General features: G+C 41.2%; 1 protein-coding gene across 15 annotated transcripts; it reads right to left on the bottom strand.

The window, feature by feature from the left end:
- Positions 1–20,366: 20,366 nt before the first annotated feature.
- eya1 (EYA transcriptional coactivator and phosphatase 1) lies at positions 20,367–60,520 on the bottom strand. Of its 15 annotated transcripts, none has more exons than XM_051940554.1 (18): positions 60,209–60,520; positions 52,593–52,720; positions 51,846–51,911; positions 50,316–50,393; positions 48,266–48,332; positions 47,747–47,892; positions 46,746–46,883; positions 42,199–42,281; positions 41,438–41,624; positions 40,592–40,731; positions 39,792–39,875; positions 36,250–36,339; positions 26,966–27,024; positions 26,688–26,848; positions 26,348–26,462; positions 25,877–25,998; positions 24,959–25,059; positions 20,367–22,605 (listed from the first exon to the last, which is right to left on the bottom strand). In XM_051940554.1, exons 2-18 carry the CDS (start codon positions 52,714–52,716, stop codon positions 22,525–22,527), a joined length of 1,842 nt encoding a protein of 613 aa, XP_051796514.1. In that variant the 5' UTR covers positions 52,717–52,720; positions 60,209–60,520; the 3' UTR covers positions 20,367–22,524. The 15 variants fall into 15 exon arrangements, with proteins under 15 accessions (XP_051796514.1, XP_051796515.1, XP_051796511.1 ...); XM_051940555.1 differs by having other exon boundaries at positions 40,592–40,734; positions 47,747–47,889; XM_051940551.1 differs by having other exon boundaries at positions 40,592–40,734; positions 60,209–60,519.
- Between the last annotated feature and the right edge of the window lie 11,569 nt (positions 60,521–72,089).

Here is a 72,089-nt window from a genome sequence, read left to right as displayed (position 1 = left end):
ACAGAGCCTTGTCACTCTGCCTATTCCTGGCTATTGTTTTAACAAAATGCTTTACCCATGTGCAATTTGTTCAATGCCGCATTTGTGACTGGAGATATATCTGACTACAGTTTTTCCTGCCATAAGACCGCGGCTTACTCGGGCACTTTTACTCTGTTGACAGGAGCGTTTTCCTTCGTATTTGCAGATTCTGCACTGACGGTGTTCCGTCGGCTCAAAATCGAGGCCAGAAAGCGAAATGCATCGCCGCCAGTCTCTCTCCCGTCTTGTGATGTAATGTGATGAGCCATCTTGGAATCTCCAGGCGAATTTAGGGAACGCTTTTGCAAAATCTAAATCTCCGTGCTGGTGCCATGACGCCCTGTGAGGCTGAGTGGATTTTCGTTTCTGTACGTGCATGTGTGAACATGGCTGTGATGCCAAATGCCAAAACACACAAGAGGCACTGGATGTGTGCTCAAAGAGGGCCTGTCTGCCTAATTTCAACAGTGCCGGTGTTTACCAAGACGTGGAAAAATAGATGTTGAAAATCATCATTATTACCGCCTGTTTTTATTTCATCTGCTGCAGTACAGTATCTGCCATTGATGTTGCCTACTTTAAACTCTCTTTATTGTTTACTTTTAGGATCTATATCTGTTTACCTTGGGTGTGGGTGATTCCTTTGGGTGCTTAAAATGATTTAGCCAATGACCTCATCCAGTATACACACTTGTCAACTGAAGTAAGCGTGGAATTGGTTCATGCAGCACATTTTGGTCGAGTCTACTTTTCTTTTTTTTTTTTTTTTAAGTGGATGTAAATGATATATTTTCTCACATAGTTGAATAGTCTGCTAGTCTGGAGGGTTGTCACAGAGGTAGCCAGTAAAGCTCAGCTGTCCCGGGCAGGAGACATGCACACTGGCAGCGTGCTCATCACAGAAGGTAATATTGTCAAGTGGAAGGGTGTCTGTGTGCCACATGAGCATACCGATGCCGTGATGTGAACTGCACCAATAATCTCCTCCAGTCCTGACAGCAGTCCAAGAATCAGGCAATCAGATTCATGATTTGTGTAATGCATGAAATAATTCTGCATGATTCCAACCCACGTGTTATTCACATACAAACACACACCGACTCACACACCGGCTGTGTCTGGGACTCGGTGAATCCCAACGGTGAAAGCCACATTAAAGGTGAGTGTTGTTATTCTGCCTTCAGTCCTGCTAGACTCATCAGTTATCCTCTATGGCCTCCAGGATGTCTGCCATCCCCTCCCCTCCCTCCTGTTTGTTTTAAGAAAAATCCCACTCTCAAAAGTGGGAGTATGGAGTGGGTGCGTCTGACACAAAAGTAAAAACACATCTTTCATGTCTAAATAAATCTGACAAAGAAATGCTTTATGAACTGCCACCTGAAGGTAGTCCTAAAAGCCGCGGTGAGCAAAGTGGCCATAACGTTTAATCCAATTGGCTTCCTAGCTCCAAAACCGTCTTAGCAGATGGTAGGCTGTAATATGAAAGTTATTCACCCACTCACTACGGCAGTGTGTCTGTTATATCACCATGTCCTGTTATTCTTTATGGGTTCCATAGGCACTAAAGAGGAGAGAAGTTATTTTCTTTTCATTACTTCTCTCTCTTGGGGACTGGGAGACTTGGTCCAGCTCTTCCCTTTCAGTCCAGAAATTCTTTTCAATTAAAGGCCTATCCTACCAGATGGTAGAGACATTAGGCCAGCGCTCTGTTGATGTGCCGCCCCTGCAAACCGATGGACAGCCATTTCATTTACCAGGCAGTAAATCTTAAGGCACCTAATGCCCCGCGGCACAGGCCCGCCAGCACCCGACAACACACACCAGCCCAGGCAAAGTGTTACGCTGAACTTTTGCCGTGCAATCGCCCGCTCCCTCTCAGTCACACATGTATTGTCTTTGCCACGGATCAATTAAAAGGATGGGGTCTAAAAAAAGGGCCATTTGTAAAATGGACGTCCTCTAAGAACTGAAACAGCAGCAGAGAGCATTGGAAGCGTGAATAATTTATCCCGAAACCCTATCACAGTGTTTGTATCAGTTTCCATCATAAAGCTTGGCGAGGGAGAGGGGGTGGAGGGGAATACATCAGCCTGTGTGACAGGCTCTGCAGGGAGGGTACAGTAGAGGGTCTTCTGGGCAACCACATACACATAAATCCACTTGCTGTCACCGGAGGAAGAGGATGAGAGGAAATGGCACGGTGAGAACGTGGCATAAGGACTTAGCCAAACCAAGCACATTCAAAATACCACATTTTTTTAAACGAGAATCATGCAGATCAGAACAAAAGTTGCACATGCAGAGGCTTTTGGTGAAGGTTTAAAGTGTTGTATCGATTTTTACAGGCTGTTTCTCACAAGATGCCTTCACTTTGCAGTGTAGTTTCTCCTGCAGCCAGTGCAGAAAATATGAGAAATGAGAAGCCGCTGGAATTAATTTCTTCCATTCTTAATCTAGACTTTGTTTAACATTTAAATGGTATGCATCTGTCTTGAAGCAGTTCATAGATTCCACATACTTTCTTCAATTTGGGGAGCTGGGATGAAGTTCAGCATTGTAATATACATGTAAGGGCATCTCTTATTGCCCTCTGTTTTCCTTTATGTTTTCACTGACATGATGAAATGATCACTTTGCATTTGGGAGCGAATCTGCTCTGAAGCTACGTTTGATTCCATAATACAAATACCAGACACTGATTGCTTATCAAAGGGAAATTGCCCAGAATGTGAAATTTCCACATATGTTTTTGTGCATTGTTTTAGCTGGCTCGAAAATAACGAGTCTGCCATGAGAAGCAGAGATGCTTCGTGAGCAGAGAGACAGAGATGCAGACATATATTTGGTTTGATAACACACACTCAAGACAAAGACAGACTGGAAAGGGGAGGTGAATGACTTGCTGTCTATTAAGGAAAGAAGAGATCTGAAGATTTAGATGTTTCCTTCAGGCTGTACACCTGATTTTATGGAAATTTGTGTGAAGGCCAGCTATTGTGTAAACACTGTCTCCACTCTTTCCAGAATATAAATGCTGATTTGACACTTGATACGCACAGAAAGTTCCTCTTTCTCTGCTGATTTATACAACTTTATTACCCGTCTGCTTTATACTCCTTGGATTTTCAGGATGCATAATTGTATGATTTATTCACCCCGAGAAAAGCGGCTTCTAATGTAGTGTGTTTTGATGGAGGACATCATATCTCATTTGCTACCCATTTCCTGTCACATTTGGAGGCTTGTTAAAACAGAGCTCCTGGTGAGTGAGTGAAAAGCAGCGAGTGTGAGCTCACCTCAGCTCCGTCTCGGCCAGTAATCACAGCCTGTAACTCCCACTGTTCCCAGCTGCTGGAGCTGGGGATTGACTGGCTGCTACTGCCAGCAGGCTCACCGCGATCTGCGTCTGAAGCGTGGGCCAAACCTCGTCCGTCCCAGCGGAAAGTGCCATTTTCTGCAAGAGTGAGTGAAAGTCTGGTTTCAGACGCAGAAGGCAGCTTGTTAGGCAGCTCGCTCGTTACCCTTGTTCAACAAGGAGCGCTGGGATGCTGGAGGAAATCCCACAGAGTTAAAAAGAGACTCCGGTCCATAGAATAGAGAGCCCACAACCATTTTCGCACATTGTTCAACCTGCTGAAGGTGTTTGCAATCACTTTACTTATTACATGGATGGGTGGAGACAGGCCTATGTTAGCCTCCTGTATTTTACATTAACCCTCGTGTTGTCCTGCAGGTCAAAACTGACCTGTTTTAAAGTTTGAAAATGTAGAAAAAATATCTGTTTTTACAGTGAAACTTCTGATGTCCACATTTTCAACATTTTTGGGAAAACTTTGAACATTTTTGGGGGGAAAAAAGAAATGTTAAGTGTTTCTTTAAGAACAGTCACATAAAAATCAACCAAAATCCAGCGAAATTCGCTGGATTTTGGTTGAGTTTATGTGACTGTTCTTAAAGAAATTTTAGAAGTTGAACTGATATATATGTAATCACTTTAGATATTTTTAGGATTTTTTTGGAACATTTTTTACTAATTTTCTGAAAATATTTACTAGAATTTTTTTTGCCAAATTTGGGGTGTTTTTTTTTAAATAAAACTTTTCAGGGAAATTTTTAAGGAATTATTGGAACTTTCTTCCTGAAGGTTTTGCAAATTTTCAGAAATTTTGGGGATTTGTTTTGCTGAATTTTTGGATTTTTTTTCAGGCAAGGTAACAATATTTTTGGTGCCCGCAAATGAGGACAACAGGAGGGTTAAAGGGAAATTTATTCTTTTTTTTTAGGTCAATCGTCTCGCTAAATACAAAACCAGGAGACAATCAACTAAGTTTGGACATGTCATTTATACAAAAGCAACAATCATAAAAAACATGGTTTCAATGGTGTCGATGCAAGCAGCAGTGTTGTCACCTCCACCATGCCTTCTGTATGTCTGATTCCTGTTAGTCCATCTCTTGTCCCAATCTGTCCTGCATGCACATATGACTCTGGTCTCTCTCTTTTTTCTCTTTCAAACAGAAGGTTTGAGGGTGAAGTGTCATTTTACTCAGCATCCATAAATAGAACGTGCAGAGCATATCCCAATGGAGGTGAATGCATATCATGTTAGCAGGGCTGAGTAGGTGCTAACCTGCTGCTGGCAACCTCCACACTAAACAATACTTGTTACAGAGAAACACAGAAATTGGATCACTGTTGTGTGAAAAGTGAACGAATGTTATGTGGACTAAAACACAAGAAAGTGTAACGCAATCTAATGCTTATTGTTGTCAAGTGCTGGTTCCCTTGACAGAATTATATTACAAGTAATTGAATAACAACAGGGATGTCTTTAGGTTGCATAGTGTGATGTATCTGATTCAAAATTAAGGGAAATTCTCAATCCGAATACGAAAACAAAAAATCTAATTTAAAATGTTTTGTCTCTCTAAATTAAAAACAGTAACTGAGGTAATATTATTTAGACTGTAGTAGAGTTACCCAGACACAGAGTGAATTTGAGTTTCAGTTTAATGGGAAAACATGCAAATACAACACATTATTCAAATTATAAATGATTTGTTGGGTTGTCTTAGTTACAGTTGTACAGTTAAAATGTTATTGGGACAGACCTATTTTTTGTCAGTAAATGTTGCTCTGCCATTTGGCTATACAATTTTTGAGCATTTCGCTTAGCATTAAGCTAAAATGCGAAGCTAATAGTAGTGTAAGACTTCATAAGCTTGTGAGGATGACTTAGGATAATGAATGCTTGCAGTTCAAGTAGTAATATCAGCCATAAGTTGTAACAACAGCACAGCTTAGCAACATGGATGTCACTTTTGGTATTTCGAAGCTGCTGAGCTAACCATTTAGCAAGCTGGTCATGTCAGCAAAGGAAAAAATGGGAAACTAAATCTTTTTCTTAGATATTTTAGAGTTTAGAAGAAAAACTATACGACTAAACAAACAACTTGAAATATATTACTCACTATTCTCCAACTTTATTGACCTCCGCCATATCTGAAAATTCAGAATCAATAGTGGGCTTTCTACAGGAAAAAATGCTAACTTTAGCTAACAATAGCCATTAGCCACTGCTCCTACCAGGCCTTAAGGGTGTATTGCATTGCAAATTTGATGTAGCCAGGATTCCCTTGTGATTCTCTTATTTTCTTTTTTACACCAGGCTGCACACATGCTCCCACAACAGATTGAAGCTTCACTTTACGCTTTTCTGCACAAGGTGGACTGACCGTTTGTCACGGTAAAAAGTGTCGCCACTGCAAATGATGCAAGAGAGAAATGCTGGTAGAATATTGTTAATCATGTAAGTTAATATATTTATTTTACCGCTGTACATCATCGATTCAAAACCTTTAACTTAATATATTTAAATCTGATATGTGAGAAGTGCCTGTGGGTCTGACACTGTCCCATAATGAAGGATACATGGGAATCATGTGCCACTTAATGTGAAATAAATGTTATTGATTGAATATTCTCTGTGATAAACACCAATAGTACAATCAGTTTTGTATTCTGTGTTCAGTAAGTTGCAATAAAAGTGGCAGAAAATGGACATGGCAGCAATTGGGCACCAAGCTGAAAAACATATCCATTTATTTATACTTATTCGTGGATTTTCTGCATCACCAGATAAACACATGTAAATTCCCACTGCAATTCAACAGTTTTCCTAGCTTCGTTCGTTGGCATTTCTAACGTATAGCTCAACAGGTTTCCTGATGTAACATATTACATGTGCTATTCATAGAGAATATGATCAGGCAAAGAATTGGTGGCAGGATGTCACTTTAAATCCTGCTAATTTACATCCTAAACATTCAACAGAACCTCCTCATCAGCTCTGCAGCATATGTTACCATGGTGATCTAGCGAGTTAAAATCCATCATTGTGACGTACCTTGTTAACCCAATAATTTTGCTTGGTACAACAGCCCTCATGTAGCATCAAAGCCTGTCAGTGCATTGAATTTAGCTATACTGAAAGTAATTACCTAATTCAGCTTTTTATTTTTAAGAGGAAGGCTGTCATTTATTCTGTCAAGTCTCCCTTTCAAGATTAGGGTTTGACTTTAGCTCTGTCAAAAGAGATTGAAAGGTAAATGTCTCTCTCATGCTATCCCTACAGTTTTCTGAACTGTTGCCAAGGTTAAATCTGCAACAAATTATCCGATCTTGTCTATCCTTTACAGGCTTAATCATCCCAGACCCTTAAATACAGTCTTGGGCCTTGTGGTTAGGCGAGTAACAATGTGTAAAAACTTCACGCATTAAAACAGTGTCAATTACAGAAACCTCAACAACGCTATTACCATAGAACAGACACAGCACCATTTTCCTTTTTGACACCGTACACGCCCTGATATCTACCTGAGCTGGTGTTGGAAAGTCATTCGTAAACCAAAAAATATCCCGGGGCATCGAACAAGCCGCCTGAGAAACCACTAACAAGTCTGCTTCCTTCCGAAACACCCTCCTCCACCCAGTAAAAGTCTCCAAGCCATGCCAGCGACATAAAGACGTGATAACTAATATAGCCTTGGCTACCTCGGCGTGCCCTGCAGCCACAGGCCTATTGTTGTCATGCTCTTTTGAAGCCTGGGAAAAATATCAAAGTGTTGGAGGCTGACAGAGCTTTGAACAATTAGATTTTGGCTCGGTGACAGGAAAACCTTAGACAACGGGAGAGAGGGATGGAGCGACAAAGAAAGAGGCTGACAAATGGAGAGAGAAAGATGAGTGTGTATGTGCAGTGATTTTGGCTTTTTCAATTTCAAGGAGGGTGGATGGGGAACTTCAGATATTACTGTTCTCAAGCATGACAGCTTGACAAGGCAACCTTCATCTGAAGCTTAACAGGAAGGAGCAATGCGCTCACAAGCCCTGGCACATGAGCGAACTGCTACAGATAGACATAAAAACATGCAATATGGACGCACACTCATATAGACATGCTCAGGAATGTGCCTGAAACACAGTGTTACATGATGGACTCTGTGTTGAACAGCGGAGCAGACAGGCCACGGTGGATGCCAAAGACCTCCAATCATCCCATTTCCAATAGGAACAAGCCTGTCAAATCAGTATCCTCTATCTGACAGATATAGCAAGAGAGGAAGAGAAAGAGCGGCGGCGGAAGAACAAGAAGAGCGTCAGGTCTAGCTGAAGCCTGCGCCGCTCCCCTGTTCCCAGCCAATGCAGGAAATGAAGAAATAGGATCACATCAAAATATGCAAGGCCTATCATCCCGAGCACACCTTTCCAAAGGCCACAGACAAGCCAGCATAGGGATTTAGGAGATTAACCTTTAGCCAGACGAAACAATTTTATGGACTTTATTAAGAGATGTGTTTTAACGACGAGTGAAAAAAATCAGTGGTACCGATGACGACAGTAAAATAAACCCAATGTCTCGCAGTCAGTCTGCGAGCGCTGCCAACTAATACAAAACTTCCCTAAAGAGGGATTATGAAGCGATAATCAAACCAAAGAAGAACAAACACTAATCATTGTTTTCGATGGTCTCGGCGATGTGCGTCACTGGCACTCAGGAGGTGAGGAGAACAATGCTTTTAAAGCCGTGTTTGGAGGTTCTTCTGAGGTAAAATTTGAAAACGTAGAATTATATCATCACCTTAAAGCACTGAAACTCAACTATTTAACTCATCTCACTGACCCACAAGGTTACAAGTGTGATCAACTTTACTCTGCACTCCCAACATGTACCAGTCAGCAGCTGAAAGTGGTCCCGAACAAATGCACATTTAAACCTGTTTTGCTAAAAACTAGTGCCTAGTTATGCTGCGATTCGCAAAACTATTCATCTGACTCGTTTTTATGGGTTCCGAACTTCAGTAGCAAGAAATGGGTCACAGTGCCACTGAAAAAAGCATCAAGATAAAGAGTGCGACAGATGTGTGGGAGCAGAGGGATGGTGGCATAAATGTATAACCCCAGTGAAAAACTGTGAGAAGCGTGCATGCGATGGTTTTGGAGCAGGTGGGGCTGTTTCCCTCTTAGTGTGCAGTGATTACTGTTGGCTGAGGTCCACTCAGCCTGCAGCTAGCAAAACATTATCTATGGCTCAGTGAATTCCCTTTTATTTGATTTGATCTTTCTTTTCTTTTTCTCCTCAGGTTGTGGTTCCGTGACAGAAACCCATAACGCACTTTGAAGCCTGAAAAGTTTGAAGCATAAATCCCGCTATAGTTTACAAGTTTGTGCGCATGGTATGATGTTATGGAGGGAGCAGTACGTTTGGGCAGTGTAAACACGTGCGTGATGCCGTTACTGCAGATCATCCGTGTTATAATCAAGGGAGCATAAACCCAGATCCCTGATTAACTTACTGCTCATTAAGAAACACACACACACACACACACACTGCTGATTGGCTGAATAATGTTAGTCAGTCTGTGACACACACACATTTATCACCGTATCATAACTGTGTTTTTTCCAAGCAGCCGTGTCCTAAATCTTTTTAAATTGTAATTGCAAAAAAAGATGAGCATTATTCTTTATTTTTATTGCAGGTCCTTAGAAATTGTAGATGTTTATGGGGTACATTTTTAAAAAGAAAAAAAAAAACCTCACACCACACATGGCTATCAGCTGGGTTTCATTCCTCTCTTTTTTTCCTCCTTTCAGTTGCTCTCTTCATTGAGACATGGGGAGCTCATAAAGAGGCAGAAGGAAAGAGAGAGAGAGAGAGGATCTGGGTGATGTAATTTGCTCTTAGCGTCAGTGAGGAGCAGCCCGGTGATTTAGCAGGAGTGTGCTGAAGACATGACAGAGACTAATTGCTTTCATTAATCACGTTTTGCCGGGCCCATTCTGAGGTAAACTAATTGAAATCCTCTTACCTGTCAGGGCGCCAACCATTGTGAGCCCGGCAGGAGTCGCTGAGGGAGGGAGAGGAGGGGAGGGAAGGAGGAGGGAGGCGAGGGGGAGGCGGGGTGGTGGCGGTGGGGGAGAGTAAAGGTGCAGGGAAAGAGTGCAGGAGAAGGAACAGGCAGGAAATGAAGCTTTAACTACAAATAAACCATGTCTTTGTCTAGACAAATCTCTTTTCAAGCCGTAATGCTCTCTGAAATGTGTTAATGTCATGTAAAGTCTTTCAGGGGGCTGTGGAGCTGAGGAGAAGCCAAGCGCAAATGTGGCTTGGGAAGAAAGGCTCTTTTCCAGCATAAAATACCAAATCAAATTATTCCCCTGGTCCAGCTGCCAGTGGCGTCGGAGAGAGAGAGGCTTTAGGCCTTAATACCTTTGTGTGTGACAGGGGCCATTACTGAGGCCCCTTTATGGTGGAGCACAACAGAGACATCAGAACGGCCCGACCTCTGCAGACAGACGGGGGGAAAGACAGACAGACTGACAGAGATAGAGGAGAGTGCATTCCCTGAAACGCTGGAAAAGTACAACGTGGGAATCGGTTACTTTCAGCGGTAGAAGAATTAGTCAGGTTCTTTAGTGAAAGTGCAATTTGAAAACGCTCCACTGCAAGTAAAAGTAAAAGTGCTCATGCTGTAGAAAAAAAACTTTCCCTCTGACATGAGATGTTTTAGGATCACCATTACTGCTGAATTAATGTTTATGTTGTATGTTACTGCTGTGGATGTTTAAGGTCGAGCTACTTTATGTACCGCTGGGTAGTTTAATTCACAAAAATGCAATATATTTTGTATACGAGTATCACATATGTGTAGTCCTGTTGTCCACCGAGAACCACATCTTTAAAAAACTCCCCTTTTCACGAGCTTGGAATAAACGTCTATGCATTTTCCAGCTAATCCAAGAGGGTTATTTAATAGTTAAAGCTTAAAGGAGGAGCCTTTTCTCAGCCCATAAAGGAACTAGCTGGTATCTACATCCAAATATGAGGAGAAAGAGGTATAAAGAAGGTATCTGGCAGACTTAGGAGTTCCAAAAGTAAAAGTAAGACCTTTATTAAGATTAAGTATTTAAGTATTTATTTAAGATTCAGTAGTGACTTTTAAGGCACTAAAGTGAATGTAGACCAGGGGTGTCCAACATGAGGCCTGCTTGCTAGAACCGGTCCACCAGAAGGTCCAATCTGGCCCACAGGACGACTTGTAAAGTCTAAAAGTTACAGAGAAGACATTAACTGCTAATTGTAAATTTGTAAAACTATAAATTTAAATAATTTCTAGACCTTGACAAGCTGTTCTGATCATAAAGTTAAACACTGTATTGCTCATTGTTCTTTTGTCATTTTGTGTCTCATTTTTAAAAAAATATTTTGTCTTGTTTTTGTCTGACTTTTGCCATTTGTCTTACGTTTCTGTCGTTTAGTGTTCCTTTTTGTCTAGCTTGTGTTGTCAAAATTTTGTCATTTTGTGTTTTGCTTTATTCGTTGTTTTGTGTACCGTTTGTGTCGTTTTGTGGTTTTTGTCTCGCTTGTGTTGTTAGCCTATTTTTTGTTGTTTTGCTTCTCGCTTTTGCCATTTTTGGTCTTGTTTGTGTCATTTCTGTAATTTTTTTGTCTAATGTTTTTCATTTTGTACCATTTTTGTCTAATTTTTGCCTCTTTTTTTGTTTCTTGTCATTTGTCTAATATTTTGTCATTTTGTGTCTCGTTTTTGCCATTTTTCACCTCATTTTTCTAATATTTTGTCTTGTCTTTGTTGTCTTTTATCTTTTTTTTTTTAAAGTAAAAATGTATATCATTCGGTTCCAGATATGACTAAATGTTTTATTCCTTTGTAGAAACGCTGTGATCTGGAAGTTGTAATGTGTAAATGATAAATGGAGGCATAATGTTGCTGAAATTGAACTTATTTTTCTTCAGAAATTTCAGGTTGTTCAAGATGTTTTGTACAAAGAGGATTCCTTAAAAGTGAACATTTTCAGAATGGACATTTTTTGCACTAAAATAAAGGGAAAAAAACTTCTAATACTATTAAAAAAATGTTAAATAGTTTCTTTTCTTTGATGTATTTTCTACTTTTTATACAGAAAACTTGGGTAGTTACATAGATTACATAGTTAGAAGCATTTGTTCAAGTGATGGTAGTAGAAGCACACATTTTGCAATGATCAAATTAGTATAGATTATATTGTTCCAGTGAGAAGTTTTATTTTTAGAAGATTAAAAGTGAGCTATTGACGTCTAATCCACACGTACCTGCTCACCTCATGCATTTAATGCTTCCCTGCCAATCAACCAAGCTCAGTGTGTGTGAGTTGGGATGTAAAGGAGAGGTCGCACCTGCATAGACCTACACTCACACGCACACACAAAGACACACACGCACACCTCTTTTTGGCAGCAGCATTCAGGAGTTGCATAGAGGACAAATCCAAAAGTGATTGCCGTGTGAAAGGCCCTCCTCCTGCCTTGAGAGTGCGTCTCCAGTTACGAGGTCACAGACAATTAGAGAGAGAGGATCAGACAGCTCCACTGTTGTCATGGTGCTGCGTAGTGACTCTCTGGCTCTGCACGCACACACACATGTGGGGCAATAAGTTCAGCGATAATGCGCATGAAACGCTCACAGTGACAGCTATTCGGCTATTTTCGGAGACTCGAACGCTCTGTAATCACGTATAAAACACAGACATGCATGCAATGTTGTAAACACTTGTGCAGATGCGCATACACGGATACATGACCTAACACACACTCACACACTGATACATCTCACTGCCTGCCGTCAGCTAACACCTTGCACTTCCTCTTTCTCCCCTCCCTCCGTCTCAGACAAACACTGCCTCAGGCTTCGAGAGCAGACATTTTTTCTAAAGGTGAATGTAATTCAAGGTCCAGGAATGAATTCATTCGCCAAAAAAAATTATTATCTGCTCATCTGTGGGGTGTTCACTGCTTCCTGAACACCTCTTGTCACTGTGCTTGCCTTCCCTTGTGGTGTAGCGAGGAGGAGGAGAAGGGCCTGCAGGGACACGGGCCGACTCCAGATCTTATCACCGCTACCATCCCATATTAGGTTACATCCATTTTTTAATTTAGCATACTGGGAGACAAGTCAGCATTCACAATGAAGCCTTTATGATCTGTGTCAACTCAGTGCCAGGGACGAGCATTTCTCCTCATCATGCGTATTAGCCGACAACAGCCGCCCCACTCAGTCAGCTTTGACGTTAGACAGTAAAAAATATACTGTACAAGTTATTTCTGGAGCTTGTAATTCTACATTTTTGATGAGAATGTGTCTGTGGATGGTGATTCAGCTCAATAGTAATGGATCAGGCTGGACAAAGTGACTATGGACATTTTACAGTTCAACTTATTTGGGTTTTAATATTTCAGGACAGCTGAGCCCTGCTGCCTTCACTTTCCATTCCCACTCTGTACACGTTTTCAGGGATAAGGGGACTTTACTGTATGTAATTTGCAGTGATTTTCAAGGGAAGACATCTTTGATTTTACATAAAAGTAGACAAAAGTAGGTTTCTCATTTTTAGCCAGGTGATTGCAGAACTTGGGAGCTTGTGATGGCTGCACTTGAAGCCATCCCAACTATGAAAGTCGGTAAGTTGAAACATTTCACATTCATGTTGCACAAACAAATACACAGAATTTATCACTTCAAACAACACAGCCTTTGCTGAAGTACTTACGTTCTGTTTGTAGCACCCACATTTACTTAACTTGTGTATATTCAGCATTGATTATTTTGTTTTAAAAACTTGCACTAATCTTTTCTTCGTCTTACCAGTCCTGGGGTATCCGGTCTTCTGCTGCTGTGGTCATGTGGCTGTCTTCAGGCAAAATATCGGCTCAGGGAGCTGCAGGCTTTTATACTAGAGCTGCCAATCAGACCGTACCAAGTGCTGCCAGTTTGAGGGGTGGACCAGGTTTATTTGATTCAAATATTACTTTATTTGATTTGTGTTGGGTAATTAGATATATTTTGGGTTTGTTAGTTATTATCCTTTTGATTATGTAGACCAGTTGTACTGCGCTGTGCTCTTTGTTGTTAGCTTAGCTGTAGGTGTTTTGTGTTCACCTATTGTGTGTATCTGGTCTGATCAGCCAGTATATGCATCCCATGCACAGACTGTATATATAGTGGACGTAGCATCTGGCTCCAGATTTGAAGCCAACCCGGAAGTGTCAAAAACTTGACTCCAAAAAGCTTTTTCTCCATAGACCCTAATTCATTTTTGGAAAAAATAAAATTTGATAGACTGATTTTCTACAGCTCAGGATTTTTTCCCCGTTAGTTTTCATGGTCAAAATGAGAGATCAGGTGGCCGATCTTAAAATAAATCAATACTGAATTTTAAATAAATCGTTAAAGTTGGCTGAGCCAGGGGGCGTGGCTATACTTGATAGACAGCAACAGAAGCCTCTGCGGTAAAACGTGGGCGGGATAAGAGAGTCCTCAGCCAATCCTGCCCCTAGTTGCTCTCCGGTCCAGTCTGTTTGATGACGCTTTTTACGTCACTGGCTCCAAAAAAAATCCAAAACGGCGACCAGGAAGTAGCAAAATCCGGGCTTCATTTTCTCGGCGTTGAAACCAACGCGTTAGTTCATGCCTGATCCCATGTTATTCAGTGGTTCTTCAGGTCTGTTAAGAGGTTTTTAAATGTATTTATTTTAATTTATTTTGAGCAGTTCCTTTTGTTAAGTTTTAGTTAACTTCTGTTCTTTTGATCTCTTTTATTATAGAGGATTTAGTATTGGTTTCTGTAACCTCCTTTGTCATTTTTGGGTAAAATTAAAACCTTGTTTTTGAATTCACTTGAATGCAGTTCTCAAGCCCTGAAAGAGCTGGAATGTGAACTGTAAAAAACAGATTCTTTCAATTTAACTCGAGCCAGTTCTTAAGCAAACAGTGGAGGAAGAAGTACTCAGATGCTTTACTTCAGTAAAAGTGACATTATGACACTGTAGAAAAATTCTATTACAAGCAAAGGTTGCATTCAATTTTCACTTAAGCTAAAGTACAAAAGTTAAGACATCAAAATAAGGGTACTGAAAATGATTATTGAATTAAACCTATTGATGCACTATTGTGTTCATCACTTAAAGAGTTATCAGGCATCACTGTGGGACTTTCCAGTAATAAAACATCATAATTTACTTATGCGTTGATTATATTTTGTACCATTAATCTTAATATATAAAGTAACCAGTAATTAAAGTATCAAATAAATAAAGTAAAATATTTGCCTCATACCTGTAGTGGAGTAGAAGAATGAAGTAGCAGAAAAAAAAAGAAATCTCCAAGTAAAGTGCAGCATAAATGTACTTAGTTACTGACTTCATGAGTTAGTTGAGAACTAGTTTCAAGGTGACTTAATTTTTCCACCTGGCTCATTTTAGATTTTAAAAAATGTTTACAATTTTTTAAATAAATATTAAATACTGAAAATAATATGTTAAATTTTACAAATGAATAGGGCCCAATATGAGAGCATCAAAGTGTTTCGAATAGATTACACTATCTAAAATAAGTGTGCAAGCTTCCCCAGATCATTTTCTGTAACGCCACAAAATTGCTGATGATCTGTTCCTTGGCTTACAAAAGCAACACACATTAGCCTCAGAGCTGTAGTTAGCTTGTTAGTTGTAACAGCATAGTGTAGGGTTATTGCACACAGATAGAAGAAATGGACATGATGGTAGGTTCCGTCTGTCCGCAGATAATTTAAGAGCGTCTAACACTTCATTTCGGGCATTCTGGTGAATTTGTCTGCACCAGTTTGCTCCCTCTCTGCATCAATTTATGCTGTAAATGTTTTCATTTACATGAAGGAAAACACAGAATTCAGGCTCCAGGTGACATTTGAACACAACCATTGGATCTCTTGTGATCCATGAGGGGGTCATATTCACATTTCAGAACTAAATAAAGACCTAATACTGAAGATTAAAGACCCTCCCCTGTCTGAGGCATTGTTACTTCTATTATAGCTGCATTTCAAAATAAAAGTTTTCTGCTTCTTTTGTGTTTTTATTAGAAGAGACAAATGCATATGTTCTAAATACTGAGGGATACATCAGTGCATATGCAGATGTCCACAGCTTGACAGACGTGCTGTGGCTTATGACGGTTGCTAAGCTATGATTTCAGTCACTGTACATCATCCATGCATGCAGAGCTCTTCTGAACTCCCTCTCCCATGCTAACCTTTACAGTGCAACAGTAATAGGCCTTGCAGCTTTTTGTCATCATTAATATCCTTCCAGTGCGCGACGTGTTGATGTGAGCTGGCGTAGGCTGTGTGGCCGAACAGTCCCGAGCAGCTCCTGCACTACCTGAAACAATTAACATAGTGAACTCTGTCAGTGCTCTAATTCTCTCAGCTGGTGGCTAAGAGGAGAGAATCATGAATTATGGATTGCGGTTTAAATGCCTCCACCTCTGTTCTGTTCAGGATGTCGGCCCTCAGATTATGCAGGCCAGGCTTTGTACATTCATGTCTGAGCCCACTGCTGCTGGCTGAAACGTCAAGTCAGCCGGTTGATTTGAAAGTGAGATCATGAAACAACATATTTCTCCTTTGATACAGGGAGGAGCAGCGGGACGAGCCGGTGTCCTCTCATCAACTCTACCTGGCTCTCTCTCTCTGTGTTTTCAGTGGCGTTCAGCACAACATGCTCTTTCAGGGTTCGAGGTAGAAACGATGAGGGAAGAGAGGGGCTGTCGAAGGAGAGAGGGCATCGCATGTGGTGAATGTGGGGTGTGTGTGTTGCTTGCAGGGCAGCTGGGGGCACAGGGGAAGGGGTGAGGCGTGAGGAAGGAGGGGGGGTGGCGTTGGTGGTGGTGGTGGTGGGTGGGGTGGGGGGGGGGAAGCCTCGGTTTCCTGTTCCCCAAATTCCCAGCTCCTGTCTGCAGAGCAGGTACACAAAGCCTCCCTTGAAGGTTTTTGGAGACGGGCGGCGGGATGAAACGCAGCCACTGATGGTTAACAGATCTGTCCCCCTGGACCCCCCCCCCCTCCACCCCACCCCACCCCACCCACCCACCCACCTCCTTCTCCTCCTCCTCCACCTCCCCTCCCTCCTTCCCCCTCCCGCACTGACTAAGCCAGCGCTTGCGTTTGTTTACACTCTCCCAAGCCTTTTTAGCATTTTCTGGCCGGGCCGGTAGACTTTGGCGGAACTCCACGCTGCTGATTGCTATATTCCCAGACCAGAAATGTCACTTACCACTTTACTCCCCTTCATCCGCCAGTTAAACCCTTTGTAATCCCCCAGAAGAGCGGAGTCACCCAGGATATAGAATATTTTCTCCTGTCCCCGTGGCTCCTCGCACTGCCGTCCCCGCCGTGCCCAGACGGAGGCCGAGCGAAGAAACCATTTCAGCCAGCTGGAACGGGACATTAACATTCCTACTGGGGCAGTATGGGCTCAGGAGAAAGAAGGCCAAACCAAGGAGAAGATAGCAAATGAGAGAAATGTGGTATAAAACAGCTATTGTGTGGCTCTTTTAAAGTGTCCCTCTTTATTCTTGTGTTGCCTGAAATGTAATAGAATGTAGCTTTGAAGGGTTTTCAGTCCTTATTTGAGGTTTCTGCTACAACCCAAATACAAAAGAGGTGAATGAGATTATATCCGTGTTGCACAAAGCTTTAAGGTTATAGCTAAATATTTCAACAACAGACCTTTGGACTGTTTCGCAAGCATAATGCTGCTATTCTGGCTGAAGATATCTCCACAAAGAGGTCTTGCACAAAGCATCTGGATCTGTCTATCCTCTGAATTACTGTAATTATATGAACTGACCCTTTAAATACATAAGAAAAATGTCACTTTGGGCAAACACACTCACACACACAGAATTTTTTTTTTTTTAAATCTTTGCTGTATTTCAGGACATAAAACAGCAGCAGGACAGTTTTAGGACTAGGAGAAAAAGTCTAATAAGCAAAAAATACAGCCCACCTAAGAAACAGGGTTCACCTATATTTCATTTCTACTTACAGAAAAAAATATGAGAGGAGAACGGAAACATCAGCCGTGACTTATCGAGCAAAAACAAGCCAAGGTGGGACACGAGGCTGTTTTATTAACGGATGACATCGACTTTATTAAAATGGCTCAGAGGCGCTTTCTCCTGCCAGACTAGGGGGAGCTTGGCCCGAGTCCGAGACCTAACTGGGGGAGAGCCGACCCAATTAACACCCAAGAAGGAGGTCCTTGCAAACGCACACACACACACACACACAACAACTCACACACATGCATGTAAACACACGGCACATGAACACACACATACAGGGCGCACAGGGAGGTCTGCAAAATAAAACCCCAGGGACTTGGTGGCTCACAGCTCATGAGTTTACCAAGAAGTCACGCACGTGCACACTTGCGCACGCACACTTGTAGGGTGGCCTGAGCTCGTCATATAAATCTCTGCCACTCACCTTCAAATGGAATAGTGTGGAGGGCCCAGTAAATATGAGGGAGTGTGTGTGTTTGACCACAGATGCAGGTGGAGCTGTGGTGTGGTCGGGCAGACATGGGAGCATCGTTCCAGCTCTGGTCCCTGGCAACGCTCTGACGGCGACTCAAACACTGCAACCTCGCCGTGGTTACGAGCTGTGGCGAGAGGTTGTGTGAAAGTGTGTCTTTGTTGGTGAATTTGCTCGGCGAATGAGTTTTTTGCTACCTGCTAAGCTGCAGCTGTTGTCGGTGTAATTACTTCTTGCAGGAGGTGCGGCTTCGAGGAACGCAACAAGTGTGCAATCAGAAGAGAGAAGAGTTGCATTTGAACATGTTACTGCTTTGTACTCTTAGGTAGGATACCCAAAAATCCATCGCTCATCTTGTGGATGCCTAAATACATATATGTAGCTCATCATCTCTGACTTCCACATGCCACAACCCCCTCAGTAAGTCCATAAACACCCATGGCCAACATTTTTTTTGGACCAATCAGACCCTCCAGTAACATACATTAATAGCGTGTCACAGGTTCATTTCGTCTGTACTGGACAGGCATAACTGTGGACACCAGGCCCCTTCGGAGCTGACACTCCTGGCTTAGATCCCTGGCATCCGCAGCTTCCTGATTACCAGCTGTCCCTGCCCTACTCTGTCTGTCAAATCCCAGTAACTGAGAAATAAACAAACAGTAAACAAAGGGCCTAGTTTAGCACCACCATCGGCCACAGCGTGACAACAGGTCTGCCACTCTCACTGCCTGCCGGGGATAACTGAGCCGACTCGGGACGGGGAGCAAGAAGCCTTTCTTCATCTTAAAACCACTTGAGGAGGAGCTGCAATCAGTGACAGCGGCTTCGTTTCTCCTGCCTCAAGACACAAACAGCATCAGCCAAAACTGAGAATATAGAAAACATACCAATAGCATGATAGTTCTTAGACTGAGCAGCTAAGGATGGAGGCTTTATGTCTCCACATATTCCCTCTCTTTCCTATTGTCTCAATCTGTGGACATCTGCTCGGTACGGAGACAAATTCCCCTAACTTGAGACACACTAGCCACCAAGAGAACACAGGCCTATTAATAGGCTTCCTGCTCGTAAAAGAGATGTGGCTCATGTGGATGTGGATCAGGTTTTTTGGGGGGAGTTTGATATGCATGTAATACAATATTAGTTCAATTGTGATGCACCGTCAGAGGCCCCCTCTATGGAAATCTGCATGAAATCACTGTCTGGGCAAGGTCGTAAATCACCGATGGCGTTGTTTATTATTGCAGTACAGTTTTATGGAGGGCGGGCACTTTGCTGGGACGTCCCGGAGAGGAATGCCCAGCACAGGACCTGCAAGGTAATGGCCCCCTTTATTTCCACAAGGAGGTTGGTGGGAGTTCAGTGAACATCAGGCCTCATGAGAATGATATGGTTGCTGTTAAGCCTGATTAAAGCACAGGAACACTTCTATCTAACAAAAGCAAGCATGCCACATATTCACCAACTCACACATATCAAATCTCAGCAGAAAGTTCTGATCTGGATCGTGAGTCGACTGTACAAGCAAAATGGACACAATCTGGCTCTTATGTTTATTGCCTTCTGTTTCGTACGAGCAGCCAGTGGCTGGCCGGCATGCATCAACACCCACTTTTTCTTTCACAAAATGTCTGGTCTGGTTGTGTCTGAATATTTCTACCAGATCCGCGAGCATCGGGAAAACTTATCAAAGAGAACAGACCTCTATTCTGTGAGAGCACTCCTAGAAAGACAGCCAGTCAGGACCTCAGACACTACTTAGTCTTTCAGCTGTTCAGAAGTGGGAAAAGCACATTAAGGGTCATTGTGCCGGTGCATTCCGGCGGTAGCACCCCGACTTGCTCTCGTCCAGCCTGGCAGACTACGCAGGCCTCACCCCTGGCCATCACTCTCCCACTCCATCTGAAAACATAATTGATCTGGATATTAAACGGGGCAGTGCGGCTCTAAATAAAATTCCATGCATGCTTAATTCTCCAACGTGGTTTTGGAGGCCGGACACTTTCTTCCCAGTGCAGGCTAGTGTTACACGCTGGACTGTCTTAGCTGTGACCACCTCATAAAATCTGCCTCATAAATATTTTTCATGTGTTATTTAAACTAATGCAGCTCTCTATGGATTGGAGTGGTTTGATATATGTAAATTATGCATGGAGGTTCCTATGGATGCTGTTCCTACAGAACTATTCCGAATTCTGGAGTAGCTTCGGCTTAGGTTCAGGAACCACAAGAATGTATGATAGATGTTGTACATTGAAGTGATTAATGAAATTTAGGATTGTCTTACAGGAATTCTGTAAAATATTCAATTAACAGAACTTTTACTTTAAGAAAGTCCGATTACGGATCTAGTTTCTGCCTGCTTCCTGGTAGGAGACGTGTAATTTTAGTGATATTCACACACAAAACAAAACAACTGAGCGACATGGAACAGTTCACAAATCAGTTTTATTAATTTAAACACAATCAAATAATAATGTCAAAAACATCTGTACACATATTTTGCAGACACAACAATCTTTTGCGTTTTCACAATGAGGCCCATGTAGTGTAAAGTATTTCCAGTTTGCATTTATGATTGCAACATAATAAAAAAAGCGTGCTGTATGAATCTATAAAACATTTCCTCTATTTACCTACCATTACCTTGATCTAGCAGCAATATGTAGATACCCCGGAGTGCGGGGGAGAAGTTGTTTTTTTGTTTGTTGAGAAGATTGGAGAAGAGGGGGAAGCGGGGTTGGGTATATCAGGGGAGAGAGGGACTTGAATTGAAATGTAAAGGCCAACAGTGATCATGTGCAAAGGAGGGAAAAATTAGAAACGCAACAAGTCGGTTTCCGTTTTAAGAAATTCACAGTCGATAGCACATGTCCTGTATGTTCACAAACCCCTCAAAGTTAGTGGCTTTTCTCTCAATGTTAATTATGGTTTCCCCATCCACAGATGGAGAAGCGCTATGAGCAGCGCTTCATGTGTTTCAGCTACTTCAAAGAGGGACACAGAATGTATTGTCAAAGATGAAATAAAAACACTACATCATACAAAATTACGCTTGCTGTACAAGAGTTGTTATAGTGCTTGTATAAAAGATAATAAAACCTATTCAAGCCTGCTTTTTTAAATATCAGATTTCATCAAATTTGTCATGAAAATGGCTTCCCAGAGGCAGGAAATTGCCACTTGCCATATCCGAAAACCTTATCAGAATTAAGTTTGCTTTCAAATATACGGGGCCAGGGCTGCAAGCTGGTGAAATGCCATAAGGACACAAGTCGTGAGCTACCTTTCTGAATAACTAAAAAAAACAATAAAACAAAAACCTATTTCCCTTTGAAATGTGTCTAAAAAAGGACGTGTAGTAGAGGAGACCTGTAATTCTATATAAAGATGTGATTGAAATTTCCTGTAAGGACGAGAAACATCACAGAATCAAAAGAAAGGTCCTTGACACTTGACATCCATGCTTTTGGTCTTGACAAAACAATTTATCACAAAATCCCATTATCTACATATTTGTTTATCGAACATAACTTGAACACATCAACACTTTCAGGCGTCGCACAAGCTTATGTGCGATGGGTTGCCTTATCTTTTTTTTTACTTTAATGAAAAAGCATTGCCACCTTTCAAGAGCATGTACCTAAATGAATATAGGAAGGAATAGTCCAGTGATTACAAACTTACACACACAAAAAAAAGATTTCCTCTGTACACGATTGTCTCAGCATTGTAAATAAAGTTTTTTGTAATTTTCTTAAATTATTAGAAAACCCCTTTGTTTTTGTTTCTTCCATAAATGTCTTCCTCTCGCTGCGGTGGAAATCAATAGTACTTTGTAAAAGGCACGAGTCTTTTGTCGTCGAGGTACCTTCTCAGTGGCACGGTGCCACTCACAAAGTCTCTGTTCATAAATAAGAAGCACAGGACTCCCAGGCCGACGCTTAACAGAGGAGCAGTCGCTTTGTCTGTCTGTCCCATGATGGAGGGGAGACTAAAAAGTAGGTAAACAGATAAGGAGCAGAAATAGGAGGGGAGATGAGAAGCAGAGGGGGGAGACGAGCTAGAGGGATGGAGTAATGTCACCACCAGTAGTCGTGGGCCTGCGGTTTACTGTAGCTGAGTTCTGCGGCGAGGTGAGGTGAGGCAGGCGAGGCCATCAGTAGCTCTGCTCTCCTCACAGGTGTGAACCCTGACAGAGTCCCGGCACAAACATGGGGCCGTAAAACACTTTGACAGCTTCAGAAAGCGGCCAATTCACAGTAACCAGGGCAAGCAGCTGCAGCGCCGTAAATTCACCTTTCTCTACTTTGCTTCGTGGAAAAAAAAAAAAAAGTTTAGGGTTAAGACGATGTGTGACCGTATGTCAGCACATTAACCGTGTGCTCAGCCTTCATTTTTCCATTCTCCTCTTCTCTTCTTCCTATGCTGTGAAAGACAGACGCCAGGCAGCACAGGGGGGATTTTTTTTTTTTTTGTTGTCTGAGCTGTGGGGTCTGTGGCAAGCGTGGGATGGGGCTGGAGGGCGAAGGTGAAAGGTTGCATGGTGTGCTGAGGCGGAGCAAGGTGTACGATGGTGGTGTAGTGCTACAAGTACTCCAGGTCTAGAGCGTGGTGGAGGGCCATGAGGTCTGAATGGCTGGAGATCCTCCAGAAGGGCATGTTGTGCTGTGGGAGGAAAAAAAACCCAAATATCTTTAGTTTTATTTAAACACACATTTTAGATTCCACAAGGTATTAATTGATAAGTCAGTTATAATTATTAGAAAAAGATTATTCATCCTCTCAGTCATTCATTTGAAGAAAAATAAAAATTCTCGATTTCTGCCACTGTATCTGTCCAGAAAATAGGCTCTAATGGTGCTAATTAATTTGCTAATGAATGTGTGTGTCTGCATGCAGCATTTGGTTTCCATCCAAACCCAACGCAAACACCGAATACAAGATGTGGAAAAAGAGCCAACAGATTACAGAACAAATGAGAATAAATGAGAGTTACCGGAATCTACAATTTGTTTTGTTTAAATTTGTCTTGATCAAAAGGAATATTTACAGTTTACAAATATGTGGAATTGGTATTTTACCATAGGTTGAACAAAATAATCAATGTGCATTTCAGATCTGGGACATTTGCAGGCCTTCCGAACACACAAGAAGTTCTGTGTAGATTTGTTTCTTTAAACTGCAGCTAATTCGTTCAATGAATGCAGTAAGGCCAGTCCACTCATCAGGAAAAGCAATCATATCAAAAACACAAGTGCTCCTCTTGCTCCCTTGCGCATACGCTTGCACAGCCAAATCGTACATCTGTACCTCCAACTAATTGCATCAACATGTAGTTTTATACCTCCAAACTAATCCAGTAGCTGCCTTCAACCTGAACAGAAATGAACTCCCCACAGTGTCTTTTGAATGAACCTCCTGCCTGCCAGTGTGTGTTTAGGACAGTGCAAATGAGCTGTTGTTCCCAAGCAAAGGATGGGAGAGAAACCTGAGTCGCAGAGAATGAAAGGAGCTTGTCAGGTAGAGTCCTCAGCTCCTCAGTGTGTGGAGCCCATTACCCTCCCCTTATCAAAGGTATGGCCTCTCCCAGGCGTATGTTCCGCTTAGGAGAGCCTGCACTGACCCTTAAAAAGCTCTTTGCTTTTTGTTTTGTAAATTGTCTTTGCTTTTAAGTTTAAAAGCTGGAGATGTTATCTCTTCCTTCTCTCCCAGGCGATGGTAATAACTGAAGACAGAATTGTTTCAGGGATTGTGGATTTTTTTAGGTGAAGGAATGAGGGCTGAGAGAACCTCCAGACATTTGCTTTTGTAGTTCCACACAGTGTCACGTCTGATATGCGCCTCCTGACGGGTGAAATTGTTGTGTTATTTCACGTCCTCTCTGATGTTGACACAGAAACCTTTTACTGCATGGCGTGTCTTGGGACTCACACCACTCAAAGGGGGGGAAAAAAAACGCCTTATCCTTCCATCAATGTCACACTCCAACAACTCAAGACTGAGTAAAAATATTTGCATCTTTTTCCACAATCATCCCTCAAGACCACATTCCCAGGGCGTGTTCGCTTTTCATAATACAGAGCTATTGCTTTACACTTTTATCCAGGGTAAAGGTTGCTACTTGTCCCTAATAACTGCCTAATCACTCTTCATCTATCCTCACGCCTCTACTCATTGTTTACTGAGAAACAGGTGAAAAAGGATCTGGAGGCTTTTCAAAGGGAAACTCCACGTCTTCAGCTTGACACTGTGGCTCACCGTAGCTGTCAGGGAAGCATTCTCATGGGCCGCTGATTAATTTGCTAATGAATATGTTTGCTTTGTGTGGCTTGGTGTACATCCAAACTAGACAGAAACGCTGAACGCACAAAATGTGGTGCAAGAGCCAACAGGTAACATTAAAAGAGCAAATCAGATGTCAGATTCATGTGATGAGACACCGTCACGTTTCCTAAAAGAGCACGGCGGCTGTGTCGGCTTAGAGCCTTTCTTGGTCCATCTTGTGCTAACAGGCTTGTCGTAAATATTCTAATTTCATCAACAATGATTTAAGTCTCCTTTATGTGTGCTCTATTTACGATGTGCCTTCAACATGCCTGAAAGGGCCTGTCTAGCATTACACATACAGCATTCACACTGCTCAGGGTACCGGACAGGAATATATAATTATGCCATCTCTCCCCTCCCCTGCTCTGTAAACCTGAGATGGTGGAGGAAGAGCACTGATTACACACTACAGACTTTCTCTGTTGTACTCGGACGCCCAATAAGAGGATAAACGAATGAAAGTAAAGCAAAACTTTTGAGGAGGAGAGCTGGAACGGCGGTTCCTTTCTTCGGAAAGGTATGGCAGGTATGTTTTGTGTTCCGTAAGCATTCATAATGAACTCCTGACCTTATGGAAAGTAATCAGGAGTTCAAACATTATCTTTTCTCATACCACCATGTATTTCTCATGAATGTTTAGAACCAGATGACGTGTATAGAGTGTTCTATCTATTATTCCAAGTCGTCTTACCTTTTTTGAGCCTTGCTCCTCTTCCACCCCATCTCCAACGACAATGTAAACAACTTTCCTCCCAAACCTTTGAATTACTCTCTCAAAGCAGCTTTCCTTCCCTGTGGAGAAGTTGAGGACAGGATGTTAGCGAAGCACTGCGTGGTTGCAAACAGAGACACGGGCAAACACACACTTTCAAAGACTCACACTGAAGTTGATTCAAAGGCACAGGGTGACAAGAGCCCCTTTAAAACAGCACACGCACAAAATAAGGCAGAGTGTAAACAGTGACTCCAGGAAAGAGATGTGATAAGATCAGACCTTAGATAAAGACAGTCTTAAAAGCATTCACTTTGCCCTTCTCCTCCTCTAAACTACAGCGAACAGACAAATCGCTCTTGCACGCTACAGGCTCTGGTTAGGAGCACCAGAGCACTTTTGTGGACTCCTGAGCAATGCAACAGCTCTGTAGTGATAGGCCTCAAAACAGTGCAAGAGTGAAGCTTGACACTCATTTTGCATTAGAAACTGTGAAAAAAGGGGGAGGTGGGAAGAAAAGTGGGAAGATGGGGGGAGGTGAAGGAGGGGGTCCTGTTGCTCTGGAATGACATAAATGTGCAGAAGTGGTTTCATATGCAGAGATTGAGCAGGAGAGGCCTGGAGAGGCCCAGCACAGGCCCAGCTCCAAGAAAATAATCCCAGGCTGATTAGGACTATTCCTTCACAGAGGAACATCAACCCTCTCCGGTGACTGAATCTCCCACCCTGTCCACGCCTCAGTCCCCTCACTTAGGTAGCATATGTGTCTTAACTGTTAACACTCACCAAGCTCAAATAATAAGCAGTCATGTTTTACAGAGAAAACAAAACTGAGCACAGTGGGCAGAACAAAAGAGAAACTAATTTCGGACATGACACACAAAATGTAGTATTCACCTATTTTGGTTGCACTATAAATATTCTCAATAGGAAAGACTATTCCCAAGCCGTAGAGCAGGACCTTAGCCAGAGCAGGGATGAGCTGCGTGGTGGTCACCAGGATATTCACACAGTTTGACCTGAAGTAGGAAGACAGACGAGGAGAGCAGAGGGATGACATCATTTTATAACACTCAGAGGGAGGACAAAAGAAAACACAGTGTGCAGAAAATAAAGACACTGCAATGTATCAGTTCTTTAAAACATGTCATAGAATGAAGAATTGGATCTCTGCTCCTTTCTCAAGTCAGATCTCTTAGCACTACCATTTTTCAAAATCTGAAGATAAAGGCTGTCCAAAAGACAAATCCAGGGCATTGGTGTTGACTTTAATAGCGTGGGAGTATGGAGTTGACTTATTTACACCACATACAAGTTTATATATGTGCGGTATGGGACTGGGTACAATTTTCCACGCTGGAGTCCTACCTTGAGTGGATTAATGTTAGTGCTTTCAGTGCCAGTGTTAACCAGGAGTCCGTCAAGGCTTCAATTTCTGCTCGCAATTGCAACCAGGCTTCCCTTTTGGCTGGGCCCAGCAGACCTGAAACGCAGGGTAACATTGTTTGGGTTGGACCAGCCCTCCGAATACCACTGAAATTTTCAAAATTTACCCTGACCAAGTGTTGCGGCATGTGCGCTTTTAGAACACACACGTGAACACGCGCAGACACTCACACAAGCGTCCACACAATGAGGGCATGTACAACTGCAAGCTCATTTCTACTCAACAGATCTGTACAGAGCAGCGCTGCTTGTTGGGGATTACCTCCGACGTTATTTTTGTAGGTGGTGTAGATTTCTTTTACACGTCTGTAGCGGAAGGCCAGTTTTCTCATCCAGTCCACGCCTCCCCGCACGCCTGTGGCCAGACATAGGTTGGCACTGGTAGCTGCTGCATGAAAACCGTCAGCGCTGAAGTTATACGTACTAAAACAAAGACAAAGAAAACATGTGTTAGCACGAGCTGCTTCACCACTGATGGCAGCTAAGATAGGAGACATTTCTTGTTGTTGTTTGAAGAATCAATATGTACTAGTGCTGTACCTTAGATCCTGGCCATTGTCATCAGAGGACACATCGTCAATATGTACCTGGTCACATTCCTGAAACACACAAAACATTCATTTTGGTTAAAGTGGGATTCCTGTTCTCTTTAAGAAATGCCACTCTTTACTTTTTAGAATTCAGAGAAGTTTCTTTCTTGGAAGGAATACTCCCACATGTTCAAGATGATTTTTTCACTAGAACAACATATTTATTCAGGAATGTGTGCTCTGGCTAGACACCCAGGCAACTTTTTCTTTATATCCTTTTAGAATTAGCTCTATTTATTTATTTATTTAACCATGAATCTTATTAGCTCTGTCTAAATCAAGAATTTACCTCATCATCAATCTGAAAGGGCTGCTACCACTAGAGGGGTCTAAAGATATGGGCTCCCACAGGCTTAGTCAATTAAGCCTCAAATCAGAAACTCCTTACACTCCCTAGGTTGGCATAGATAGTGAAGGAATACATGTAGGCTAGTTAACATAGAGCCTAGTAGTATAAAGAGCCTTGACACTAAAAATCATAGCATGTGTCTGTGTCTGTTTGCATGCATCTCCAAACATATGTGCACAACCCTCTTCCCCTTTGGGATGCCTGACTCCTCTTGGAAAGGTAAAGGGATTCTGCAGCTCTGCACTGATTCCACCGGTACACGGTAATACAATCCAGACTTTCTGGTAAATGTAACCTACTAGAAAAATTGAACCTGATGCTAACCGCCAATGAAATTATGACCTCTGATTGCTGCTGCGCCACACACCAACACAGCCCCGGGGCCAGTCAGCCGGCCAGCCGGCAAAAGAGCGCAGGAGAAAGCAGGCTAAAAAATCTGTTATTAGTTTTCCATTTATAGGAGCGCTCTAGTGCCTCTCCCCTCCTCCCCTCTCTCCGCCCCATCAGCCAGCTTGAAATGTGAGGGAGTCCTGCCTTGGCATTCAGATAAACACATTTCACATGGGGCAGAGGAGAGATAGGGAGGCTAAAGCTGCTAACTGCTAAAACTTGGGGTGGCTACAAATATAGGCAACAGGAGGTTGGGCAATACACTTGCTAAGAGGCTTTGAAATTCATGTGACGCTAACCACTAAATTTGTTTCAGTCAGCTCTAATCTAGTGTGAATAACACACAGAGCATTTGATATCTCCATGATGTAGTTTCTTTTTTAATTTTTCTGGAAAGCTGCAGGTTTTAAATTGGTTACGTAACTGCCGAAAAGGTTAGTCTCACCTGTTTAAAGTTATGTGAGAAATAATAATTTCTCATGGAAATAGAAACTTGAGGAAGAGAATTCCTCTGGCCTCAAGTATGAAATATCCCTCCAAATTTTTTGAGCTTTTTAATTAAGTTTCATCCGGCTGTTAAGACACCAAAACACAGAAAGGACTTCCTTGTTTTAAGTCAATCTAACTGAGGCCAAATGCTGACGTTATTACATTCCTCTCTAATGCTAGAGCAGGGTAAGGGTAAGGGCTTTGGACCGTAAACCTTTTTTATTTTACTGGTTCCCCTCTGAACAAATTTTTCATCTCCCTGGATTTGTGGAGAGAGGGAGGGAAGAGCGACGTGAGGAGAAACTCAAACCAGCTGTTCTTTAACAGAATTAAAATCTTGACCCCCAACCCCAGCTCTAATGCAGCCATTCTCTCGCCAAGCCTCTCCCAGCAAGCCCCGAGATCCAAAGAGGAAAAGATTTTGACCCCGTGACCCCGCTCCCCTCCTCTCCGGGGCTCCAGCACCCCGCTAAGGGGGTGGAAGGGTAGAGCGGTGGAGATGGAGGAGAGTAACGGGTAAAGGCTGGGGGATAGAGTCCAAAGTGACCTCACATGGAGTGAGCTCTGAGCACTACGTTCCAGAAGATGGACTGTCAACTGACATGGGGTGCATGTGGGGCCCCATTGCTCTGTTGGCCTAATCTGTTCCCAGACACTCACCAGCAGATCTTTAATAGTTGAAGAAAGCAGCAATTTGTCGCAGCTTAGGGATCTAATGCCAAGAACCTTGTGGATAATTTATGCTCACGAATAATCTTCAAATTTGACTCAGAGCAGAACTCAAACCAGACATATTGGTGTGCTTAATTCTTTAAGTAGTGGAGGCATGTCTGTTTGTATAGGAAAACAAAAACAGCACCCTGAGTTAAGTATCTCATAAAGCCTCCTTTCAAAGACCTCCCATTCTGGTGCAAGTGACCGGAATGCTTCTATTATCCAGTAATTACCTGCTGATGAATAAGACAATCAGCTCCTGGCACCTCTTTTACTGCTTTGGTACAGAACAATTTAGTTCCACTCACTTGGCATATCATCCCAGATTGCATGCTGTCTGCCTGTACCTTGCTGACAATAGCTCCTCATGTTTGTTCTTCTCATGTAATGTTTTTCTTTCAGAGTGTGAAAGCCAGCATGGATCAAAACAGATATCGGAGAACAATATTATTCACCATGATAATTATTGACCTAGTTTAGGTCCTACAGCCAAAACTCTGCCATGACCCGAAACACATGAATATGCCTCAGCAATTAAGGCTGACTGCAGCCTTTATAAGTGCTGCTTGATTATGAATGATTTTTCATGGACTTGTCCAAATCCTCAAAGCTAATAAACACATCAAACCTCAACAACTGTAAAGCGTTAAAAATTCATAAGGCCAAGAAAAATACAGGGCTTTGGGTTTTACAGTTTGAATGCCCGTGTCCCTTTCACTTCATTGTTTTTCAGTGTTTACATAGTTTTTCAGTTATGTTACGATGCTTAATGAACAGATGAAAAGGGGCTTGGGACCTCCAGATAGAGGTCTGTCTGTGTGTGAGCACTTGGAATATAGAAAGGAAGAGGTTGTTGGAAGAATGAGCAGACTTCAACAATTGCTGTTCCCAGTTGGGGCTGGCATAAACCTCTGCACTGGATCCCTGGGTGGACTGGGAGAGCTAATAGAGGAGGTGTCTGTGGGTAATGCCATGCAGTAACCCTCACACATACTCATTAGGAGCCACTTCTGAAGGCCTCGTAAACACCACAGAACCATGAATGGTGCAGGTCAAAGTGGCAAGAAAGACAACAGTATTAGATTAAGAATTTTACTATTTAGGGTAATTTTGAATTCAACAAATCAACATCTAAAGATTTGTTGTAAGTTAAATTTTTTTTAGGTGGATATACAGTCAACTGATATAAAAAAGTGCTTAATGACAAAGGAAGGTCAAATCATAATTTGTGATCTATTCAGTGTCACCTTTTGATGATGCAGTTAATTTACAGTAATGCATGACTTCATAAAAATAATTCACAAGCACCTGAAGTTACTGACCCACTTTAAGTCTGAAAAGAAAAGTGACGTGCTGTTATTTTTTTGTTTAACGCTAACAACAGACTGACAGGCCTTCACAACGGTGGCACATTAAGGGGCAGCCTGAGAATTTCTTAGAACCTTTTGAACATCTCTTTTCCATCGAATCCCCCCATTCTCCCCTCACCAAGCAAACAGTGGTCTCTCTAAAACCTACAATCACCACTAACTCACACCAGATGTTCCTACTGTACTACGGAGTGAAGACCCTCCACCAGAAGCCATTGCAATTACTCCTTATACAAACACTGTCTTTCTGTTAAATTCGTCAGCAACATTCTTTTCTTTTATCTTAGTTCATGCAGCTACCAAGCTGACTTTATCTGTACAGGAAAGAAGAAAACATTAAAAAATGTCCAAGAACTGAAGACAGGATGCCTCTGCCTCAGGATGCTTCCATCTCTGCATCATTCACTCTCTCTTCCCTTTTCTGTCTCTGTCTTTCCACTAGTCTGCTGAAAGCCTTTCACTGGGGAGGAAGTTATCAGAGCCCTCTTTGTTCCCTTGGCATCTGTCATTAAGCAATCAGCGATGACGGCCTGAGTCTTCCTGTAGTCCTGGAAAGAGCTCAGAGTGGTGACTGCAACAGTCAGAGGCAGGCAGAAGAAAGACGGAGCAACTCTGCAATGCATGTTACCAAAACACAGAAAAGACCATGTTAACTCCCGTTCAGCCCTGTTTTTCCCCCCATGAAGGTCTAGGTCACTGCCATACAATAGTATCCACTTTTTGGATACAAGCTGGCCCCTCTGTCCCCCTATCTCATCTTCTCTCTCAGGTGAGCTGCTGGGGTGGGGGTGGGTGGTCAAAACCACAGTGTGAGCGATAACAGCCATCATCATGAAATTCCTTGTGACCCTACAGGCTAATGCCATGTGAAAAAGGCTCATCCATGGTTCGCAGGTTCTCAATACCGCCACTCTACCGGCAGAGGCTGTCATCCCCCCCGTGGTCTGTGACCCCCAGCAACTTCCTTCTCTGTTCCCACCACAGGCACCCCTGTCTGGGGGGAAAGGAGGAGGGTGCAGGAGGGAGGGCTGTGATTATCTGGGGGTCAAACACAGGATGTGGGTAACAAAGGGAGAGTTCTTCAAACCCACTTCATTCCAATCCACAATCTGTGCTTGAACAGTCACGGAATTCAAACAGCAGTGCCAAACAAAGCACAGGTATAGAGAAGTCTATGCTGTTTTTACAGAAAAAAAAATCCCGCAATCAAGAGAAGGGATACAGGGGGAGCTTTTCTCAGAAACAAACTACATTTTAACAAAGTGGTCTTTAAAGTGTCGGAAAAGTTGGAGGAGGAGGAAACACCCCACAGGTAGGCAGCAAAAAAATATAAATTAGCTTTGTGTGATAGATGAGCTGCTCCTCATTATTTCCTATTTTTGGCATTTCACATTCAAACCGCACCTCAAGGAGAGCAACATTAAATGCTATATCAAATCTCAGTCATTTCAGCATTTTCCCCCTCCAATGAACATATCCACAGTGAAACAGTTTACTCCTGCCAAGCGGACTGTTGTTTGGACAGATCTGTGCAAGTTTCTGTTCTCCTCCTCCACAAACCATGTTGGACAGGTGCTGCATCTCGCTTTTTAATTCAGGACAAGAAATCTATTCTTAAATATCATCATTTGTCACCAGACAGTAATGTTATATTTTCCATGCACCCTCAGCTCCTTTTTGGTGTATGAATCGGCTGTGTTGGGATAGTGGGTAGAGGGTGGGGGTGATGTGGAGCGAAGATTGACAGGGTGGCTTTGAAACCTCCACTTTCTGTCTGTAGCCTTTCCAAAACACACCAGTGGCCCTGCCTTCAGACTTGATGGAGTTGTGTCGAGGAACATGACAGAACTGCTGCATCAGAAGCCAAGCAAATGATGAAATACCCACATCAGGGTGTACAGAACCAAACAAGTCCATCTGACAAAATAAACAGCACACGAAAGCAGCACAATCTGGTTTCAGCACAAGTTTTTGCCAGTACAGAGTTTCATGGACTTATCTGATATTATGACGGTTTTTATTTGAAATATAAATAATCAACGGCACACAGCTACAGTGTTAATTGGGAACTGATTAACCGAATGACTTAATTTCACGAATCAATGAAAACCACAGCTAGCCTCGTGTTCTTCCTTACTGGGAATAAAATCACCAAAAAAATAAACTATCAGGGAAAACACAATAAAGCTACCAGTCACATGGAATGGCAAGTACAGGATCTGACTCTCTACAGTGGGACATAAAACCAACAGAATGGCTCCACACTAAGAGGCTCTGGAGGACCATTTCAGCCAGTAGGAAAAAGGTAACCGTGCCTTTCACAGCATCTCTCATTAACAGGCAAACCCGGGGTGAGAGTGACAGAGGAGGTTTCAACCCTGTGACTGCAGCCTGGGAGCTATAAAAGGTAGTCAGCTTACAGTATTACTGGATTGCTACACAGGTATGTGTGTGTGAGTGTGGATACTTTCACAAATGTACAGTATGTATGTCTTTGCATATGCCTGTGTGTGTTAAGACGTTGTAGCACCACATGTTTAGAGTGTATGTGTACAAGTGTGTGAGCTAGCATTGCACACAGCATGGAGGCATCAGTGGACTAATTTAAAATGTTCCCACCTTTAGAGACCTCCCCACCCCCCTCTCTGTGAGTGGTTTGCCCCTATGCCCTTTATTCTCCAGACAGGGAGGGTTGTTTTCTCACCCAGGGAGGCGAGAGACGGCAGCCCCTGTACCCCACTGAGAGGGGAGCACAGGGGGCTTGGCCAGCGAGAGAGAGGCCCCTGGTTCCCACATACTGCTCGGCGTTAGCGTTTGGGCTACAGCAGCACACCTACAGTAAACTCACACCCCGAGTCACAGCAGAGCTGTCAGTCTTCCCAGTGAACTCGGCCTCAGTGGGCTTCATTATACACATCACTTTCGACCATCAATTAACTCCACATGCAACCCCTGCCACAGTGCTTGCGTAAAAATGACATTCAGTAGAGTAAATTTACTATGTTTCAAAAATGAGACCTATGAACAACAATTCGTCTTATTATTTTATAGAAGTATGTTTTTTAAAAAAACATTGAAAGATATCACTCACTGACAAAATATAATTCTGGAAGTACAATAATAACAAAAAATAACTAACTTGCCTTTATTTTATTACCACTATGATGCTGCTATTATTTAACAAACTACAACAAATATTGATTTAATTTTATGTTTTTTTTAAAAATTTCATTAATCTAAGAAATAAAATTGATTGCATGTTTATCTCTGTAGCTATTCAAATATAACTTCTTCTATAAGCAAAAATTAATACAGTGGAGATTGCATCAATAGGGATCATATTGCCTTGAATTACTTTACTAACACTTCCTTCAGTGAGAGCATTTTTGATCATAGAAACAGACTGTGCTGTTCATATAATACTACACTCGTCCTTTAAACGGCTGAGCAGCAAATGGTTTTTGTGTGGGACGATCGATGGAGAGATTTGCGCCTGCAGCTTAGGACGGCAAGGCTTTTGGTGAAGCTGCAGTGTTTCTGTGACCCACCTTAAAAACAGTGAATGAAAAAAGAGAGCGCTGATCCAGAAAAGGTTCGAGGAAAAAGAGGGAGAGAGAGCGACGTAAGGGTGAAACTGATCCCTGTTGACCCCTTCGGCATGCCCTCTTTCTTTTTATGACTTTCCCTTGAATCGTCACTCACCAGCTCTATCAACGCGGTCCAGCCTCCACTGACACACATCCACACTTGAACACACATCGTACACAAGCTAAGACTAAGGCTTCTGCTGTGGCTTCTGCAGACAATATTATGCTGCTTAATTACGATGTTAAACAATCCTATGACAACACTTTAAAAATTATTATTTCATTTTAAAAATATGTAAAAATCATTTTAAAGAAATTAAAATAATTAAAAACTATATATTGTGAAATTACAAGGAAACAGAGCCTGTATTTAATGTCCTTGTGCAGAGGCTGGCAGGACGACAGTGTTAAGACTTAGATGGACCACTCACACACAGTTAGGCCACTAACTCTGCACCTGTGTTTCTGCACAGCCTCTGGGGTCTCCCTTTATGGCTTAGACCAAATTAGATAGACCATATGCATTTCTGCACATGCTTAAATACATAACTGCTGCTGGCTGCGGTATTTATAGTTGGACTCTATTTAGCTCTATCTGAGATGGAGGACTGTAAATCAGCAGGGAGGAAACACAACTGGTTAGGCATTGCTGAGAACTGGCACTTAACACTCAGACTGACCCAGCTCAGTTTAACAGGAGAGATCAATATGCCTTCAAGAGAATGTCACTCCTCCTCTGGTATGATTGTTAATGACAATCACTGCAGCGTCTGCAGAGAGGTCTTCCCATTAGACGTTCTAAAAAGCATTCTTCCAGCAGACGACAGACAGCTATTTTAGTCATAATACGGCTCTAGCTTTAGCTTGAAAAAAATCTGAATCTTTAAAGTGTCAAAACTGAATGTAAGAATTTTGGTACTGACATAAAGCAGAAGAAATATATGCACAGTATTTTTAAATAATTTTATAAGTGGTCTGAGCTGCCAATTCATCTGTGAACGGTTCCATCACACATGAAAAGAAATCAAAACACAGGACAGATGTTGAGCAAAACCACATTTAAGCGTTGTCACAAACTGCCATTTTTTTTCTCAAATGATTGGGGCACATCTATTAAATAAAGTGCAGCTAGAATGGATTCTACACGGCCAGGGCATAAGGAAATATTTAACCAGCCAATTGCAGCCAATTAACTTTGATCACGATGACTGCGTTTGGAATCTCAGTCACTCTTCTGTCTGGGGAAGTATGAACATTTTCTTTCTCTGTCTCCCCTTTTTTCCTCCTTCTTGGGTTTGCTTCATGTAATACAGCCGAACATGGTGGTGAGTAATGAGACTTGGCAGAGTGGCCACAGATCTCTTCACACTTAAGTATCAAACAAAACATTTCCTCTCCTGTGAGGTCAGCATAAAGCAGGACACTGAGGAAAAGCGCTGGGTCAGTGGGATTAGATTCACCGGGAGAAAGAGGCTGAGAGGAGGAGGCACGGACAGAAATTGCGGAAATAAAAACTCAATAAAATCGTAGACAGAGAATTGGATCGAGCGTGTGTTGAGGTAAGTAACGTGGACATAAATTTCTTTGATGATTTTTAAATGTGATGTGCAAGGATAGTTAGTTGAGTTTGACATCTGGATCTGAACAGAGGGTGCACTTCAAGCCTGTGCATGTGTGTGAACAAATGTTACACACATTTTTCTGTACATACAGTCTGAGCCTATATGTACACACATTTTTCTGTACATACAGTCTGAGCCTATATGTATCCCCGACCCTCTGGTCTTTGCTTCACCTTTCCCCAGAGTGTAGCAGCTACTCAGACACGCCACAACACACATGCATGCACACCTCCCTATTCCTGATCCCTCTATTCCTGATCCCCAGGGGAAGATTTTACACTAGCTGTACATGAATCGGGGGGGACGGAAGGGTCTGTGGTGTAGGTGGACAGCGACACCAAGCACACAGCATGACACACAGTCAGACAGAGTGGCCACAGAAACACTAGAGCCTGACAAATTGCACTAGCCTCTATGGGAGTGGGGAGGAGGTGGAGGTTGGGGCATGGCTAGTGTCCCAGGAGACTGACAGCACATGTAAAATTCATGGTATCCCTTGGTCTCTGAGGTAATACTTCACCCCTATGGGAGTGATAACCGAGAAACAGGCTCCATGCTATGAAACAGTTGTTGCTGCTTTTACTAAAATCTTAATGGATTGTTCTTACGCTCCTGTTAGAATATACGTGCTCCTCTGGCCGCTAAAACCATCACAAAGTTAAACAAAGTGCAGAATCAGAACACAGCGAAATAAAACATACAAACACACTCACCTCTAAGTCGTTGAAGAATAAATGTGTGTCGGCCAAGTTGAAGATCATTTCTTCCATCCTCAGGCCTAATGATACAGATGTTGGTGGGTCCTGAAAAACAGACAGACATTAATAAATCAAACAAAAATCTCTTTTTGGAATTGTCAGTGTATATATACAGATTCTGTATAAGTTTAAAGACACATGTGAGGCAGAAAAAGTCATACAGTAAGTAATGATGTTCCCTGTAAGTCACTCAATTAACACAGAATCTCCTTAAATTCCACAGCAGGCTTTTCCTATAAAAGCAGACATTAGCTGGACTTGAAAGTTTCAGCCTCTGTTTATGACCCTCTGAAAGGGACCAGAATAGTCATCAGAAATGCCACAGACTTGAATGAATGCAGTAAAAGCATGTCTCTTCTCAGGAGGGGTGGTCGACTTAGAAGAGCCGGGGTCACAGCATCATCGTAAATAGTCCATTCTCCACATACTTGTGCTGATGCATCATCTGATTGTTATATTATTCCCCTTGAAGTTTCTTTAGACTATTAGCAGACACTCTGTTAATATAATTGCAAAATAATTGCAAATATAGACTCCCTGCATCAGGCTTTTTTTTTTTTTTTTACTTAAATCTTGATCTCTGTCAGTAATGTGAAACGGTCTGTAATGGTGATATGGTTGCACTGTCTGTAAGATAAAACCTAGAGAGGAGTGAACTACACTGTAAATAGTTAATGAGCCTGTGACAATGTGTGTGATTTTCCCTTTAAAAAGATAATGAATAGGCAAAAAGTCTTCAGTGCTTTTTCAATAAACTTTTACAAAAACATAAGCCTTGTGTAATTAGATTTTCTATATTAATAAAATTGTTGAACTCCTATACAGCACTTCTTTAAAAGTAATTTATCCATACTATTATTAAGTTATGGCTCTAATATGTAAAAACATAAATTAAATTACAATTTATTAACTAACTGGAGAGATGTGTTTCCATTCTTTCTTTAATTTTAACAAATTGAATTCCTTTTATATCTTAAATCTCCAATCAGCAAAACTGTCTTCAGCAAGCAAAGGATGAAGACAAACAATGGTCGGCTGTGGAGGAGGTTTTTCTTCAGCTGGGGGAGACCAATATTAAAGACAGGCCAGGCAGGACCAGAAGCAGGGATTACAGAGTTAAACCACCTAAAGACACACCTGAGCTCTTCACTGATTAGCTGTCACACCCGACAATGCTTATGTTTTCACTAAAATGACAGAGTACAAACCACACAAGTAGAGCTCAATCCCCACTTCTAGAGGCTTTCTCCGTTCTCTTAACTTCCCAGTTTGAATCAATCTTTCAGTCGGAATTCATCAAAAATAATTAGCCCCCTACATCAACAGACTACCAGCTCCGTCTTCCAAACCCCTGGCGCTGTTGGGTCATTTCGTCTTAAGGACCGGTTTGGTGGGAAAAGGCCGTCTTCTCTGGCGCAAGTGAATCCTTTCCAATTAAATCTAAACAATCAGTCAGTGAGGGAGTTAAGAATACAAGCAGGCCAGAAGGCCAAAGTGCTGCTGCTGTCATTGCTCCAGCACCACCTGTCCTGAGATGTCAGTGCCTCCAGGGGGGGCGCCAAGTCCCCCCCACTCCCTCCCTCTGAGCCCCTTACCAATAACACCCCCCCCACCCACTTTAAGCTCCAGCTCTGGCCAGCCCAATAGCAGCACAGCTGGCCTCAGCCATCAGCTTTATGGGGGTGAGCTGCCTTGATGCCAATTAAAAGAGCTGATAAGAACAGCAGTGTGTTTATGTGTGTATGAGGAAGAAAAAAAAGAGTCAGGGAGAGTGGGTGGGAGGTCACAGCGAGTGAGAGAAAGTGTGGATGTGCGCTCACTCAGATACACATCTATTTATAGTAGGCTCAGCACAGCAAGGAGGAAAAACTGTTTTGTAACTTTTTTGTTTGTGCCACTAAGATAGAGATGACAGGAGGGAGGAGACACTGGGTGATTGTTGTGGTGGATGGCTGGTTGTGGGGGATGTTGGTCCGCCTCACTTTCTTTTCTGAGGTAGTTTACAGATCTGCATTTCTGATAGGCTTTGATGTAGTGTGCTCTGTGGTTGCTGTGGGGAAGCATGTCTCTCTCTTATGCTATTGCTTTAATGCGATAGTGTCAGCAAGTTGGGGCATGACAGAAGGAGAAACGTTGGTGGAAAGGTGACTAATAATGGGCAGAGGAGGAGAAAAACAGGGAACAAAAGCGAAAACAGAAAGTGAGATCGACTCTAGCGGCTGTCAAATCCTATAAGAACTCTGATGGAACGGGCCCTTATGGAGTCAGGAGTGTTTCCTGTTTCAGAGGAGCCCACCGGAGACCCTGTGCGTGTTCATATTTGTGTGTGCGTGGTGCAAGAGCCCCTCATCACGGAGCCACAGCTCCCTAAGCCTTAGCTCTCTCTTCACCCAGCATGCAGGGCTGAGAATAAAGTAAATAAACAGTGCAGGGTCGTGGGGCAGCCCTCTTTCACCCCAAAAACAAAACACTGCCCCCATCAAACACGCCCTCATACCAGAACAAAGGCACAGAGCATGGGCCGCAGACGCTAAGCTCTCTGACATATGAGGAGCAATATGTCATTTTTGACTTCAAAACCGACACATCCATAGCCAAAACAACTGGTGATTAGAAACGCTGCTCTTAGGTGAAATAAAGTACACATTCATTTAAGAATTTGCGTTAAATGGACATCAGGATTTTACAGTCATTTTTGGTCATGTGTACTATATTTAAAGGGAAAAAGAATGATTCACTTTGAAGACTATATAAAACTTATGACCTCTACAAAACCATGAGAATAGGATTTTGCCTTATTTCCCAAATTGTTTGTTTTGAAAGTTTAAATATAGAGAAGCAATTTACATGAAACAACAAATAGCAAAGCCTGGAAAAGTAAACTTGTAGAAGCGTACAAAGTGACATGGGATAGAAAATGACCTTGCACTATAATAATAAAAATGTATGTTTGTTAAGATTTATATATATACAAATGTATATATTCTTTAATTTGAATCCCAGTTAAGGCAGTTTCAAGAGAATCTCTGTGTTCCAGTTTGGGTTTTGACTGAATTACATTTGGTGGACATTTGGTCTCCGGCCAGGGTCTCCAGGGAGATCCCTGCCTGAAAAGGATGGATTGAGAAGCACTTAATTAAACTAACAATGTGGCATTTCTGAAGGAGAAAGGAACACTCAAGATGTGTCAATAGACATCCAGAGTGCAACTGTTGTGAGCCCCTGCAGCCGAGCCCCGACCAGCCATGCATAGCTCCAACAGCTGCAAAGAGCAGTGAAATACTTGCCAGGCCTCATTGGACCTATTAAAAAAAGAAACAATTATCTGTACATTGAGTTCTGCTCTATCCTCTTACTATGGACTTAAAGCAATGTGAAATCTATCCTCTGCTCAGTGGCCATTAACCCACTCTGATCTTTTTTTTCCCCTCCCTTTTAATATTTATGTGTTTTGCTGATAAAGTGCGCTGCTACTGCCACAGTCTGATGTCACTCACCCGTCCATATCTGTTGGCATAAGAACCCGTAAGCAAGGAATGGAAAATGATGATCGTTTCATCCAGGTCCCAGATGAAAACTCGCTGAAGAGATGGGGCAGAGAGGGAATGGAGAAACAAAGAAAAACAGAGAGAAAAGAAGCAAAATCAATGGTGCACTCTGTAGGGCTGCAAGGTGATCCTCCTGGTCAATAGGCCAGGAGCGTGTATTTGTGTGCCACAGGGACCAGGATCCATTTGCTTGGGTTGGTCACCGCAACACTTCTCTCATCACCCCACTACACACTTTCCACCCCTTGCCCTTTACATTAAAGGAATCAATAGTGGCAAACTAATTAACTAGACATGTTAACATGCTATGATGTCAGTGCTATAATGGCTGCTATTATCGTCGTTAAAATTAATAACATATTAATGAAGAGCCCTCTGTATTATGAAGAGTTTATTTTGACATATGGTCACTATCAACGCAGGCGATAGTCCTATTGTTAGTCACAGCTATTGAGCAGTCTTCAGTGACGAGAATATATTTATTATTCACTTCACTGATGACTCATTTCATCACATGCCTTATTGTTTATTTACAAGGTATACATGAGAACTCTATATAAGATATGTGTTTAGTGATGAGTCACATATTCCACAATGCATCAATAATGCATTTAAGGAATCAAGTCTTTAAGAATTAATGCCCATCAAGTGTTAAAGTTGGTGTGGCAGCCATATAGTAAGTGGATTAGTGTCCATGTGCCTCAGACAGGGCGAGGCTGTCTGTCGCCAAGGTAGCGGGCTCACCCTACCTCAAGGTCAGAGTCGGGCGGCGGTGATGGGTTGTTGTTCCTTCTTCCACGGCCACGTGACTTTCCATCCGAGGCCCGGCGCAATCGATCCGAATCTGAATCTTTAATGGGGGTTGATGGACTGTGGATGGTACTGTACTCTACTGAAATGAAAGAAAGAAGGAGGAAGGGAAGTATAAAAAGAGTGTATCGAAGATGAGCTATTATTTGCTTTTGGAAAAGACGTTTGAGTGACCATTTGTCTTGATGCAGGACAGGCAGCATCCTGCATGAGAAGTTACTCAGAAGCAGACAATTCAGGCCTGCAGGTAACAAACATATCGTAAATCAGCTGCAGAACACATACTAAAAGCAATTGTGCTCCATGCTGATTTAATAAACAAGAGGTAACAGAGTGCATGTCAAGTAGTAATAGCAAAGATGTCAATTATCTAAATTGGATGACTGTTAAAGCTGGTTGTCTTTGGTGTTGATGGATGACAATTTAAAATGCAGTCAAAGTTTTGAGTGGCTTATAAAGATACGATCTCAACTGCCAGATAATGCATTAATGTCAAATGAAATTATGGGAAATTCTCTTCAGTTTAAGCTTTATTTTTCCTTGTTCGCCACAGTGCAGTTTACTAGATGTACCGAGTGAAATTGTCTCCTACTTACATTGTGGGAGGAAAGATTTTTGGAATTTAGCTCACGCTCTGTTATGGAGATCAACTTCTATTCAGTGTGAGTGACGGGGTTCACTCTAACTGCTGTTCATTTCAAAGAGAAACATAACTCTTACCAGGGTCAAACCCCTGATATTCAAGTTACACGAGGCAACCCTGATGCCTGCAGTTTGATTCCTACCTGCAGGGTTGTCTGTGAGGGCTTGGCTGGTGATGCCAGCGGGTGGCTCCTGGAGGGTGTAGGTGGTGGTGGTGGAGGGCGTGCTGGGGCTGGTGTTGTTACTTGTCATGTAGGGTGAAGTGTACGGTGAGCTGTTGTAATACTGAGCATACTGGCTCTGACCAAAGGCTGGATAACTGGGGTAGTCCTGTGGAGAAAGACAAAGTAGAGTAATGGGAAAAAAGGTAGGTTATGTTTGGATAAAGATAAGACAAATAGGACAAAAAACACCAAGAGATAAAGGAACAATAAGTACAACTGAATTGTAGAGGGGAGATTTTTATCAAAAAGGCAGAGGAAAAGAGACAAAAGGTAGCAGACTTGAAAAAAAAATAAGTAGGAGGTTTGGCAGAGTAATCTGAGATATGCCCTGCACCAGTGTTGCTACTTTACAGTGCAGATTCCAAAATATAAATGCAAACACATGTCTGTTCTGTCCTACATCTGGACACCGATCTGTCTTGTTATTTTTTCTTCTCCCTTTCCTCTGTGGCATAATACATATGCGTTGGAGGAGGTACACCAGATAATCCTATGTACAAAACTTCTGACATCGTGAGTGATTTATGTTCGAATGTGTCACGGATGAAATGTAACATATTGAGTATGCATGTTTCATAAAGTTTTCCAGGTTCCAAGACTGTGATTCCACCATCAACCTACAGCTGCATATTGATACCAGACTACAGAATTAGAGCGATAAGGAAGAAGCGCACAGCTACCTGTTGTGTGTTGTTAAAACCAGTCGAGTTTGTCAGGGAATTGTTTCCTGCATACAGTCCCGATGTTGTTGTGAAAGTGCCACCTGTGGGGACAAAAATAACAGAATTTTGAGTAATGTATAGACTATGTAATATCAAAAAACAAGATTAAATCTGCAGCAGTGGACAGAAATGCAGTGACAAAAATGACATGGCACACTGCTTCAGAAAAAAAAAGCTTTTTTAAAAAAAAAAAACTAAATCTATATGAGGTGGTGAACAGAGGGAGGCCTCAGGGAATGCTCCCAACAGTGGCCTTATCTTTCTCCTCTTCCTTCCTTATCAGTGATTGGATCAGGCCTGATGAATGATGCGGTGGGGGCGAGGAGGGGCAGAACCTGCTTCCAAGCCCGCACAATGTGAGGAACACAAGAGACTGTTGTGTGTGAGCTACCGAAGGGTGGCGTGGGGCGAAGGGGGTAGAAATGGTGGATGCACTGGGACGGAGCATGAGGGTGCCGGTGGGAGTGGGGTTGGGGTTGAGTGGGGGGGCACTGTAGTGACAGAGAAAGAAAGACGGAAGCTTTGGGTTTGCTGCTGAAATCCAGTCCCAATGAATATGCATGCTCCTCTTTTCACTTGCTCAAAGGACAGTCCTCCAGGGTAATTAAATGATTCAAAAGGGTTGATAGCATCTAATGGCTTAATAATATAGATGCCACGAGTTTTACAGGGGAGAGCAGCAGCAGACCTCAGGGGCACAATTTCACTCCTTAGTCACCATCCACCTGTACCGTCATTTCAACTCACAGAGCAGCAGGACAAGCAGCTTAAAGGGGATCACAGACCGGTAGAAAGAACAGCCACAATTTTTTATTTTATCATGATTATCATGACCCTTGAGAACAAAATTGCTAAAATAAATTTTAGTTTGACAAAAAGGTCTATCTTCATTTCCATCTACAAAATGTACAAATCTCTGTGTAAATATTAGTTACAATGTACAAATCCTTACATTAATAAAATAAAATTTGGTTGGCTAAATAAAATAAATATATATCCTCAAAGAAAATCTCCCTAATTAGGTTATTGTCAGTGTGGAAACTATCTTGCCTGCAGCAACAACTGCGTTTAAAAAGAAGATAATATTTAATCACAAAATTCTCACTGCAAAAGCTTCTGAATTTAGCTGCATGGAGTCTGTGCTTGACTTAATGTGTAAACACTCGCAAGCAAAGCATAAATATTTAAGTTTCATTTATTGGGAGTTACAAAATAATGACTGCAAAAATAATAGAGAATTATCTTGTGACATATTATATGTACTTTATTCTGTATGGCAAAAGTATAATATGAAACCAACTTCGCAAATATGGAAGAATCTCAATTGGACAGTTTTGGTGAGTTTCAGGGACTTTCTCTACCAAGCGACAGAGGCTTGAATTTTAATGATTTCATTACAACTAATATATTAATAATATGGCAGTTCTCACAACTTTTACAAATATGACCTCTTGGCTTTGTTACTTTTTTTTGTCCATACGAAGACAGATTGCTTGTCCATACACCCACGGGGGACATTAATGGCTACTACCATTGCATTCTTTACACAGCTTCTTCACCTTTCACCATCGTGAGCCCCTTATAGTCAAAAAAGCATCCCGCAGCTTCAGTGAAAACGAGGCGGGAGATAAATTTACTGTTCCGAAATGAGGGCGTAATTACACCTTTGTTGTCAGAGGCTAACATAGGGAGCTCCTTTCATCCTCTGGTCATTGGCCCCATCAGGAGGGCCCTCCCACACCGTGACAAACATGAAGCAGCTTTCAGAAAGGGGGAAATGATTGGGGAAGTTTGTGTGTACGGGTGGAGTGGTAGTGTGTGTGGGGTGGGGGTGGTGGTGGTGGTGGTGGGGGGGGGGCATATTAGGTAACGTATAGAAAGCAGCACAGAAAAGAGAAGACATACTGCAGTGTTTGGTTTTGTCAGTCATTTACCAGCACAGTGGCTAAAAGAGAAAAGCACTCGGGATTACCAGGATCCACTAATTATTTGTGCAGTTTCTCACTCTCTACTTCCAACAATTACATGCACTGCAGGTTTATAAAATGTTTTTTATCCTGGCCTCTACCAGTAATTATCAGCAGAATTGTTCTCTCTCTTTGTTTTTTGTTTAATATTTCAAGGCCAGCAGGGAGATTTGCAAAGCTTTTGTGTTCTCTGCAGAAAGTTCAACATCAAGTGAAAGTCCGATGGAACAATAAGGGAGACAAGCATGAGTAAGGCTGCGAAGGACAACAAATTAGCCTAATGCACAGTTCAAACAGTCATAAAAGCTCTCGCTGGCAGGGTTTGAGGGTTGCTCTGTGGAGAACAAGGAGCCACATAAAAGCTGAGGGGACCCCTGCTAGCCCAGTGAGAATGAGCCCATGCTGTTGAGAGTGGTGGTGCTGGTTATAGTAAGGGGAGAATGAGGGGGTCTTGTGGTTCCCCGGGGGGCATGTTTTCTCTCCCTCCCCCTGTCCTGCTCCAGTTAGTTCACTCACTCAAGACCAGACACCGTCCCTCCCTCCTCTCCTCCTTCCCTCCTGCCTTCTGGCTCCACAATTGGAAGTCCATTTGCTTTGCTTGATCAGTCCCCTTGCCATGGGCTATGTCTATCATCAGTGCACAATATTTGTAGCAGAAGTTTGTATGCCTCACTTGGGAATAGGCTATCAAGTCCAGATGGGCCTCTCCTTTTAAAAAGGCAACCAAGGCTTCAGCTTCTTCAGCTTGAACTGCCATTGGGACAGAATGCTGGAATCCAATTATTCACCTAATTAGCATCTGCTCAGTCCCACATTAAGCACAATGTCTCTGTCTCTTCACACACCTCTCATGTTTTAGCCTTTTTCTGACAATTCGTGAGATGCCCTACAAAAAGTGCCACGAGGGATTGCAAAACAGAGGGACAGAGTAACGCCTTTGTCCTCTTTATGATTTGGTGCCACGACTTTAGCACCCACACAAAGCTCCATGGCATCGGACATGAAAGCAAGAAGCAAAAACATTAATTTAATCGTACCCTGCCTTGACAGCTGGCCACAGGCTGGTGGCAGGGACACTGACAGAGAGGGGAGTATCAGATGTGGAAAAAGAGTCTTTGGTTGGGACACCCAGGCCTGAGGCACATCGCCCAGGCAGATCAATAGGCCAGAAAGAGTAATGATGATGGTGTGGCGGAGGGCCAGAGCCACAGTTAGAGAACCCACGGCCAGAATAGTGGTCAATCTGTCATCTAACATGGCTGTCAATTACTAACGCACTTAACGCTAACGTGAGCATCCGATAGCCAGAGATAGCAGGAGAGAGTGAGGGAGAGATGGAGATAGACAGAGAGAAAAAGAAAGACAGAGTAAGAGCATAATACTTAAAAGATGAATGGGCACATAATACTGTCATCGTGAGTTAAACCACCGAGGGCAGGATAGCAGCTTGTGCATTCTGCCGCACATACTCGGGCTCTTGTTTCCTTTCTTTCTCTCACTCCATCCCTCCTTTTTTCAGGTGCTCGGATGTGTGCTGCAAAACTCTGACTGGGGCCAAATGTATTTGGTTAAGAGGCGTGGAAAAGAGGCTTCCCCGAGCCACATCTGCTGCTGAGTTGGCGTTATTTATTGTGAGATACTCTGGAGGCTTTTCAGCAACATGTGGAGATATTTCAACTGTCGCGCTTTAGATATTACAGGGAGAACACAAGGACTGTGGTAGCTGCTAGCTAACTGTCCTTGCTTTGTGCAGGTGATAGAGAGGCTTTCTGAAACAACAGAGAGTAGAGAGAGAAACAACAACAGTACATCGGGCAAACAGCCTGATCTGCCTTTAAAGTGACTGTATGACTGGAAGGAAAGAGCAGAAAAGGGGGAGTACGGGGTGCAACAACTCATCTTTATCGGTTTCAAGGCCATAAATCTGTATGGCCTCAGCTCTTAAGCAAATACAAATATGATCACAGGGAGAGAAAAAACAAAGGCTGGGGAGCGACATGGCTGGTGCCTCCTAAGTGCCTGCCATTTTTCCATCTGTGTTGATTCTTTTAAGAGGAGAGGAGAGGAGAGGGAAGCAGCCGTTGTGGCCGCACATAACACCACCGGGATGCAGCCATCGTCTAGGGTGAGGCAGAGAGCCGTGTTGTGAATCAGTCTGGCTCTGCATGCCATTAAATCAGGAACAGAGCACAGACCTATTTATCTTATTTTTTTACAGTACAATAAACCATAATAGGATGGGCTTAGTGGCAGATGGATATTTTTGACAATGGACTGAAACAGATACATAAAAAGGTGTGCCAAGGCAAAAAAAAAAAATTTAAACAGTAACCATTTCTTTATATTGCAAGCGACACAAAGTCTGTTGTGCAGTTTTGTAAACCTGTCATGTTAGCCAATTCAGATATTTTGTATGCTGACAGTTTTAATAAAAAAATCATCGTATCTAATGTTGCATTTTAACACCACAAAGAAACACAGACTCACTTCTGAGAACACACAAAGGAGAGGATAAAGAATTCACAAAGATGTCCTCACCCTGCATCTGGTAACTGTAGGGGGCCTGTCCTGTCTGTGGTGTGGTGAAGCCAGAGCTGTAGCTTAGGAAGCCCGTCTGTCCCGGGGACTGGGACTGGCTGAGACCCCCCTCCGTCTTTATGCCTGCCCACAATGGACCTAAATCAGTTAGTGACACCAGATCGGTTTGATGCACAGACAACAGTCAACACAGGTTTAAATTACACTGGACACAGCAAAGGGGCACCGCCTCTGTCTGTTAGCATAACACAGCAATCACAATGGATAAGAGGTGATTATCTGATAACTGATTTTCACTATGATCCGTTGTTGAGAATTTGCTCAAAAGAGTACTTGGCTGAAAAATCAAAAGGCATGTTTACACCATGATTGTTTTAATTTTGTGAAAAAAGCCATAACTATTGTTATTATTATCTAATATAAGTCATATGTGAAAAGATGCACAAATAATAAAACATTCTGCTTGTGTTGGTGAGCTGCACTGACCATTGTCTCGGCTAAATCACTCGCAATGTAGTTTCTTTGCAACGGTAGGTTGCAGGACTCCATTCAAATAAACAGTGTAAATTCCTGCACATATTGGAGAGACTTCTGGGGTCAAAACACTCCAAAGACTTTGGACAAATAAAGCTTACAGTGAGCCATGTACTTCATGCTTTCTCTTGCAACGCCAGAGGAAACCAGCTTTTGTTTTCAGATTTATATCACTAATCTTTCTGATCTGTCTGAACAGCTTCACAAGCAAATTCTCTTTTATTGCACTGAAGGAGAATATGCAGGCACTAAACAACAACTCAGCATCTCTGCTGCTCTTGGGTGATTTACGGGAGGAATTGTGGGAACATGATTTTGTACGAGCAAGGGGTTGGTCTTGACCTTCAGGAAGGAAAAATACCCTACTGCACATTTCTTATTTTATGTATGAATACAAATTAAAGAGCTCTGACATTATTAACATGACTTATTTAGCAGGCGAAGGTTATGATTTGTCTTGATCTTACCATAAGCTGGGATGCCATAGGGCTGGCCAGGCTGGGGGTAGCTAGCATAAGCTGCGGCCTGCTGCATTCCTGTGGTGTACTGCGTCTGTCCATACGCAGCCATATTTTGGGATGAAGGGGTAGGAAGAATATGCGGATATGTTCTGCTATTTGAGAAAAGAGACAAAAAAACAAAAGTGAGAAAGGAAGGCAGGAAGAAAGAGGAACCATTTACCCCCAAAACCATAACACAAACTCTGCTGACAAATTCCTTGTGATTGTGCTACTTCATTCTAAACACTTAGCCAAGTCGTAAAATAGATACCATCGCACAGCTCATATACAAAGTGAAAGAACAACAAATGGAAAAGGAAATTTTTGCAAGATAATAATTACAACAGATTTCAGAGTGTGCAAGCTGCAGACATCCAGGCAAACAAAGCCAGTCAGAAAACCCCGATCTAGCAGAAGGATCTAATTAAAGATCCAAATGAAGTTGGATGCTGCTTATTTTTTATAGAAAAATAAAAGAAACCTTACTTGGAAGGGTAAATCTGTGGAGAGAACTGGTGAGTTTGTCTTGGGCTGAAGCCACTGGTTCCAATAGCTGAGGAGAGTTAAAAAGAAAAGAGGCAAGCACATATTTAAACATTAAGAAATAAGGTAAATATTATCTTTTGCCAACAAAACTTCTGGAATCTGGAAACAGTAATTACATTGCATTACTCTATTTATTTTGGTAACCTTATTTAAGGTTGAAAACCGGGGAGCAATAATGAAGTAAAATAATCAGGTAAGAACATCAGGTTCTTCTGCTGACCAGCGTATCTCTGAGATACTTCTGGGCTGCTATGACAACCGCTGCTGTAAACACACACATGATGGTCTGAATAAGTCCCGGCCTGTGGCTTCAGTTGCCTTGGGCCTTTCAAGCCACAACCACATTGGAAGTGACATCACTGATTGCAGGTAATGAGTGCTACTGCATAATCATTCCATCATTAAGAGCGAGACTGTGTGGTTCCACGGTGCTGTTAACTTGTTAAAGTTCAGCCACACATAACTCAAACAAGTACACTTGTTTGGAATCTGCAGTTAGAATTAGATTACACAAAATTGGCTTTTTCCATCATAATTCCCAAGTTTGTCTAAAAGGAAAAACCTTAAATAAATGCTTTTAGAGACAGATGACGCTATATTGGTATTCTAAGGGTAACTTGCAGGGTGTAGTTAAAAAATGTTAATACAAATTTTAAATAAAAAGTCCAATATAAAAAATTAAAATAAATCTTAAATATCACATGTGCAGTATCCAGTCAAAAAGTCTTCAGCTACCAACTTTACAAGTGTATTTAAAGAAATACCATAATTGATTTTAATTTGTATGAAGAGTAAGCATCATGTACTTGAAATATTGAAATTTGTAAACTAATGACCATATAAATATCAGAATTCAAATATTTTAAGTCAGCCAAAACATACATTTTATTAAATTCATGGCTAGTTAAAAACGAGAAAAATTCAGACACGCAACAATCTCAGTTTTCATATCTAACAGCAGCAGAGTGGCACAGTTTTGAAACATCTGTCTAATTGGTCATGACATGTAAAATAAGGGATTTTGTTGCGGGGGAGCGCTAACTGCATGTAACTGTATGCCGTAACCCCTCACACACATTATTAATATTGAACACTTTTCCCACATCAGCAGCACCTGCCACTGGACAAAACTTGCTCTTCTGAACAGAGCTTTGGGTTTCCCCACGGAGGATATGGGGTATAAGATTACTAAATTTCATTAATATTGTCAGAGACAAAAGTCATACAGTGATTTATGCGCTTCTAGCATTAAGTATCAAGTACTTAGTTAAATTGTTAAGGAAATACAGGAAAATTAGCAGCAAGCTAATACCGTAGATATTTGGATGTGTGGTTATTAATAAATGTTTATAGAAAATGTAACATGGTGCTGCAGTCTGACACAGATACTGGTCCGGGTGGAAAAAAGAAACAAGCAAAAAAAATTAACACATTAGTGATAATTTCTTTTACAATTCCGACAATGCTCATTATACTCTGTGGCCTTGGTTTTATTTAGCAAGGCCACATGTGTGTTGTGTTTGTGTGTATGTGCGTGTGTGTGTCTGTGTGATGTTTCCTTGCTGAAAGGAAGGTGTGAAAACCCTGGCTCTGACAGGGCGATAAGGTAACAGCCCGTAGAGAGTGAGGGCCACTGGGACGCCGTGTCACTCCACTGGACAGACAGGCTCAGTGCATTACAGGTCATAATTCAGTCCTCACTGACATGGGAACCAGCAGAGTGAGCACACACACACGCACACGAGCAAGCGCAGCAAATAAATACGCTGACAAAGTCAAGGTAGAGTCTCTTGTTCGTCGACACACTTGGACACAGACACACATTATATTGGTATTTTAGCTGCAGGGACACTTCCTGGGGCCTGGCTTATCAGTCACCCATATCTAGACTCATCTCATCATCTAATCAGTTCTATAGCTGTGTGTGTGTGTGAGAGGGAAGCAGCCAGACACATGAGTGCACACACAGAAAACAGTCTTCCTCTCTCACCTGATCCTGAGAAGCTGTCTAGTGAGGTGTCTGCTACCGAGGAGGCGATTTCGCTGCTGCTCATTGGCTCTGTTTTAACTGCAAACAAAAAAGCCACACCGTCACCAAATGCATGTAACCAATGTAAGGTAGAATAATAATATAAAAAAGATCAGACTAACTACAAGTCTAACTACAGTAGGCTTTCAGAGTTTCACATTCACCAAAACTATTCTTTTATATAAAGCAAAAAGTGACTCAGTGTAAAATAACACAAACGCAATGGGAGAAGTGAGTAGTCAGAAGACTTTTCAACAGTATTCAATTTAAATAAATGAGAAATATTAAACATAACATTGCATTTGCACTGATTCAAATAGTCTCCATATATCTATTTATTTTCCAATCTTTTTAAAAAAATGTGTTTAATGTAATAGTAGAGGCTTTAGAGGTTCATCTTTATTACCTATCATTTATCATCTTTCGACCTGGAGAAAGTATTCTACATTTAAATAATGTCCTTAAGACACTTTCTAATATGAAGCTTATTAATTTATTTCAAACTTGCATTTTCATTATTTTAAGAGCACCACAAACTTAATTTAAATTTGACATTATTCTTCTTACCAAAAACAAATGTCTGACATCATTATTTAAATTAAATGATAAACTTATGGCTTTACGATGAATTGAACTAAAAATTGTTTCTGGAGAAGTGTTTTAAAGTCACTGATAAAAAAAGAGCTCGGCAGGAATATGCAGGCACAATTGAAATGTCAAGGAAATATATGGTGTATAAAATCTTTTTAAGAGTGTAGCGAATGCTGTTTGACCTTGACTCCATTATACAGCTCAGCGATAGATTTGCAAAGACAATTTCACAGCTATCTGACAGCTCAAGAATCTTTGAAATCAATCCATTTCACTTCAGGCGGGCTGAAGGATTTTTTTTTCCTTTTTTGGCAAAACAAATTGACAATGTGGGCAAGAAAGTCATGCTCAGTGGAATCCCTCATGGTTGAAGAAGCCATTTGCTGTCATGTTTTACATGTTTCCACTATGCTCGCTCAATGCAGAAACATATGCTGACGTGGGGTAATTCTTTTGAACTACACACCGGTGAAAACATAGTGGTAAAATAGTGCATGCATAAACTAGCACACACTCAGGTCACAGAGCACACAATAACTACTGTATTCGGGAAACTGCATGGAACATCCAAACGAAAACAAAACGCTCAGTATGCAAGTTCACAATCTGATCAATCAATAACAATGAACTCATGTCCAGTCAGTGTCAAACCATGCTGAAAACAGAAAACTACAATAGATATCAATGAGTTTTTGAATGAAAGGCACAATAGTTGAGGCAATTTTATAATTTTGCAGCTGAAAACTGTTTATTTACGGAACATTTAAAAGAATACAAAACCATGTTTCTTTATGGGTCAAGCAGATGATTCCAAAAAGTCAACCACAAAGAGTGCTTTCAGTGGAGTTGGGGAAAACACCAAGTATTGTCCTTTCATCATGTCACAAAAAGTAGACAAACCTGCAGCGGACTGTGAGTTAGAACCTAACAACCAGTCTGCAGTGGTAAGCATTGTGATGTTATCACCTATGGGAAACAAAAGAATGGCAAAGGGACACATGACAGTCTGCATATTTGACTACGGGTCCTGCGTGATGAATACACAAAAAAATAAACCCTGAGCTCAAGGCAAAGACTAACCTGCAGATTACGTGACAAGGGGTATTTTTAATAACTTGTTGGTTTGTGACATGGGTATGACTGCTTCACTAAACAAAGGCTCAGATTTAAAGCACAGCCGAATCACCTGAGTAAATAACTATGTACAGTAGAAACCGCATGCAAAGCTCAATCATTTCCATGCTGTGGGCTTTGAATAATTACATGGTTACTTAAATAAACAGCTAATAGTCACTGGAAAACAACTACTACAGGCACTGAATTGTGCAAGCTATAAATGTTACGGTAGGAATGAGTTTGCAAGGTTCAAAATAATTCATACTACAAACCGGCACTGTTTTACTGGTTGCTTAGTATTATATAACTCAAAAAACACATTGGTAATTCACCTTTTTAAAAAAATCATGGATTTGATGCAACAACTCTTGCACTAGCTTTATTGCTAGAAAGACTTTACTGCTTCTAATGCATTATTGCTACACTGAAATACTTTCACATTGTTCAGTTTCTCAGTCATTTTTAAAAAAAAAAAATCTATATTAGCACACAAGACAGAGAAAGCTACACTTAAAAGCACTGCCCACATACCTTCAGTGCCATTGGGTGTCATGGAATTGTTACTGATGTGCGAGTTGTCAAGGTTGGGACCATTAGGAGATTCACTGCTTCCACTTACTCGGCTGTGAGGACTGGCTAAATCCTGCATTTCCATAGACCTGACAAGACACACACACACACATGCACACACCAAATCAAATTACAGATATCGCTCTGGTTTCAGGGAAGGCACAGAGCTCTCAAACTCAACGCTGTGTACACAGCATGCATAATCCAGTCGTGACAGAAGTAAAATGGTGAAGACAGTAGAATGTTAAATTAAAGTAAAAAAACTTCAATTTGAATTATTTTTAAAATATATAATTTAATGCATGTTTGCTAATGGCTACCTTGCATGTGATATTTTCAACAATACAAAAGAAATTTTTATGTGATGCCAAATGACAAATAACAAAATTAACACATAAAAATGAAATAAAACACATTTGACAAACACAAACATAGACGCACATTCATACACAAGAAGAAAACAAAAAGAAAAACAGTGCAGAACTGCAAGTTTGCAAATGAATAGTAGACATTCTGACGAGACAGCTTCCGATTTCTCCTATTACAACAATCTCACTGTTAGTCACAGATTTACATGACGTGAACACAAAATGTTTACTGTCAAATTAGTCCGATGTGTCTTGAAACAAAAACGGCCTTAAGTGTATATCGTTTTGTGTGGTAATGAAGACTGTTAACAGATGTTTGCTGGTTTGAGGCAATGGTTAATGTGCCTGTTAAAAGTGCAGCACTCTGCTTGATTATAAGAGCCTATGCCTCAGTGATGGGCAGATGAGAAGCTCATGAGGCATGTGTTTGCTCTGGCAAGCTCCTTAATTGTTTCTGTGTTTATACAAAAGACCACGCCACTGAAAACATTATTCTATCTTCTCATTTGTGTGCTCAAAGGATTTGATCGAGTATAGACAATGGAGTAGAAAGGAGGCACGAGTGATTTGAAAAGTACGGCCACAAACTCTATAGCCCATTTGTCTCTGCCACTGTTCCCATTGCAATAGTGAGTTAATGAAATTAGGATAAAATGTTTGCTACATTACACTGCCATTTTCAATTATATTTCAGAGTTCTGGCTATCTCTGCTATCGATAAACATTGGCCCATACACAAGGCCACAAAGATAAATGCTCGAGTAACTCGGAGTAGTCTAAATGATATCAGATGCCACAAAACGAACAGAATTATGAGATAAAAAGATTAAATTATGATATGCATTTACTGAATTTAAGATGATATTATATAGATACGATACTATGATACTTTGCAGTATAGCTTGGCAAATGTAGCCCTTTCTTGCGGTTTAAGTCCAAATGAGTTATCAATGATAAAATATATATTTTAAGCATTATGTTACACACCAAAAACACCAGGAGACAAATAGTGAAACATGAGTTATACAAAATAAAACAGGAACACAAAAGGCTAAGTCAGTCTTCTTTACGCGTGCTCCAGTAATGGAAGCTACATTGTCTTTTTCCCAAAGGTATATTAATTTACTCCTCCCCTAAAAATATCACACCCTCCAAACACTTGAGGAACATCCAGAATAAACTAACCCCATTTCTTGCACACACTACTCAGTCCCATTTTCTCCTCTTTTGCTCAAACTTTTTTTCATTAACTGCTGGCTAAAAAGCCCCCACTATCTCCAGTCAGACAACACAATAAGCTGAGAAATGTTGACAGTTGCTTAGCAGAGTCTCTAAGGCAATCTCTGATGCCACACAGAGAGCGACATGTCCCTGATGCTGCTGGCACTGGCACAACGGTGCTCTTACCTGGACCTAGATGGTTTTGAGTCCTCTCAAACCACACTCCCTTTCTTTATTCTGCCTCCACCTGCCCCAGCAGAAACAATGTCACTCCTTGTTATTGCAGCTCGATGTCACAGTCCGGAGCCATCCATGACACAAAAAGGCTTGTCTGAGAAAACATTATTGTTATTCTGGAACAGAATGGGAAGAGAGGGCTAGCGGGGGAACAGAGGCTCACATTGTCTCTGTCTGAGCCGCAGCCCTGCTCCACTGTTGTTTCCTCCTCCAGGTCCTCCCTCCTCCCTGAGCAAGGGGAGCATGGCCAAATGACGGAAAGGTGATTCATCATTGGTCTACGACAGCTGCAAACTGGATTAGCCCTCCCCCAATCAACATGCAAAGCGGCTTAGCCAAGGTAAGCAGGAAGGGGTGGGGTGGGGGACGTCGAGAAGGGTAAGGGAGCGAAGGTAGGCAAAGGGGTGAGGGGTTGAGGGGAGAAGGGGCTGAGGGGCAGCAGAGGGTGGGAGAGCCTGCCTATCTTCTTGCTTGAGGTAGCCTGCTGCTGGAAGGAAGATGGGACTTGTTGAGCAGCGGCAAGTCAAGCGTGACACCCCTAGCATCTTCAGCAGATCTTTCATCTGCAATTGACACTATCTGAAATTTATCAGCACTCCTCCTCCACTCATACTGACAGGTCCTAATGATCATCAGGGCTGCTTCCCGCAGGCCTGCCCCAGCCTGGGGCCATAGCACAGCACGAAAATACACAACTTCCTAACTTGCAGCCTACTCACAACAGACAGAAAAGCACAATGAGAGCAATACATACACTCTCACACACACGTTATATAAATCCTTTCTTTCTCTGTGGCAATACTAAAGCTTATGCTTATGTCTTTTTCTTTAGCACACAAAGACACATAACTCAGGCCTGTATGTCTGCATGTGTACACACACACTCATTCACAGGACACTCCAGAGGCCCCAGATGAGTGGTGCAAATGCACATACACACTCACACACACAGGGCACTTTAGAGGCCCCCAGATCAGTGGTGCATCTCAGACAATGAAGGAGACTGGAAACAAGAACATGGAGAGCATATGGAGCCACATATGTTTCCTATGACGCTACGAATGCCTCTATTACTCTCCTTTAGCTGACAGTTACATTTTGCTGTCCACTCCCGCTCTGCTTGTCTCTCTGCAAACATCAAGCAGAGCCATATACTTGCATGGCTATAACACTATATTAGACCTGACTCCAGCCCACCATGGGAATACAGGGTCCAAAAGAGGTCAAAGGTATTCATCTTGTCAGAAAAAAAGAGAAAAACTTATAAAGTCTTTTTTCAAAAATCCTGGCATGATTTTTTAATGGCTGACTGTTTACATGAGCCAGGGTAACCTGAGCTCCATGGTCTTAAGTTTTTTTTCTTTTTTTTCCTCAACAGGCTTTGCTCTTCACACCAAGGCAAAACCTTCATGAATACCATTCCAGCTTTACAATTTGCCTTCTCTCCCACTACTTACGGTACAGCCATCTTAGCAGAAATAATCATTATATTTCATTCTCACTTTCAGTGGACAACAGCAGTGCCTCCTCCTGGCATTTCCAAATACTGAAATCTGTAGACGAGATGTAAAAAAAAAAATACAAGACTCAATATATATTAAAAAAACGAAACAAAAATATAAAATGAAGAAAATCCACAGAGGTAAAAGCCATGAAGACAAAAGAGAAACACATTTTGCCACAGCACATTAACAGCGATCACAGAGTTGGGGGAAGTTGTGCAGAGAGAGTGTTGTGGTGGGTTGATGTGGTATGGTGGTGGCTGGCTTCTCTGTTCAACAGTGCAGGCCAATAAAGCCATTACCATGCTGGTGTCTCAGCCGCTGCCAGCAGGTGAAACCAGCCAGGTGAAGAGAGAGAGGGAGAGCGAGGAAGATGGAAGAGGAGAAGGGAGGGGGGCAGGGATTTAAAAGCAGAAACTAGCCTTTCTTCTTCACCGCTAAATATTTATTGTTTTAAAAAAAGGGGCTGCATTCAGCATCTTTGATGTGCTTCTTACTTCAACCTGAACTGCCAGGTCTTTGAAGCTAACAAGAACAAAGCCCGGCTAGATGAAGCGCTGGAAGTGTCATCAAGAGAAAGAAAAAAAGAAGAAGAAGAAGAAGAGCCACAACACGCTTCATTCATGGTTGTTTGCTGGCCTTTTTGTTTCGCTTTACTTATTTCAAGACCTGCATTTCCAAAGGTAAATATAGACACAGCCAAGCTTTTAGCACAGACCATCTCAGCATACAGGGTGTCTGACCTGGCAGACACTGGCAGTTCCCTTATTACATGTACCTGTGTTACTATACAAGCAAGGGCTGCCTAGTTCAAATGGGCCGTGCTGTATCAAATGCGGAATTTGTTAGAAAGTATTCACACATATCATTAATTAGATATGACAGTAAAAAATAAGCAGAACACAATAAAAAATGGATATAAGTGAATATTCTTCAACGTTTTATTTCCATTCTCTACTTGTCATCTTTAATACACAATAATTTTATAGTGCATAATCCTTTGTATTTTGCAAACTACATAAGCCATGTGTTGTGTGTTACAACTTTTGAAAAACAATGCTTTAATCAAAATCTAACTTTAAAACAACTAATCCCCACTTAAGCTGGTCAGCTGAATCCACATGGTGGCCCAGGAAAAATAAATCCACTCGCAAAGAATGTAGATGCAGACAACAATTGGACACAGATGTGAGTGGAATTAGGCACAGTTTACAAAATGCTACACTTCACTTGTGTCTCTATACGTGGCCAAAAAAATGACGATTGCCAACGAATGCAACATTAAATAGACTGGTGTTTTTTTTGTCCTCAAAACATATGCATTTACACAATTGCTGCACATTTATACTGAAATGAATTAATATTAAGAATTACACAATGTCCTAATTCACTTTTCTGAACTTTTTGACATGCAAGAATAAATAATATCTTTCAGTGTAAATTTATCACAACTTTAACACTACAGAATTATTAAAACATATATCTACAGGAAATATTTTTAATGTACAACATTATTTTAATCATTATGTTGCATGTATGTATTTCTTTAAAAAATATATACTGTGACAGGATATTGAACACATTTCAGCTCAACATACAAATGAGTATTACGGCGAAAAATTATGAAAGCCCATGGTGCTTAACATACAATTTAGAATTTTGTGCTTCTTTGTAATTAAAAGCACAATTATTAACAGATGTGCTGTTTGTTGATGTGCAATTTGTCTCTCTCGTTTGGTTCAATCTGACATCGTGCTCCAGCAATTCACTCAATAGCTACATTAAATTTGTTAATACTGTGCTCTTCAACCTTCAAAATTATTTCCAGAAGGCCACTTTGCCTTTGAGGGGCCATCAAACAAGATTTAAGGTGGACATTTTATCACAACCTGCCTACCACCGTGACCACTGCAGGACGGGAGAAACTTTACAAGAAAAAGATGAAAGAAAGTCCAAGTACAAATCTTAATGATTATATCTCTTTAATGGTTGTGATTTCTCATTTTATTTTATTTTGATCTACGCAGGATAGTGAAAAGAAGAGATGCTAAAATTGCATCCTTTATATTAGCTGTGCAAAGGGTTCTAAAGTATCTTGAGTATTTATTTTTTGTTTTATAAAAAAATTCATCAATAAATTTTAGCTGCTTTGTAGAGAGTACAATGCATCGATCGCTTTAAATATTTTTTTTCGTGTTCACGCTTACAACTGAGCAGCTTCCTTATTATTGTGCACAGCGTAAGCATCCACACAAGTGGATTTTAGTGATTGAGGACCTGTAATGGCAATCATCAGAAAGCTCACAAAGCTTATTTCCTGATCTTTCAACCACACATTTCACATCCAAACAGTGGCGTGTTAACAAAACAACACCCCACAGTATTTACTAAACAGCCCCTGTCCACTAATCGCCCAGTATGGGCTACTTAATAGGAGGTCCCTTATTACCTTCTTCCTTCTCTTGTACTCCCTCTCCACTTTTCTATCTTCTTCACTAATAGTTGAGTGAGGCTGGATCAATTAGCCCTCTGTGTCTTTCACCATTTTCAATCTTCTCTCTGAGAGAGGAGGACAAGGGCTTGGCCGGCTAGACACATCCATACGGAAGGCATCAGTCCTTGGGCAAACAATGCCACCGTCACCACCGAACACTCCTGCTTGTACACACTGCTGCTACACATGCATGGAGCGCTGCAGCCAGCCAGAGAGACCCTGATCTCTCCCTGTGTAAAACAAATACACAGTGTAAACAGCCCCAAATCAGCCTGCTCATTATCTGTTAATTGGATAAATAAGGTTATTGTGTGTGTGTGAATGGCTGCAGCAGGCACACACATTGTCATGTTTGCCTACATGAAGCAGAGGCCACTTTGCAAGCAGTCTGGCTCACTAGCCTATCCTAAATCTCTATTTCCTCTCTTTCATCAACACACACCTTTCTAAACACAGAAAAGGGCAGGCATGTGAAAATGACAGGAATTAGAGGGTGAAAAAGGAAAGAGGAAAAATTTCTCAAAGATAAAAATTCCCTTTATGCACACACACCAGTGAATAATTCCCTGACTTGTGATGTGAGCCTCTGATCATACACAGAACATTAAACGAGAACATCCTTCAATTAGAGAGCCTAGTGATTACAGCGGGTGAGTCATCTTCACTACACGTGAAATACTGGCGAGCGGAGACGCAGCACGGCCGGGAGTCAAGGCCTGTTGTCTTGGTCAGACACTGAGAGCCTCTCAGGTCTCCCTGCAGCATTCCGGGCCTCAGCAGATGGCATTAGATGTCAGCTGCTTTAACTGTGTTGGTTTTGTTTGTTCTGCCAGCAGAAAAGGAACTACTGCAGAGACAAGCATGTTTTCCTTGTCTGATCAAATATGTAAACTGGGCCAAGCAAAAGACGATCCAGTTTTTCGGAGGTAAATTTGGATATATTTACATTGATGATATTATTTTAAATTCTAATAAAGGGGTGTGTTTTTTGGCAGATTATAAATGCAATTTTTATCATAAGTCCAGAAAAATTAGATGTCATTATTTTTAAATTGCAAATTACTAGCAATGAATACAGAAAAATACATCACTTTTCATACATCATTTATATTTACAACTGAACATTTTTGTAAACAGACTTGACTGAAAATTTGTAAACCTAATTACGCTGCACGTGTTATAAAAGCAGAACAGTGTGGGATTTTTTTTTTAGCAATTGTCAGATATACAGCTCTAAATAATGATTTGAATGCCATCATATTACAAATTTAAATACACTTTTTAAATAAGGATATAAGCTGGGTTTACTTTCACTTAAATTAAAAGTAGACATTCATCAAGAGCAATTGTTTTTTTTAAAGCTATTTATCTATCATCTTTCCTAAATTGCAGCTGCCATGTGAAGATTAAAGCCTTCCTCTTGAGTTAATATGACCATTTATTATATTTTTTTGGAAAAGGTCAACAGCAGTACATTTACTGAAATAACAGAGATATGAAAGGTGCTGTTTTAAACTCTAACAATTAATGACAAGAGTAGGCCAGAAATTAAATTGTTATTCAAACCCCATTGTAAATAGAAATGCTTTAAATGAGTTGTGTGCACAAATAAATGCTAAAATAATTTATGAAAAAAAGAGCTAATTACACACACACACACACACACACACACACTAAAATACTAGACAAATCAAGACAGGACAGTTAGCGAACCAAGATGTCACACATGACATAGAAATTAAAAGTCATACTCACTACAATTATGGTTGAATCCCTGTGTGTTTATCCCTTCTTATGTCTTCTTTCTAAAAAAAAATCTTCTAGAGAAAGATCGTTCAGTCCACCAGAACAGGCAGCAAACTTTCTATCATAGTTCTCAGGAGTTGGTAGAATCTGTAGCACAATAAATGTAAACTACAAGACTACTTTTTTCTTTTTCATTTTAGGTGTTGGAACCCATGGAGCCCCGCGCGGTATCTCAGGAGACTCAGTCCTATTGAGAAAGAGAGTTGTCCGATTACTGCTTCAGGCAGTGACTAGTGAGTGTCTGAGGAAGAGGGAAAAAAAGAGAGAGAGTGAGAGAGAGCAACGGAGAGGGAGGGAGGGAGGGAGGGAGAAAGGCCGTGAACGAGGGAGGGAGAGGGAGGCTGCTGCCGTTTGAAAAAGCAGAAAAGTTGCTCGGTGCTCTCACAGGAAGACTTTGGGTCTGGAGGAGGCACGGGGGAGTTGTGCCTCACACCAGCTCCCCATATGTCATTCACTCACAGCTTTAAGCAATAGAGTTCTCTCCAGATTGTATCAGTGGAGAGTAAGACAATGAAATGGCAGATCTCTCCACTGGCCTGCCCGTCCACTGGAACACCAGGCTCTGCTCACACACCCTGAGGGCTCACACTTTTCTTCTCCCCCCTTCTCTCTTGTTTTTGTTATGCTCTTTTTTCTTCTCCACCACAAACCACTTTTTTTTTCTTGCTCTTGTGAGCCTTGGGTCATTGCTGGATTTCTCGCTGTCATATAAGGACTTCAGAGGGTAAACAAGGGGCTGGGTCATTAGCTTAGGTGATGGGGAGCCAGAGGTTTAACAGCGGCCGAGAGGCTCGGCTCTGTCCGTCTCCACAGCACTCTAGTGGAAGTCCTCCGTCAACACATACACACAGCGTCTGTGTGCAAGGTAATGACTGCCTTCTGTCTGCTCCAGGTTATTATTTCAACTGTGTAAAGCTGCTACACAAGGCCATGCTGCTACTGATGAGCTCAAACTGGTGATTTATTCAAGCTGGTGATGAGGCTTGTACAGATTTTGCTTCAACATGTCATGACATTTTTTTTCCAATAAATTCTGTGTAAAGAATGGCTATGACATGAATGAACTGCTTAAAATTTGTTTTATTTCCATATAATAAACCTGTGGGTCAAATACCAACTGTAATACTGACAAATGATTACCAAGAAAGAGGAAATCATACATTTTCTACAGTAAAGAGGTGCTGAGAGAAAAAGAACACCCACAGCTAGAAGAATGGTGTGCTGTGTTAGTGGTTGGACTATGTATTCACTCTGATACCTATAACCAGCAGGTGATGATAAGAAATGAAAAAATGTCATGTGTGCCACTGAAAGAGCACATTCAAATCCTGATTATTATTACTATTAATTTCATTTTAATAAAGCTCAATTAGACAATTTGTTTTTGATCAGCTGTAGAGTTCACAGCCCTTACTGAAAGCAGGTCGACACCAACCGGCCTCCAGTAGTCAACGAGGAGCTGACAGAAATAGATCCGAGCTGCACTACTGATTTAAACACACCGCAGTAATAATGTGGACGTGCTTGAAATGCAAGTGCTGCCTCCTTTTCCAAACCGACTGCCCACAGGTAAATCCATAGGATCACCTTACAATATCAGGGCATGAAATATATTGCACATTGAACAGATTCTTGATAACTCAATTGACTAATAGATGCTTGGGGACTCTCAGGTAACTATTTCTAATAGCAGAGGGGTACACGTGCCAATTAAGTTACTGCATTTATTCAGTGGCTCTCTGTTTCAATAAGCAGCTGTATAAAATTAGATCGAGACGTAATTTTGCAAGTGAGTTATTTTCAAATTGCACAGTATAATTACCCAGAGTTGTTTACATCTCAGTGAATAAACTCAGATTTTCCTCATACACTCCTTCATGCACTGCTGTATGTTGTGTTTTGGATCAAAGTTCCAATCAACTTAGCAGTTTAACTGGGAATGACTGGTGATTACCTCACAATTTTCATGTTCCACAGCATTAGATTAAAGGGTGTTAAATGCAAAGAATCTCATCTGAAAAAAAAGAGGCCAAATTTTGAATTTTAAATTGTCAACATCAGTTGTTGAATTTGTGAATGAAGCTTAAAAAGATACACTAACATATACTATTAAAAAAATCAAGATGTGTAAATTAACACAATAAATTTACCTTCTGTACAACGATAAAACTTGGAACCTTTAATATCTGCCAAATGGCAGCTTAACAAAAGATGCACTGATACCGTTCAACTGACATCAGCGCTAAAACGCCACTTGCCAAAAACTATATCAAGTAAGAAATTTGAGAAGTGAGCTAAGATTAAATGTGAAGCCGTTCTTTATTAAGGATTATCTTGATGGGACTCAATGGTCTTCATGTGGGGTTGCAGGGATGCCTGCCTGCAATTTAGAGTGAAGAGAGATCTGTACTGTCCTCCACTGCCAATAGGTTATCCACTCAGCTTCTCACACACATGGAAATAGACTCAATTCCAAACGGCTGATTCAGTTCTTGAGATAAGGAATTGAGAGTTAATGTAAATCTAACTGGAATCCTTGTACTTGCGGTTCAGTTTTTCCTCTGTTGTTTCACAAAGGAGAATATCTCAGTAAAGTGAGTTTACTTATCTTGACAAAGAATATATAAACAGTGTGAAAGGAACAGGAACAGTGTGACAAGGGATCAAGTGGTACGGATGAAACTAAATGCTAACACCTTGGTGACACAGTTGCAATATTTTCATATGCATATGCTGCAAACCTGTTTAGGTAGAGCTACTACAGTGTTTATACAATGTCACACATTGGGGGGATCAAGTTCCTTTTTTGACATACATCTCAGCAGAGCATTACATTCAAAACCTTTCCCCAAGAAGGGAAATCTGAACTTGGGATAACTTGCGATAAAATAACAGTTTTATATATTTATACAGGCATTACCGGGTGAAGTGTTCACCTACTGACTACGGACAAAGTATGAAAAACCTTGACTATACAAACCTCCCACCTCCAACCTTGCCCCTGACTCAAGTGGCACATTAAGTTTGCTGGAAGGCAATTTGTCAAAGAGCACGGCAAGTGCTAGGTACTGGATATTCCTGAGTTATTCAATGTGCGTAGTTTCCTGTTCAAAACACCCAAGCAACACAGAGTGACAGATCCTTGGTAAAGCAAAGCTACACATATGACTAAAGGAAATTCAAGATCATTTTCTATACTATTCCATTCCTCCTCTCTTTCCGCTGCTTGTGTTTTCATGTGAACTCTGTAATACTAACTTCAAAGCAACTTGCATAGCAACAATGACAGCAATCAGAGCCAAAACAAAAAACAACCAATGCCACTTTGAGGACCAAAAACATGTTACCTTGATTTTAGCATGTCTTTCTGCATGCAGTATTCAAGTATATGCAATGTAACATTTACCCATCTCCCAGGCTTTCATTAAACTCTAAAGAGAATCTTTGATGATGATAAGTTGTCACCACAAAAAAAGATTTTGACAGCGCAGACAGATAATTTTGAAGTCCCTCAAGGTAAATTAGTAGCAAGTCAAGCACTTTCAAGTGGTGAATGAAAGTTCCGAGTGAAGCCTGAATTCCTTATAAACAAACATCAGGTTGGCCTGCCTCGCTGAGGAGTAGTGATAAAAGTAAACACAGCATACCTCAACATGAAAATACATTGGAGCTTTCCTCCACAGAAAGCAAGGAACAAAGGAAATGGTTAACCTCAGTGGACGTCACAAAGTTAAATTAACGGAGTGACCTTATTGTTGCAGCCATTTTGGTTCCAAACAAAACAAGGAGAACATGTTTTGAATTAAGTAAAATACCCACTTTTCTTACGAACAAAATATAGCAAGCACCCGTCAGCTCGGCCAGTCTCTTGCAGGAATCTTTGAGGATTTACAAAAGCAATTACTGTATTTTGTAGTTGTCACAGTGAATGCTAACTAATATGTAGTTAAACACTCTCCACGGACACATTTGCCCTTGAATATACCGAGAGAGACAAGTGTACTTTATGACCAGTGAAGCACACCTGGGGAAAGTCTATGAGGACCCTGAAAATCCTCAGACAGATACTTTATTGCTCTCCAGTGGCCCCAAAAAAGCCAAACAAGCACACTTGAGAGACCTATTACTCAGAATGAGACCTCACTATGGCTCTAAGTATCACCGCAGGCGTTACACATAGAATATATGTTCTGTTGAAAGATAAATTAATGAGAATAAATTCAGCTTTTAAGTCACTTAAATGTGGTTTGTTTAATACATCAAGATTCAAACTTTTTTTACATCTGAATGGATGAACATAATTTTATAGTATTTTTAACGTAAGAAACATTTAAATATAAAGCTTACAAGTCTTAAAAATATATGTCACTTCAATACAACAGTTAAAAAACTGAAATGTGTGGTGAAAATTAATCTTGTACGGTTTAATGCTGAAATTATTTAAAGTTATGTTTTTCACTCAACAAGCTAGATTTCAGCACTACCAAAAATTGTATAGAACAGTTACAGTACAGATGATATGACTTTTTTTGACACACCATTTAGAGTTCGCACTAATTAATTAATTGCCTTTGTGGTATAAAAAAATAGGGCTCAACTAAATATCTGAGACCAAATTAAGTGTTTGCATATCAATGTACTCATATTAAAATTTGTGTCGATGTAGAAAGCAGGGTAATTGCACTACGGGTTTTCTCTCTCTTCTTTTAAGATGCTTTTGCCAAGTCTCAGTAGTTTAAAAACCAGTTGAATGAATGGCCCTCAGCCTCCACCAGTTTTTACCAAAAGAACATAAGGTTTCAGACTGTATAGACTCAGCTACACTGCATCAAACACATAAGGGATAACTGCTTTCATATGCTTTCCCTCTAAATGCAATCGCAAGCAGTCAGAACAAAAGAAACATAAAGTCTTAAATTTATGTTATTTTGAATTTTGAGTAATGTTTTAACTTTGGTTCACTAAATAGAACAAATACATTTTCACTTTTGAAGTTGTCCACTATATAAAAATATACAACTAAGCACAGAAACAATTATCAGCATTCCTGTGCATCCTTACCCTGATTTTATAAACTCTTATTCTGAGTGTAAATATAACTACTGAGCAATCTAAATTCACAAGTTCAGAAGACATCAGTGCTACAAAGGTAATGGTAGTAAGTGGATAGTGTGACTTGTGCAGCATACTGGTAGTAAACTGGTATTCTGGTTTAAGGAGAGAGCCTCACAAGCAACACTACTAAATCTAAATCAGCTGCACCCTAAAATACCAGTATGTTTGGTAATAAATTTTCAGCACCCCTCTAATGGCAGCATTTGTCAGGGTTGCCCCAACTGTCTGGGACTGGCTTCTGACTTGTGCAACCCAGGCGGCCAGAAATGTGGCACTCCCCGTCTCTTCCACAGCTGCCCAGGTCAGCAGAGCGTTGGGGGCCAGGCCACTGATCTGCAGGCTTGGCTCACAAGAAGAGGGGTGGGGCCACTGGTCATCACTGACACTAATGTTCACCACAACACCAACTCCCAACTGGTTAGCGCACAAAATGCAGAGGTTATGGACATAACTGCTGCTTTGCAACCCCACCCCCTCAGGCTGGCTCCCTGTCTCCCTCCCTGACTCACTTACCAAACCCCCCACTAGTCCAACCACTGTGACATTTGTGAAGCCAGGAGTCCACATAACAAAAACACATTAGGCAAATGTCTGGGGTCAAACGTCTGTTTGAATTGGCCAGATGAAAGACACTTAGATTGGGTCTGTGCCATGCTGCTTAGTGACTAAATACAGTTACAAAAGAGGCAGTGCTCTGCAAGCCAGTGGTTTCTCTTACTGACAGAATATGCTTCCACATTCGAGTTATGGTGCTGTGTTTGCCAAGGGACAATACAAGAGCACAGACATGGATATTTAAGCCACTGGCATTATCAATCAGCTATCTATCTTACATAAACAAAACTGAAATACCACAGCCTGGAAAATAATTTATATTTAACCTACATCTACATTTGTTCTCAAAGAAGGAAGTGCAAGTGAACACAGCTTGGATACTTGCAGTGATGAATGGGCACTGCCATTGGACACCAGCTTTCAGTAATTTTTAACTCCTGGACAGACTTAACAGCTGGGCTTATCTGTCTGCCCTGCCTTCTTCTGCATGTGCACATATAAAAAAAGCTGAAGCTTGGATTATCCAGGCACCAGTCACATATTTTATACAACAGCAGGAAACATGCTGAGCTGCACAATTTTCTAAGCCTAGAAGACAGTGTGAACTATTAACGGCTTGCTGAACTTGAAGATACTTCCAAACATGCCAGAGTCAGAGGGACTTTAAGAATGGCATGAAGTTCTAAAATAACCAATGGGATAAATACAGTTTGAAACTATGTGAGAGGACTGCTGACGTATATGCTAATACCTTACCCAGAAGTACTTTTTGGTGGCTTCTGTGCATGTGTCTGGTACTTGTTCTTGCCGTCCTTATGAGTAAGGGAGACAGCCTTTCATTTATTATTTTTCCTAGAGAACTACTGCTGCACTATCAACATCCAATGGACAGGAAGAGCTGTCTAAGTTACTTTACATACGAAAAAACAAAGACTCTATCATCTAAGTGAGAAGAGACCTAAAGGTTCTAAACCAGGAGGAAACAACAAATATATAATTCACTTAAACTGCAAACATTAGTTATAATGCCAGTCAGCTGAGACTTGAGATTTTAAACTTCCTGATGCCGTTCATTCTCTACAAATATATCATGGAGAAAGACATCAACAGAGGTCAATGATATGCCATGTTTGTTTCCTCTTGATGTGTTCAGAGCAGCAGTGGCCCCGCTAAAAGGTGACTTCCCCTGTGAGGAAATGGAATTTGCAATTCACTCCTTACAGAACACTCTCCCTTTGTGCCTGTGTGAAAACATGCTCTATCTTGTTTAGCCAGAACTGATTTGAAGAAAAACTATCTCATATTTTACAGATTTCTCTATTAGTATCCCAAATAAATGCAGAGTATTTCTCTGTGTACAACATGTGACCAAAAACTATAGTAACACCATACTTTTCTCTAAAAAAAGGATGCTGAAAATCAGTTTATGTCCATTGGAACGGCACTGAGTGCAAGAACAACTTTTAATATCTGGCATTGTACATTTTTCTTGAAAACACGAGTAAGACTTTACAGTACAAGCTGCATTCATACAAGGAAGCAACAAATGAACTATAACAGAAGAGTAACCACAATAATAGTGTTAAGAATGGACGTGAAGCTGAAAATGTATCGCGAGGTCAGATTTATGTGCATTAAAAAGCTTTAAGGATGGGAAAGGTTGATTGTTAGTTGAGTTAACGTATCGAGTCCATAAACTAAATGAATTCCTATTGACATCTCACCTCTTTTAAAGGTCCATCTCATTCTATCTATTGAGTAGCTTCCTTCAATCTTATTTGAGGACTCAAACATTTCTTACTGGAAATTTGATTATAAAGAACAGAAACGTTTTGCCTTATAAAATGTATAAATTTGGCAATGGCTACAATTACTGAACTGAATTTTGAAAATGGAACAAAAGCAATTGCAGCAATATATATGCACTAAAGGTGTATGCAAAGGTAGTAATTATGGAATATACAGTATGTTTCCTTTATTTCATGCAATTTAAAAAAAAAAGTGAAATGTGTTCATTTAGGATTGAACAAACGATATTACGATGGACTCTATATGCCGTGTATAAAGACTCCGCATAAAAGCGAGAGACAGATTTTGAAACCTTAGTTAAGCTTGCTTCAGCTGCCAATTGCCTGTAGGGAGATCTCTTCTTGAACTCTGTACTCGACACCTTTGATAATTCATATACCTTTTCAACCTTGTGAATCAGAGATACATTATCACTGTAATATGGAAGGTTCCCTGATTAACCTTTTGATAGTCGGATGCAGTGAATGGAGACGTGATGAACTGCTCGGGACCTCTGATGATGAACTTATGATTCATCAATACCAGCAGATCTGTAGGTCTCTGCTCAAACCGCAAACAAAACCACAACAAAGAAATTCCGGTCATCCGGGGCATTGCCTCTGACTCCAAAATAAACATTGCGTTTGTTACAAGGATCCGCTTCTGCACTGAGGGGGGAAAAGCAGACAGTGGGAAAACAGGGAAGAGTGTGAAGCTTTCTTCCTCTTGACTTTGTGACTCAATTGCTGAAGCCCCAGGTGTTTTCTGTTCTCAAAACATCCAGTCAACTCTTGACTTTTAGTCCATCAAACCAGCAGAAACTTTATGTCTTCTAAATAAATGAATAAAATAGTTAGTAGCGCTTTCTGTGGCTACTACTACCAGCTAGATAGACCTATAAATAGCTCACCAGCCTACCATGGAAACAAACAACCGCATAGCCTCGGATCAGTTACAGGAGTAACAACTTTTTATAGGTCACGAAAACTTCCAGTTGCCTAGGAAACAATGTGGAAGAACAGTGTACTTTTGGATGCGGAACAGGTAATACTGGTCAGGGCAATTAGAGGGCCTATTTTGCTGAATGGGAGATATCAGAGAGCTGGCTTGGGGTAATTGAAGGGTTTACTTATTCACTGGCCACGGACTGTTCTGCTCATGCTGCACCTGGGCTAAAGCACCTTGAACAACTCACAATGGGAAGAAATGCCTGTTTGTTTTCTGTAAGCTGGGGGGAGTATCTGGTGGAAATCTGTCAAAGGATGGGTGGTTTAACAAAAAGCCACTTTCTGAATATTGATTTTCCTTTTGACTTGGATAATATTGTTCATTCTATAGTCAAGCTTAAATGTAAAGTAGTGACTCTAGTCTGGATAGAATTGCGCCCAGAGTATATTCTTTTGAGCTTGAAACTGTTACCTTGTTATATAAGCTGCGTGTATGTTCACATCTTGTTTTGTGTCTGCTTTAGAATATGTGTGGAGTATCACAAGCTTTAACGTCTACTTTCTTGGCAAAGCAAGATGCTTCCAACTGTCTTTATATTGTTTCTCTGCAGGCTTCTTTGTAAGCCCTTTTCCTCCCACTGCATTTGCCGTGAATATCTACAATACTATCACATCTGGGTTAAAAATCTTTCTTGTTACTAAAATCCCGTAGGCCAACCTAGATTCACAGCTGTGACTCTTAGAGAAGCCTGACCCATCCATTGCATGATGACTATGCAATTTACAAAATTACAAGCTAGCTGAAACCCTGCCCTAAAGAAGCCCCAGACTCTGACTGAATTATTAATCAACTATTGATGAAGGCCTGATAAATGCACCCAGCTCACCATCCCAATGACATTCTTGTCTCCTGCCCTGAGCCACTTCTGCCGCTCTGTCTGCCTATATGTTTCTGTCAGTTGATACAAACCTTATGATGTGAAATGTGCTCATTTAAATTACAAAAGGCAACTGTTTTCTACAATGTATCATCTTACAGTTTTCAATGTGCTGCTATCTCCGCTGCCCGGGAACTCAAAAAAAGCACATTACCAAGCCAGCTAATTACAGTTTCACACAGTGTGACAGTTAACAATCTTCCCCTATTCTGTTGGCCAGACACCAAAGTCTTCTAATGTGCTCACACAAGGGGAATCAACATGCCAGTCTAATGGAGGTAAACCAACATCAGCAGGGAATTACTGGCATAATTTTGATGCCTTAGGTATTAATATAAAACCCATCAAACTTTAAGCAACTGAGGAGAACTTTATTGTATATTTGAGAAAAGGAAGGCTATGACTTATTCACAGTGTGTTCAAAACCCTTTGAAAAAGCATGAATAAACACACAAAGTGAATGCACAATACTACACAATTATTCTGGGTATATTCATTTATCAATATAATGTACATTATCACATGACAGTCAAGCACTTTAGCAGCCCCTCTGCCTGACCTCTGGGCCTGGCCGTCCATATCTCCACCAACAGTACCTCTAGCAGCTGCAGAGCACTTAATAAATTGCACCTTTAACAAAAGGAAAAGGTGATGAATTGAAAAATGTTTAGCCCGTTCATGCATTATTAATGCAGCCTCTCCCTCAAATCGGCTGCTGATAAATAATTAAAATTAATCTCATTATGGGAGTTTTCATTATAGGATAATTTAATTAAATGAAAGCCCAAGGACCTCTGAGGGCCCTGAGCCACTAGGGCCCCATGCCCTACTCCTCTAATGGGTCGAGGACAGGAGAGTGCACTGGTAATGCACAGGAACCCATAAATTATTTAATAGATCCCACTAAGTAAGGACAGATCAATGATAACTTGTCATCTCATCAATGTGTTGAAAGCATTCCAGAGCCCACTGCAGAATAAATCCCAAAACTGGAATAGAAAAATATCGGCACACACGTTTAGAAAGTCTGTGAACTTGTAGGCACATACACAATTATTGTATGTCAAGAAATGTCACTTACTCTCATTTGTGGATAGAGCTACAAATATTGTTTATTTGTGCATATTGAAATGCAATACCAAATAGACAAAACCTGTGCATTTTACTGATAGGAAAACAATGGAGGGCAGGAAGTTGAAGGATAAAATGAAGAGTAAGACTTTCTGTCTATTGCCCACCATACAGTTTAGGTTCAACTTGCTCCAGTGCAAATGGTGAAGGGTACAAGGTGTACATCTGATACCAAACAATAAATGATATCAGAGTCAAATGGGAGCCATTAAAGACTTTCTTGGTGAAGGAGAGGGGGGGCTGAAGAGGAAGAGGGTATCTAGGTTTGTCTTGTCTTCAGGAGCACTTAGGCACTCTAATTATTACATCGCAGTGAAGATGCACTCATCTAGCTCACACTGAGACGACTTAAGCTGCTATTTCACCACACATGTATACAGTTCTCAGCTAAATGTATATTAAATGTATATATATATACATATGATATATATATATATATATATATATATATATATATATATATATGATATATACACTTTCATGTGTATCTACTAAGCCAGTAAATGTCTTTGATCAAAAATATTTATTCAAGTTGAGGTGGAAAATCAATACAAGTACATAATAGCAACAATTAAGTCTAAAATAACAACTCTCAAAAGGTTTGCATTTTTAATTTTAAACAGATCACATATTGGGCATGCAAAGAGACTTTGCAGAATTTTGTTGCCGTATTGTTATCGTTTTGGGATAATAAATCAGCATGTAGTTCAAAGGTTGCCTATTAGGCTCAGCTAAGGGTCCATTATAGTATTTCAACATCCTAATACAGGTTTACAGGAGCTGTTAAATTTTTTTCTGTAATTAAGCCCAGCCTAGTCTGAAAGTCAGCACTTCTACTCCTGATAAAATACATTACGCCACTTTCACAATCAAAAGAATGATCAATAGATAGAAGTTTTAGTGAGGATATGGTAAAAATGTGCACCTATATTTTCATAAATACCAGGCCACAGTGTCCTTCTGGCAAAAAAAACTTACATTTTATTTTGGTCTTATAATATCGATGGAGTTTATTTATGTCTACTCGTTGCTCTTTTTCCAACACTTTTTACTATGTACACAGTGTGAACTAATAAATACCTGCACAAATGAGGTTCATTTTCCCTTTAATATTAGAACTTTATGACCTAAATTGATGGGGCTTTTTTTGTTCTCTTCATACTAGATTTCCAAAACATCTCAAAAGTTTTGATATAGTCCAATGAGGGAAGAAATTGGTCAGAAAAAGTGGTAGGATTTGACCCAAGGGTCAGGTTTGATGACTGTAACTGTAATTCTTTAAAGTCAGTGTTATTACTTAGACCCTACTATCACTGCCAGACTTAGAAATGAAATGAATGTCATTATTATTATTAT

The sequence above is a fragment of the Acanthochromis polyacanthus genome, chromosome 20 (genome assembly GCF_021347895.1).
Source record: "Acanthochromis polyacanthus isolate Apoly-LR-REF ecotype Palm Island chromosome 20, KAUST_Apoly_ChrSc, whole genome shotgun sequence".
Classification (NCBI taxonomy): Eukaryota; Metazoa; Chordata; class Actinopteri; family Pomacentridae; genus Acanthochromis; species Acanthochromis polyacanthus.
This window is presented reverse-complemented; position numbering and strand designations above follow the sequence as displayed.

Coding starts and splice junctions, on each gene's coding strand:
- eya1 (XM_051940551.1), bottom strand. CDS start 52,716: ATGGAAATGCAGGATTTAGCCAGTCCTCACAGCCGAGTAAGTGGAAGC. Junction 48,333..50,315: donor AGACAGCTTCTCAGGATCAG/GTGAGAGAGGAA, acceptor AACTCTCCTCAG/CTATTGGAACCAGTGGCTTC. Junction 42,282..46,745: donor CTACAGTTACCAGATGCAGG/GTGAGGACATCT, acceptor TTGTCCCCACAG/GTGGCACTTTCACAACAACA.